The sequence below is a fragment of the Giraffa tippelskirchi genome, chromosome 10 (genome assembly GCF_054371585.1).
Source record: "Giraffa tippelskirchi isolate mGirTip1 chromosome 10, T2T-mGirTip1v1.2.pri, whole genome shotgun sequence".
Taxonomy (NCBI): Eukaryota; Metazoa; Chordata; class Mammalia; order Artiodactyla; family Giraffidae; genus Giraffa; species Giraffa tippelskirchi.
This window is the reverse complement of record NC_137284.1, coordinates 19,045,934-19,109,096: the sequence shown is the minus strand read 5'-3', so window position 1 is coordinate 19,109,096 and position 63,163 is coordinate 19,045,934. Positions and strand designations below refer to the sequence as shown.

General features: G+C 46.6%; 2 long non-coding RNA genes across 4 annotated transcripts; both read left to right on the top strand.

Annotated features, from left to right (window-relative positions):
* The first annotated feature begins 6,944 nt into the window (after positions 1-6,944).
* On the top strand, positions 6,945-25,496 carry LOC145523868 (uncharacterized). 3 transcript variants are annotated; one of them, XR_014066933.1, is made up of 5 exons: positions 6,945-7,058; positions 8,199-8,389; positions 8,481-8,535; positions 8,666-8,735; positions 25,303-25,496. It is a non-coding gene; the product is annotated as an uncharacterized LOC145523868 (long non-coding RNA). The 3 variants fall into 3 exon arrangements; XR_014066932.1 differs by lacking the exon at positions 25,303-25,496 and adding an exon at positions 15,279-15,602 and having other exon boundaries at positions 6,981-7,058; positions 8,199-8,340; XR_014066934.1 differs by lacking the exon at positions 25,303-25,496 and having other exon boundaries at positions 6,975-7,058; positions 8,666-10,266.
* Positions 25,497-25,704: 208 nt separating this feature from the next.
* On the top strand, positions 25,705-41,210 carry LOC145523867 (uncharacterized). Its single transcript, XR_014066931.1, has 4 exons — positions 25,705-27,345; positions 35,721-35,839; positions 38,701-39,402; positions 39,805-41,210. It is a non-coding gene; the product is annotated as an uncharacterized LOC145523867 (long non-coding RNA).
* The last annotated feature ends 21,953 nt before the right edge of the window (positions 41,211-63,163 follow it).

Sequence of the window (63,163 nt, the reverse complement as noted above, 5' to 3'; positions counted from 1 at the left end):
GGACATGAGTTTGAGTAAATGCCAGGAGATAGTGAAGGACAGGGAAGCCTGGTGTGCTGCAGTCCATGGGGTTGCAAAGAGTCAGACACAACTGAACAACCAGGGTAGAAGACAGAATAACCTGGAAGTGAAGGGAAGGAAAGCAGAGGCTCTTTGCACATGAGCAATCTGACTCGCCAGGAAACTCTCCCCTTCCTCGGTGCCTTGAGCCAAGCCCCGCAGTGGGGGAGGGGCAGTGTCCCTTAAGAGATTCAGCCTGGATTCTGTGCAGATGGATGAAGCGGGGTCTCCTCATACTCTGTCATCTCCATGGACACCTCATCCCGCGTGTTCCTCTCAGTCTGTGGCCCCTTCACTATAATTTCAAGGTCTTTGAAGGAAGAGACTGGGTTGGTATTTTGTGATGTTGACCTCTTGATGTTTGATGAGATTCTGCAGCCACTGGAATGTGCCTGTGGTGGGGGCTAGGCTGTGTGCAGGGCATCCCTATTGCTTTCTTAAAAGAGTGGAGCAGCCAGAGGAGGCAGGGAGAAGAACCTCACTGACTAAATATCAAGCTAGCAGACAAAGATATAGGGTGAAATTCCAGGCCCTCAAGAAGGTGAACCAATCAACCAGAAATGTCCTTGTCAATGAAGTGGGGCCTGTGATGAGCCCAGCAATGTAAGTTATGCCCCACCTTCCCCTCAGTTCAGGAGGAGCTGGTGGGTAGATATCTTAGCCTGTTGAGAAACTAATAGCGAGCAGTCCTCTGACTTCAATAAATAATGCTTGATCTGGTCAGAAGGGAAGAGGCAGAAACTGAGATGAGGAGGACAGGAGAGCTCCCCTTCTCTTCTCCTGCAATGGCTCTGGTCCGGGAAGCACCATCCACACTGGTGATGGACGATGATGTAGTGCTCTGAGATCCCTGGAGGATAGGCCAGGCCACTAACAAGGGAAACGGCGCTGTGGGTCAAATCAATAGGAATGAAGGGGCTTCTCTGGTGGTACAATGGTTAAGAATCTGCCTGCCAATGCAGGGGACACGGGTTTGATCCCTGGTCCGGGAGGATCCCACATGTTGCAAGTAAGCCTGAGTGCCCAAACTACTGAAGCCCGAGTGCCCTAGAGCCTGCGCTCAACAACCAGAGAAGCCACCGCAATGAGACATCCAGGCACCGTAACCAGAGAGCAGCCCCCGCTTTGTGAAACGAGAGAAAGCCCGCAGCCAGCGACGGAGACCCAGTGCAGCCAAAAATAAAATAAATAAATTAATAAATAAATATACAAAAATAAACAATAATTTAAAAAAATGTTATGTTAAAAAAATAGGAATGAAGGACAAGGACACCATAGGGGGAGGGGGATAAAGCCAGAATATTTGATTGCGGTGCAGGGAGTGGGGAGGTAAGAGAATGGGGGAACATTTGTGCAGCTGGGTCATCTGTTATTTTCTCTAAACAGATGACTCTTTTCTTCTCCTCTGAAACAACCCACATGTCTTTCTTACACGATGAAGCATGATTCATATGCCAGAAAGAAAAGAAAACACCATCAGGTGCTTTAAAAAAAAACACCACAACTATAATTGGAAAGATCAAGAATTTGTGGTTCACTTCCAGCAGGTAAACAAAGGCATGTTTATGCTAGGTCTCCCCTTCCTAGTCCAGGTGCTGTCACCCTGGGCTTGGAACACTGTCCCATGCTATTCACCTGACAGATCAGGCTCCATGGAGGCAGGCTGCCTGGGTATGTCCTGTAATTCAGCATTAAGTATCCTATTGATTCACTGAAGTGCTGCCACGGATGTTAATGGAGACAAATATTGCGGCTGTGGGTTTTCAAAGGGCTGAGTAATTCCCAAGCATCAATAACATCTGTCATGATGTAATGTGGGGCGACCTCAGGATGCTTGACTGGAGGCCAACCATGAGAATGGGGCTGCTGGAAGGGGCCCTTGGATACTGACCCAGAGCTTGGGGAGGTAGACCTACAAAAGGAAGGATGGTGGGAATTGGGGTGAGGTTGGGTGGTGGCAATGAGGCAGAGGTGACTGTTGACAGCGTTTCCTAATGGCTCCTCATGAAGGTCACTGAGTATTAGAAAGCACAGGGATCTTACATGCATATCTCAAAAGCCTTCCAGGTCCTGGGAAATCAGACTCTACCCTGTTGCAGAGAATAGGGTATGCTTTCCCACTCATCACCTAGAAGCATTGCATGGCTCTGATAACACTGAAGCAGAATGCCTCTAGTCCTATAGTAGCCGGCCCTGAGTAATAGCTCCTATCCTGTGCCCCATGATCTGAGCATGGGACTACTTTAGTGCATGACTTTAGTGACTGCTTTCAAAGAGGTTAAGTTACTTATTCAAGGTCACACAGCGAGGCAGTTCTGGCCTGGACTAGAATTCAGATCTTAGAATTTCTTACTCAGGTCTATCCCCAGTCACCTTTAGGTAGGATTGCTGGAAACTATTTGAATATATGACCTGAAACAAGTGATATTTTCTTCTAAGGGACTCTGTAAAAAATCTCAGGGTTAGTAATTGTAAGAAATCAATTACTCGTAAACAAATCCCATTTCAGTCAAATTCTACAGGCCGCCCAATCTTTCTACATCCCAATTCAGTCTCTGTACTGCTACTGACATTATCTTGCTACAAGATGAATCTGATCTTGTCAGTTCCCGGCATACAGACCTCCATCAGCCCCTCTCTGCGGACAGGATAAACTCCTTGGCATGATCACATTCTCATCCCGCCCGCCCCACCCCATCTTCCGTTTGATGTCCTACCCCTCCTATTCCCAGCCGCTGTGGACATCACTGACCCCTCTGTGTCCTCTTTTTATTATTTTTTTTAAATTAAGAATGTTTTTTTTCCTTGATGTGGACCATTTTGAAAGTCTGTGTTGAATTTGTTACAATATTCCTTATGTTTCATTCTTTGCTTTTTGGCCATGAGCCTTTTGGAAGGAAATATCCCCGACCAGGGATCAAACCTGCACTCCCAGCATGGACATGCGAAGTCTTAACCACTGGACCACCAGGGAAGTCCCGTTCTGTGTCCTCTTATCCTCTGCATCTTTTGTACACTGGCTGCCTGGGAAACTCTTACCCATCCTTAAGGAGAGCCAGCTCTTCTCTCCTGCCTGAGAACCATCCCTGCCTCTCTGTGCACAATTAGTAGCAGTTCCTTCTCTGAGGCTCCACAGGACACCGTTCAGCCTTTATTTAATCTCTATTATCCCAGGCTTCCTGTTGCAGTGTGTTTGTTTTCTTGTCTAAACCCGGTGCAATGTGAACTTCTGTGTCGAGGCGCTGTGCCTCTTTCATTTCTGCATTCCACTTCCAGGCACACAGTAGCTGTTCCCTGCATGCTTCTCCAGTGAATGGGGGACTGTGTTCCAGAACAGAAAGAAAGCTGTGGGGTGGGAGCCATCGGTCAGGTTTAGAGCACATGCGCTGGCCCTGTCCAACATATATTTCTGCAATCTTGGGCCTAGGATCCTCAAGGAATTGAAACCAAAGGAGAGAAAAGCAGAGCTTCAACTCAGAAGCAGGCTGGGGATCTTGGGGGGGTGTGTGCCCTTTTACCATCAAGTTCTTTGCAAACAGTGGCCCTGGGCATATGTGCAACCATGGACCCTCAGGGGAATACAGACTGACATTCTAATGGGGGAAAGAGAACACCCTGCTTTTAGGTACAGCAGACTGATGAGCAGGGTGGATATTCAGATGTTCAATAATTGGCAGGGTGAGTGCATTGACCAATCAGAATGGTCAGGCCATAAGGCCATAGGGCTAAAGCAGGGCCCTTCGTGCCAAGCATGAATCCTTTAGGTGCTGGGCAGCAGGGGGTATCATGGGAGAGGGTTTGGGAATAGTAGAAGCAGCTTGGATGAGAAGGCTTGGATCCCTTATCTGTCAGTATGAAAATATTTCCAAATTTTAGCAACTGGCCCTGATACAGTTGTAGTGGTACATACCAGCCTGTTAATACGTATCATTCAAGAATAACAAAAATTCAAAAATTTTTGGATAAAGAAGATGTGGGGTGTGTGTGTATCTCTCTCTCTTTCTCTCTCTATAATGGAATACTACTCAGCCATAAAAAGAACAAATTAATGCCATATGTAGCAATATGGATGGACCTAGAGATGATCATATTAATACTAAGAAAGTCAGATAGAGGAAGACAAATACCACATGATATGTGGAGCCTAAAAATGATACAAATGAACTTATTTACAAAACAGAAACAGACTCACAGAGATAGAGAACAAACTTATGGTTACCAAAGGGAAAGGTGGGCAGGGGAGGGGGATAAATAAGAAATTTAGGAGTAACATGTACACACTACTATATATAAAATAGATAAACAACAGACCTACTGTATAGCACAGGGAATTCTACTTAGTATTTTGTAATAACCTATATAGGAAAAGAATCTGAAAAAGAATATGTGTGTGTGTGTGTGTGTGTGTGTGTGTGTGTGTGCATATATGCACACACACTTTGCTATATACCTGAAACTAACACAACATTATAAATCAATTGTACTTGAATAACAAATTTAAAAATGAAAAACAAAAATTTTGAACCCACTTTCAAAGGAAGGGGTGTGTGTGTGTGTGTGTGTGTGTGTGTGTATTTGCCTGTGTGTGAAGGAATGAGACCAAGCTTTTACAAGAAGGCAGCATTTGAGCTGCACCTCTAAGCTTTCGTTGTATTTCCGTACAAGGAGAAAGCAGTGGAGATCAGGGACTTCCGGCGTGTAGAACTGAATGAGTTCACGAACGTGTGAATGGGCCTGCTTGGGAAGGTGACTGACTACAGGGTGCTTGGAATCGCTGGGGCACAGGAGCAGTAGCATTGTAGCCAGACTGTGAAAGGCCTTGGAAGCCTTGCGGACGCACTGTTGTCTCATCCACGTTCCCACAGGTGGGCTCTAACCAAACCTTACTGGTTGGGCTGGGTTTGGGTGGCCCTTGCTGGACACCCAGTGGTGAGTCTTCACCAAGTCTGGGGCTGTCACCTGGTGAGGGGACAAGCTTTGCCTTAATGAGGAATGTCATGGCAGCCTCCTCAGCTCCGTGGTGACTGACACTGCCCGTCTAGCTGCCACGAGACTGATGTGTCCTACCACACAGCATCATCTCCTAATTAACATGTCTTGTCAGGTCCAGCGGTTGGCTTTAGTAAACACGCTCCTAGCAGCTGTCACTGGGACTCCGCGTGGGGCCTGCTGCCTCATCAGCTCGAGAGAAGGGAGATGGCATTGGTGGTGGGCTGAGGGGGAGGGGTGCTCTTTGTGGGTGTTGGCAGTGTTAGAGAGATGTCAGATGCTTCAGAGAGCACGCGAGGCACCCAGTGGAGGGCCCCTCTCTTCTCTTAGTGTAGTGACAGCATGTGGTGGGTGGCCGTGTGGTTGGGAATTGGAAGGCCTGAATCCTCCTGCTCTCTCTCCCGCCATCTAGCTGGGCTAGGTGTCCCCCTCCCCCAAATGCATTAATATATGCTGAAGCTCTGATCCTCACTGTGATGGTGTTACGAGGCAGAGTTCAGGGAGGTTTAGAGGAGGTCATGAAGGTGGAGCCCCCACGCTGGGATTAAAGCCCTTTTAAAAAGAGGACGAGGGACTTCCCTGGTGGTTCAGTGGTTTAGAATCCGCCTGCCAATGCAGGGGACACAGGTTTGATCCCTGGTCTGGGAAGATCCCACACACCACAAGGCAATTAAGCCTGCAAGCCACAACTACTGAAGCCTGTGTGCCCTAGAGCCCACACTCTGCAACAAGAGAAGCCACCGCAATGACAAGCCCTATCACCGCAGCTAGAGAGTAGCCTCTGCTTGCTGCAACTAGAGAAAGCGATGCACAGCAATGAAGATCCAGCACACCTGAAGATAAATAAATTAAAAAAAAAAAAAGGACGAGACAAGTTTCTCTGCATAGTCCAAGGAAAGGCCATATGAGACTCTGATCAGAAACACAGTCGAGAATCCACCCACGCCAGCACCATAATCTCAGACTTCAGCCTCCAGACCCAGTTCTTGCTGCTTCAGATGTGAGGTTGGTCTCTGGTAAGTTGCATAGCTTCCCTCGAAGCTCAGTGGGTAAACAATCTGCCTGCAGTGCAGGAGACCCAGGTTCGATCCTTGGGTTGGGAAGATCCCTATAGAAGGGAATGGCAACCCACTCCAGTATCCTTGCCTAGAGAATCCCACGGACAGAGGAGCCTGGCGGGCTACAGTCCATGGGGTTGCAAGAGTCGGACATGACTTAGTGACTAAACCACCACCAAGTTGCCTAGTGGCCCAGTTGTAAGGGCCTGGGCTCCTCATTTAAAAACAGAGACTGTACCAGCCCTACCTACCTTGCAGGCTTGTTGAGTGGGTCTAATGAGAAAATAGAAATTCTGGGGGATAAAACCCGTCAATACTATGAAACAAGCAGGCCAAGGCATCCTCTTTCTTCTGGGGATGTGGGGGAGCATTCTTGGCTCATGCAAGGTTAGTCCCGTGGTGTTGCTCAGGACATACTTCCCATGTCTTTGCAGGGCGTCCTGGCTACATCCTCTGATCACTCATTTCATCCAGCCCTTGCTTTCCTCTCTCGTCCTGCCAGGACCCTCTCCCTCCTAGGGGGCCCAACCAGCCTCACCTTCTCCGTAAGATACTGAAGGAAATGCTCTCCTTCCTCTGGTGGTGGGAGCATTGCCCAGGGCTCTGGGGACGAGCAGCCGACCTCCCAGTGACAGTGTAGATATACTTAGCCCACCCCTTCCCCACCCCTACTCCCCTACTCCAGCCTTGGATTTTGAGCACATGTCTAAGCTCTGGACCCTGAGAGTACGGAGTAGGCCTGCATGCTAAATCACTTTAGTTGTGTCTGACTCTTTGCGACCCCATGGACTATTGCCCACCAGGCTCCTCTGTCCATGGAATTCTCCAGGCAAGAATACTGGAGTGGGTTGCCATGGGGATCTTTCTGACCCAGGGATCGAACCCACATCTCCTGTGTCTCCTGTGTTGCAGGCAGGTTCTTTACTGTGGAGCCACCGGGGGTGGCAGTTGGTAAGTGCCCTCTGAGCAGGAAAAGCAATATATATCTCATCCTCACAGCTCACCTAGCGACGGTGGGTGATCTCACAATTTCCTCCAGCCACTTGTTCTATTATCAACCTTTCTGTAGCCCACCTCTGAAGGCTCACCCACGTTTCCCCTGGGGCAAGGCATATCTGTTTCCTCTCTGTCTCTCCCTACTACAACAGAGAAACTTGATAGCCATCCTCCCTGCCAATGCTGGAAGGGTGATACTGAGCACCCCCTTCTCCTCCCAGTCTTCGGATTCCCTGAGTCTATCCCACAACCGGGAGCCAGTCCCCCTCCCCTTTGCCCCCTCAGGGCTCCTTGCTCCTGTTCAGGGTCTCTTCTGGGTAAAATCTGAGCAAACAAGGATGTTGTGAAAGTGTCTAATTGTAGCAGGGAGGCAAACTTCACTGACCCAGCAGAGGTGTCACACCCACACAATTTGTGAACTGTTGATAATGAGCATTTAAAGGGCACAGCCTAGTTTAGAGAGCCTGGAAGGCTGGCCGTAGGATGCAGGCTGCAGAATCTAATTACAAGGCTTTTTTTTTTTTTCTTTCTGTTTTCCCCTTTCCTCTCTGCCCTTCCTAACACCTGCCCTCACTCTCTGCCCATGAGGCATATTTCTTGCTTCTGGACTAGACCTGTGTGAAAGGTGCGTGTCTCACATTTCTTTCCATTGAACTGCTCTCTGGGGAATGTAGAGATCTTCAGCGTGGCCTGCTGCATGGACTTGGTTTGCAGAGGAGGCACGCATGTGGGTGAAGGCGCACCGGGACTTGCTCCCAGGAGACAAGCAGATGTTTGCACCCTGGGAAGCACAGCAGGGATCCGAGCGGGCACATGAATGATTGGCAGCTGCCAGCCTCCTGAGCTTCCTGGGGCGAAGCTTTGGGGTGAGGGGTGGGGGACCAGCTGAGGGGCGAAGCTTTGGGGTGAGGGGTGGGGGACCAGCTGAGGGACCTCTGGGCCAAAGGGGTGTTTCTTGGGCCACTCATGACACTTTTCTTTCCAAATGGCTGCAAGGAGTGGGGAGAAAAGACAGCTGTGAGATAGGGCTTTGCCTTGTTTTCTCTGGAGGGTGGAGAGATTGTTGTGTTGGAAAATAGCTGTTTGCTCCTCTAGATTCTGCCCCCTGCCCTGTGAATCTGAACTGTGTGCACTCTGAGACTCACCTGCCACAGGCTTTGGATTGGGTCTGGCCAATGAGGAGGCCTTAGCAGGACATCAGGACGGAAGTAGGACAATGACCAGGCATGGAACCCAGGTCCTCTGCATTGGGAGCGTGGAGTCTTCGCCATTGGACCATCAGGGAAGTCCCATTTGTTAGTTCATTCATTCATTCATTCTGCTCTTTCTTGAGCACCCTCTAACAGATATGTCCTATTATTATTACCATTTTCATAGGAGGAAACTGAGTCAAAGAGTGACTAAGCGGCTCGCTGAGGACCACACACACCTGGTAAATGTTGCATCTGGGGTTTGAACCTGAACCTTCAAGCTTCAGCACAGTGTGTCTATTTGCAGTTAGAAATTATTCACACATAGAAGTCAAAGGTCCTGAGCAGATCCCTTCTTTCCTCCTTCCCCAGGTCATGCTTCCTGGGGCTCTGCTCTGAGCAGGTATGACTGCGTGTGCGCAAAGAGATGGAGAGAGACGAGGTGAGAAAACCCTGAGGCAGAAGTGTGGGGTGTGTGCAGGCAGAGCCAGTGCACCCTGAGATGACTTGCATCACCTGTGGAAGGGATTGCGTGTCATGCTGTCACAGCCTCTTCCTGTATTGACACCATAACAATCCTTTACTTTTGTGGAGCACTTTGTAGTTTTCAAAGTACTTTCAAATCCATTAGCTCATTTTATCCCCACAACAATCTTGTGAAGAGGCAGAAATTGTTATCCTTGTTTTGCAGATAACAGGCTCAGTGAGGTTATGTAATTTGTCCCAAGGCAGGGAGCCTAGCTGAAGACCTGGGTCCGTGAACCCTGGTCTTATGGTCTGTGCAGCACACCTCAATTTCCTTTTCATCACTTTTTGATTGGGAGCTATTTGGGGGAAGGGTTGACTCCCCAGACCTCCAGAAACTCCTCACTCCTTGGTTCCAGGCCACCTTGTTGTTTAGTCACTAAGTTGTGTCTGACTCTTTTGTGACACCATGGACTGTAGCCTGCGAGTCTCCTCTGTCTGTGGGATTTTTCAGGCAAGAAAACTGGAGTGGGTTGCCATTTCCTTCTCCAAGCGATCTTCCCTATCCAGGGATCGAACTCCTGCATTGGCAGGCAGATTCTTTACCACTGAGCCATCAGGGAAGCCCTCCAGGCCACCTAGATTATAAAAAGTTGTGGTTCTCAGGTTTTACTGGGCATCAGAACCACCTGGAAGGCTATCATATGGATTTCTTGGTCCTGTAACTGATTCAGGAGGTCTGGGAGGCCCAAGAATTTGCATTTCTAACAGGTTCGCAGGTGATGCTCTGAGACTGCTGGGCCAGGGACCACACACTTTGAGAACCATGACTATTAAGCAATGTCTTATGGATATTTAGCTGGATTTCTCTCACTAAGGCTCATATTCTGGGCTACAGAAACCCAAGACAAAGAGAGAACTGACCTTGTGGGTCTTTTCCTGAGGTGAGAAATCTGCATGCATCTCGCTTCACTGACAGACTGCTGTGTGGCCCAGAGAATGGGAAGAAAACCTCTGGCTTTTGGTTCATACATACAAACGGAAAATGTCCACACATGAGATTATTAATTCATTGTTCAATTAAGTTATGATCTCCAAAATTATCACAATATTTGGCTCAGAGGAAGGCAGCATTGAATAGCTTGTTCCACGTAATGTGTGAATAATGTAACTTTATTACTTTTCTCGCGAGTGAGTAATTGTGACTGACACGTTGGCAATAACATAGATTACCTTCTCACCCTCCCCTCTCCCTGTTCTCAGCACTGAGCAGTTACTTTCTCATCTCTGCTCCTTTCTTGCTCACCCCCTCCCTGCTGCCAGCTCCCTTCTTGTGCCACTTCTTTTCTGTTCTGCCTACAAAGCAGACCTGCAGAGCTGCAAGGCAGTGAGGGGCTGTGGGTCCCTGGAGACAAGGGTGAGCAGCATGTCCAAGCCCCCTTGACCAACCTGGTGGGAACCCTTGTAAGGACCTGTTTGAACCTTTGCTCACGTTGTTCACTGCACCCTCCCTTGACTTCCATTTCCTCCAAGTCCCTGGTATGTCCACTCAGGGGCAGTGCACTACAGCTCAGCTGTCGTCTTCTCAACAGGTATGAGCTGGTCTGGACACACACTCGACGCAGGAAGGCAGTTGCTATTGTAGTGCTGTGGCAGGGGTGATGTGTCCTGCTGAGTGTAGGAGTCTCTATGTTTCTCATCTTGTACCCCCTTAAATCCTTCTGAATCTAGCTTCTGTCTCCAGCTGGCCAGTTCTGGGAAAACATGTTCCTTATCTGAGCACCTCATTTCTGCCTCCTGGTGCTCTGGGCACTTGGGCTATTATACAGAGGGCTGTTGTCAGCACCTTGGACAGCTCCCAGCATCCTAAAGGATGCTCTCTCTTTTCTATTATCCTCCTTAACTGCAGACTGGCTGCCAGTATGAGGAATATACTTACAAGCCTTCGCCAGTCCTTCTTTCCCTATGACACTTGGGGTCTAAATATATATTTTTAAGAAATTACTCTTTAAATGTTAAAATTCAGTTTAAATACATCTTGTCTTTCTTTTTCTTCATTCATCAGGGCATCTTTTTGTACCAACAATATATTAATATTTATTTAGGCTGAGAATTTATCTACAGTGTAGATATGTGGAAAGGGGCTTCCCCCATGGCTCAGCAGCAAAGAATCTGCCTGCAAAGCAGGAGACACAGGAGATGCCAGTTCAAACCCTGGGTTGGGAAGATCCTCTGGAGGAGAGCATGGCAACCCACTCCAGTATCCTTGCCTGGAGAATACCATGGACAGAGGAGCCTGGCAGACTACAGTCCATAGGGTCACGAAGAATCAGACATTACTGATGCAACTTAGCACGCATGTGGAAAGGACAGGAAGGATGGATGTATCCCAGAGCGCAGGGGTCCCCAACTTCCAGGATCTGAGGTAGAGTTGATGTAATAATCATAGACATAGAGTGTACAATAGATGCAATGCACTTGGTGCTAAAAGGTTGGGGACCACTGCAACAGAGACCTCATTTCACATGGTTCAGTCATGTTCTTGCTACAGTGTCCCTGTCCAGATGCATTTCCAGCCCCCTTCAGTGGACAGAAGTACAGTCCACTCCACATGAATCAGACCTGACCACTGGGGAGCCCTTCCTTCTTGCTCTGGAGGGCTGGTCTGGTGATCTGGCTTAGCTTCCCTCAAAGCTCCCATTTGAAGGGAGTGCTGTGCTTAGTTGCTCAGTCATGTCTAACTCTTTGCGACCCCATGGACCGTAGCCCACCAGGCTCCTCTGTCCATGGAATTCTCCAGGCAAGAATACTGGAGTGGGTTGCCATGCCCTCCTCCAGGGGATCTTCCTGACCCAGGGATCGAACCCAGGTTTCCTGCATTGCAGGCAGATTCTTTACTGTCTGAGCCACCAGGGAGCCCATTTGAAGGGAGAATAGTCTATTTCTGGGGTGATCCAGTGTACAAGGCTGATTTGCATGACGACTAAATGAGTTGTCTGCTCTGCTCTGTCAAAAGGTATGTGGCTTGGACCTGACTTTGCTTTCCCTGGGAGAGTGGTGGGCACTCCTGCTTGAGCATGTTCTCTGTGTCAGACTCTGTGATAAGCATGTGACGTGAATGGTTCCATTTAATCTTCACAACAATTGAATGAGGAAAGTGCCTTCTTTCCTCCCTATTTTTCAGCTGGTCAAGGACAGAGCCAGGAGCCTCCAATCAAGCCTGTGTTTGTCACAGTACCTTGGTTGCTGGCCTCCCTGGGTGAATGCTTGGGATACCTCTGGGCTTAATCAAGGTGAAGTGGATGATGGCTCACAGGGCAGGTAGAATGGCTGGGCTGGGACAACTCTGGAGTTGAGGGGAAGGACCCCTGGGCTAGAGAGGTGGGGAGGACTTTGTGTGGGAAATAAGGCTTGATTCTTGGATCTCAAAGTTTAAGGCTTTACTTCTCAAAAACGTACAAAAGGGAAGCAAGTGTCTTTGGTTAGCCTGGCTCTGGGTACACCTGGCAGGAATGTGTTGGGGGGTCAGTCTCCCTCATCTAGCCCTCCTCACACGCCATTTCCACCCAGCTGGGACCACTCGTTCCCTCATCAGTAAAGAATCAGATTTCTAAAAAAAAAAAGCCACTTATTATTTTGGTGATCTTAGGAAAATCACAGAAAACTTCAAATTTCAGTTTTGTCAACTGTAGAAACAGAAATGGTAATCACACTACCCTTAGATAGCCATAAAATTATGGGATACAGGATACACAGGTATACACAGGTATGGCATGTACTTGGCACTCAACAAACATTACTGTTGTTTTATTCTTGTGTTAACTATCTTTGCTTCAGATGGGAAAAAAAAAATTTCAGAGAGCTGGAAGGATCAATGAGGAGTCATATGAGTAGCCTCTGGCATATGGGACCAGAGGCCCTAGAAATGAGCTGTCCTCCTTTCTCCCTTCCTGTACGTGTCCTCTTAAGGGCTCAGTGATGCTCAGATCTTAGAATTGGCCCTGACAGGAGCAGTGTGAAGCCATGGGGTATGTGGCTTTAATACTGGGCTCATATTACAGACTGTTGGGTGTCAGCCCCTCCTCCTACTTCCTAGATCTCTTCGCCCGCCGCCCCCCACCCCCTACTGGTTCCTCTGTTGGCTTCTGGTCTTTTGTGCTGCTCCCTTGGACCCAGCACTCCTGTCTGCAGTGCTTTTACGTCGGTTACAGTGCACTCTTCCCAGTGCTCTCGGTATCTGCCTGGGACATGTGTTCTGCTGCTATTTATGGTCATGGCTGGGTGGGGAGAGAGCTCTCTGTGCCTCCTCAAAGTGGGGTGATAGGGTCGACACCACACAAGAAGTCCAGACCATCTGGGCTTGGATTTGAATCCTGGTTTAACCATTTACTGCGTGACCTTAAGCAAGTCGCTTAATGTCATCGAGTCTGTGTCCTCCTTGGTACAAATGAGAGTGATCCTGATTTTGTTGCATTGTCAGGGGATAAAAAGAGATGACATATGAAAGCACCTAGAAGGGTCTGTGCTCAGTATATACCAGGTTGCCTCCCTTCTTCTGCTTTATTCCTCCTGCTTCGAAGCCTGCTTAGGGGAGGGGAGGAGGGCAGGGTGGTGAGGACCCCCTGCTCCAAAGTGACTCAGTCCCTGCTGTTCGTCCCTCACTGTGTCATGCTGCTTCCTCATTAGACTCTGGAAAGCCTAGATCCAGACTAAAGGGGGGTTTTTAACTGGACATGTTTCCCAGCGTGGAGAACAGAACTTCCTCATTGGGATATTGAGTTCTGATTTCCGGGGTGCTGAGTTTTCATTTCCATATGGGCTGATTTCAGAGTACTTGGGAAATTTTAGTAATTAGCAGCCACAGCACTAATGAATCATGTTGCAACCATCCTCTTCTCACTTCACCTCCCTTTTGCTCTGAATGCAAAGGCTCCAGATGCAATTATAACACTGTCTGTCCCTCCTCAGGCCCCTGGCCTCACGTTCCCACTGCAGATACTATGTTCCCTGCTTATCACTCTGGGCAGCCTCCCCTCCTTTCTTCTGCAGCCTCTTATCCAAGCCTCTGCCTATCTGCCTGCCCAGACCCGGCAGGCACACTTAGTTAGCTAGCTTGTCCTCTTGCAAATTCCACCTATAGGTTTATTTCAATTCCTACTCCTGGAAAGAAGAAAAAAATGAATCAGGTCTAAATCCTGATAAAAATACAGTTTAGTGCTGTCTGGACTGATAAAATCCTACTTGGAAAATGGGGACCTATTTCTCTCTTTCAAGGTTGGGCACTTATAAAGGGATAGAAATGCAGAGAAATATTTCCTTAGCAGAAGCTAATAATCAGTGATTCCCACATTCATCTACCCACTCATCCATCCTTTCTTCCATCCATCCATCCATCCAGTTATTCATTTAATAAAACTTGCAGAATGTCTGCAGTGTACCAAGCCTAGCCTGGCTTTGGGGATACATAGATGATGGTGGGAACACTGGCAAGTAACCCGAGATCACTACACAGTGTGATGCATCCTAAGAGTGCAGTGGGAGCATGAGGAGAGATGTCTGAGTCAGGGGCAGAAAGGTATAGCTGCTCTGAAGAAGGGGACACTTGAATTAAAGACTGAAGACTGAAGAGAACTTAGCTTTGCAGCACTCCCTTTCATTATCACATGTGTGGTACCAGGATTAGTAAACTCCAGAATCTTTACAAAACTGTCATCTGCTCCAACGTGTGGGGAGAATTGTAACGTCCCGGGAATGGGGAGCTCAGCACAGGAACAGTAACTGACATTGCCTCAGAATCGGAGAACTCAGAACACTTAGGTCATGTGACCTCCTCTAGACAGGATTTTCCTAAAACATCCCAGAGAGATGGGAATAGAAACACCTCCCTTGTTCTTAAAGAATCCAAAGCTCCACGTTTCTCCTCCAATCTACCATTTGCTATTGCTATTACTTGTCTATCCTCTGGCTTTAACTGAAGTCGATGATTTTCTCCTTAGGAAAGCCAGGAAGTCTATCTGTTTCACCAACCCTCCTTTTCAACTAAGCTCAAAGGTATGAGAGTCGTCCTCTATTCTGTGCTGGGTCTAGCTTCCAGAGTCTACACAAACAGACTTCATTCCTGTATAGATGCGGAGCACTTTCAACCCAAAGCAGAAACACTGAGATGAGGGACGGCCATCTTGCTATAGATGGTCTGAGATGATAGACCCACGGTCCTTGGGTAATTCTCTCTTTTTATAAGTTCCCCTCACTGCTCATATACTTTCTGATTACTGCAGTCATTTGGCAGGCACTCTTGGTCATGGATCAGCCTTGGTGAGTGGAAGCCCAGGCTGAGGGCTTGAAATTCACTTAATGTAGGAATTTTGGTGAGAAAGGCTGCTGCTGTGAGGGGACCGCTGTTTTAAAGCACCTCAGTCTTAAAGAGCCAGGTGGTGACTGAAGCATCTCCAAGAGCCCCCCATGATAGAAGGCATAGTGTTTGGATACGACTTATTACTCATCTCCTTTTCTATACTAGGTAAGCTCTGTTTTGCTCAGCACTGTGTCCCCAGGGCCTGGAAGAGTGCCATCTAATACTGTTTTTGTTGGATGAACTAAGATTCTCAAGTAATGTGTGAGGAATCTCCGTAGATCCCATTGGTGTCCTGGGCTGGGCTGCCAAAGTCCACAGCTTCCTTGTGACTTAGCTGGGCTCCCACCGTCCAAAAGCCCAGCCAGAAGAAACACTTCAGTGCTAATGGATCTGGAGACTTAAGCTCTGGAGGGCCACCTCTGTCAGATGGGATTTGCCTTCAAAGGCCACTGGCTCTGACCTTTTGATAACATTTAAAAAAAAGAAACCTTGTGTGTTGACTGAATCAGTTCTATCTTCAGTGAAGGTCTAGGCAGCTATTTGTATTTCCGTTTGAATTTTTGGGTCCTTTTCATTTTCTACTTCTGGGCAAGCATAAAGGAGGAAAAAAGTTCCTTTGCTTGACCAAACCTCATTTACAAGTTGTTTGTGTTTTTTTTTTTTAATGGAACCCAATCCCTTAAGCCTTGAAAAGTAACCCCCACAGAGCTCAATAAACCATTTCTAACGTGGCAGCTTCTAATCCAGGAGAGTTCAGAAGGCAGATGCTAAATAACCACCAATTGCATCCCAGGACAGTTCCAGCCAGTCTCAGGGCTCTGCAGGCTGGAGATGTGATCCGCTAATCCTGACTCTATGCTTGCGTCCGCTCTGCTGGCTGGCCTGACTCGTGCAATTAGTATTCTCCCTGGTGTTGATTTTGTTCAAATATATTGGGCCCATCAATCACCCGCTTTCCAACTCATCTGTCTGGATCAGTCAATTACAAAGTTATATTGGAGCCACTAGGATTCCTGTGAAATAGACACAAGAAGGAGCTAAACTCATTTCAGGTTTGACCTCTGAAACTGGGATCTGAGGAGGCTTAGTTTGCTTACGCTTCATGGCTATCCAATCCAATCTGGCCTGTAGAATAGAAGGGCCACTTGCTTAATTGGGAACACTTTAATATAGATATCCATTAACTTATGCTAAATTACAGTAAAACATCTATGGAGGAACTTGATGTGACATCTGCATGAATACTAAGTAACTTCATTACGATCAGCACTATGACAATGAATATGAAATAAACGTGCCCAGAGAAGACAATTAATCTCCCACCTTCCCAAGCCATTACTCCTTTATTTCCCACCCATACTGTGCTAAAAAAATAAGGCATAGACACTCTATGATGATTTTGTTTTTTGAGCCCATCACTTTCCTTCAGCTCCTGGTCAGTTCCTGAGAGTTCTGGTCATTTGCAGGGTGGAAACTGGCTTGGGCCACTTGGAGGAACAGCCATGGACAGTGAAGGGAGGGGGTCCTAGGGTTCCACTTTGGTTTGGGAAAGAAGGCTGTCAAGACTGATGGGACAGCCCACACCCCCAAACACAGACACACACACACACACACACAGACACACACACACACACACAGAATTGGAAGGCGGCCTCATCTGGAATGAGCAAACAGACTGTCAAGTCAGATTATGAACATCAGAAGCATTTCAATCTGCTGGATGCATACCCTACATGCTGAGATCTGAGGGAAGGATTTAGCCTCGGAATCAAGTCAGCTTTTCCTTCTGGTTTGCATGCACCTGAGAAGTGTGGCTAGGAGGGTCCAGGAGTCAGATAAACATACCCCATTCTACTTAGTCTGAGCCACACAACTTGGTCTTAAAGATATACCTCTCATATTACTTGGTGCTATTTCACATGGGAGAGTGTAAGTGTGAAAGTGTTAGTCGTTCAGTCGTGTCTGACTCTTTGCAACACCACGGACTGTAGCCCACCAGGCTCCTCTGTCCATGGAATTCTCCAGGCAAGAATACTGAAGTGGGCTGCCAATCCCTTCTCCAGGGGATCTTCTCCACCTAGGGATTGAACCTGGGTCTCCTGCACTGCAGATGGATTCTTTACTGTCTGAGCCACCAGGGAAGAAGCCTTCTTCCAAATCTCAGAGTGACCCACAGGGACCTTTGTACATAGGGATGCCTAACTCAGTGCGAGAAGCAGCTCATGAGAGAGCCAAGTGAGAAACAATATTCCTGGGTTCCCCCTCTGTCATTTTTCCTCTGGGTCACAGGTCTCTCCCCACTGTTATTTTCTCCTCCTTTCCTTGACCTTCACAGCAGAGTCTCCTGGCTCAGTCCTGCTCACCTACCCATGTGAAGGATGCTCACTCAGCTCCTTCTTGCAGGTGCCCCTGCCTGGATGTGCTCCTGCCTGACTTCCACTCCTTCTTAGGACAAGAGTGTCAGTTCTGCAGCTCCAAGCAGCAGCTACGGAGGGGTCCTCTTTGCATCATACTCCAGGCAGGTGTCAGTGGGGAGGAGCCTCCCTGTGAAGTGTGCAGACATCCTGGGGTGCTTCAGATGGAGCTCAGGTCCAAGTGGGCAGCTGCTGGGTGATTCTGGAGAGCCAGAGGCCCCCCTAGAAAGGGTAAACCGCCATAACCCATGGGAACAGAGGGAGCACCCATCATCTCGTTAGCATGTCAAGTAACAGATTTTGACGATGCTCCCCTGCCTTCTAACTCCAGTTTCAAAACCTTCCCTGTGTGGGCCTCGCTGGGGTTGGTGATTAGTTCTCACTGTTCCCTCTTCCGAGACCAGTAAGCAGCTCAGTTTGTGCCAAGTTTCCCTGTAAATACTGTGGCTGTGCCCACACGAGGCAAAGCATTCCTGGGAGATAACACTGAGCTTGTTTCTGGATTCCTACTGGGAACAGGAGGGGAATGAAATTGCCTCTCTGTGAGAGCACACTGCCATGTGGCCAAGCCCAAGCTAGACTCACAGGGATGTGAACTCTGTCCTCCTCACTGTTCCCTCCCTCTCCTCTGCTCTTTCCAAGCAAATTCTCATTCTAAAAGAAACAGGTCTAGGTGGTGGTCCAGGTGGAAGGATTCAACTTCCAGTGCAGGGGACACGGGTTCGATCCCTGGTTGGGGAACTAAGATCTTACATTCGCACTAAGATCTCATAAACTGTGGGGCAGCTAAGCCTGCGCACCACAGCGAAAGATCCTGCATGCTGCAACTACAACCCAATGCACCCCAAAATGCAATACATTTTTTTTTTTTTAAAGAAGAACAAGTCTCATTTCCTTGAGTGACCACTGTCTCCAAGCAAACATCTGGAAATAAGCCACAAACAAACAAGAAGTCTCACAAAAGCCAAGAGCATCTAACAGGAAAGAAAAGTGGTTATGGACATATTGGATTTTCAGTGAGTGATGAGACAGAAGGGTGTGGGGAGACAGAGAGAGCACAGAAAGAGTCTTCCTGAGGCTGGGGAATGGATGATATAAGGTCTTTATGGCCCTCCCAGGTTTGTGATTTTATATATGAAAAATTCTACACTGTACATCCAGTTCAACAAAGTGAACATTTATCAAGAATCTCCTCTGTGTCAGGCTCTATGTGAAAAATTCAAAGGTGAACTAAGTATGATTCCTGAGCTCAAAAATCCCTATAATCCAGGAGGGTGGAAAAGGCACTTGAGCAACCCTCCATCTCTCCAATTTTCTTTGTTTATGTCTTTCTTTCCACCCAATGCAAGGCAGATGGTATGAACGGCATGGTAACTCCGGGCTGATGTAAAGAGCACTAGAATTAGGTTTATAAACCTGCTCCACCCTTACTAACTCTGTGATATTGAGCAGGAGGTTGAAAGTCACATAGCTTTGATTTTCTTATTTCTATAACAAGAATATTAATGATACCTCTCTCACAGGATTAGTGTAAGGATGAAATAAAATATGCTTATTAAAGTTTGCTGCACTGAGTAGATGCTTAATAAAGATTGTTTGAATGAATGAATTATAAGTAAAGAAAATGTTAGGGAAACACAGAGGAGAGCTCATCAATAGTTAGGAGGGACAGCCTCTGAGATGATTTTGAAAGGTAAAGAGGATTTCGACAGGTGTAGATAAAAGCTAGTTCAGACAGAGGGAATGGCATGAACGCCGAAGTGGAAAAGAGTAAGTTACACAGGAGAGGCAAGTCCTAGGGGAGATAAGACTGAAGATATAGGTCAGGCTTTACTGTGGCCTGTGATTGCTATGCTAAGGAGTATGGGCTCGAACTTTGGGCCAAGTGAATTATTAGTGATTTCAGAGAGAGGAGTGACCATATTTTAGGAAAATCAATATGGCAATCAAATGAGGACGGCTGTGCTGCAGATGAGCTGGGGACAGGGAGATGAGTTTGGAAGCAATACCAACCTCAGCTGAGGATCTTAACAAGTGGTGGCAGAAACAAAGGAGAGGGAAACAAAGGGCAACTCAAGCACGTAGTTTTCACGTGGACCCCACAGGCCCTCGTCTGGGACCCCCAAGTACCGAACGCGTGTCTCTCTCTGAGTCGGCTGGAATTCCAGTCCTTCTCTACCGGGAACCACTGGAGGGCAGACACCAGCCCATCTCGGCAGCGCCCTCCGTCGTTAAGTCTCCGTGGGTCATACAGAGTAGAAACCCTACAAATATTCGTGGCATAAATGAACCAAGCAGTGAGTAATAGCTGGGCATAAATCAGAGGATATGTGCTCAAACTGGGCTATAGTTTTTGGCCGGAGGCCTCCCACATCTGAACAGAAAGCATCATGGCACAAGGTGAAATTCTAGGTTTCAAAAGGAAAAAAAAAAGAAAATGTAGGAAGGACGCTCAAAGCCTTTGTTAATTAAAAACACGAATCGCTCTTCAGGGAATAGTCCCTGCATCCCATTCTCTCTCCTGGCTCTGAATGGCAGATAAAGTGGTATCTTTGCCTGCGCTTTGGACCACATTTAATTAAATGCCTACATTGACTGCTTCCTCACATACCTTGTTTTATTTCCTTCCCTTTCTTCCATGCTAAAGAGGGCCAGGGCTAATACTAATGCATATGCTGTTAAACCTTTTTAATTAACTTCAACTTCTTCCAGAGATTTATGTTTAAACAGTAAATTTTTTGTTGATACTCAAATACATAGGCGGCACTCAGAATGATGTACGAGTACTCTTGTCCTCAAAATGATTCTTCATGAGTTACCACCAGAGACGTTTCCATGAGCCTCCTTTATTAAAATAATAATACTCAGCAAAGCAATAATGCTTTACAACCAGCAGCTAATTAACCTGCCCCACCCCCCACAGGTCAGCATTAGCATCTGCAGGTTAAGATATGAGCGCCCAGTGGGTCTCTCTCTTTAGAGTCAGCACTGAATTGGTCTGGGTCTGTGCTCCAGCATCGGTGAGTAATGATTTTCATTTAAAACTCGTCTTTGTTCTCGGACTGTAGCTCAATCTGTTATTATCCTTATTTATTTTGTTCTTGTTTGGTACCTTCCCTGCACTGAGTATCAGCATGCCTAATCTGCACTTGACCTCCTGAACCAGAATTTAACCATGCCTTGGAAAAGCCAATGGATTTAAAACGGGTTTAATTGCAAAATCCATTTATTTTCCTGTAACTCTAAATTTGTGCTCCAAGCATTTTTAATCATGATCTGGGCTGTCAGTTGTAATTGCCACACAGCAACCCTCTGCCAACCAAACCCATCTAACCTACCCAAGTTCCTGTTCCATTCGTCATGTTGAAACAACACTTTCCCCCACAAGCTGATGTAGTTCTATTCCATGTTATACCATCAACGGGCCAATTATTTCAATTTTGGCATCAGATTCAGAAGAGACTTTAATGATCCTCAATGGTATAAATGGAATTTTTATTCCTACAGTAATTTAGTAACGATGATGACATTTAGGCACTTAGAAAGGATTTCTCGTTTCCCACCACCGACAAACAGGAGGCTAGATGATTGTTTTAGGCACTTTTCTGGGCACTTTGGGCTTCCCTGGTGGCTCAGCTGTTAAAGAACCTTCCTGCCAATGCAGAGGATGCAAGAGATGCAGTTTCGATCCCTGGGTCGGGAAGATCCCCTGGACAAGGAAATGGCAACCCACTCCAGTATTCTTGCTTGGAAAATCCCATGGACAGAGAATCCTGGTGGGCTACAGTCCATGGAGTCAGAAAGAGTCGGACATGACTGAGCGTACACATACACACGTATACTCTACCTTGGCACCCTTTTGCAATATTTATGAAACCCAGACTTAACTCATGCAACTCTGACTGGGGCCATAGAAAGAAGACCCCTTAGACCCAGGGCCTGTTGGCTAGCATTTCAGTTGGAAGTCAAGGAGTAATAAGGTCCCACGTTTTGCACACCTCTTTTAATTAACTTATTCACTTATTTAACAAATGTTTAATGAGTTTTTACTAGGTAAGGCAACTCCCGGGCAACTCAGCCCCAGGAGAGAAACTGAGTCATACGAGGTGTGCTGTTTATCCTCTAATCAAATCAAATTCAACCCCAAATGTCCTGATTGAGGTCTAAATTATAATTAATTATAAATAATAAATAATGAATTATTATCAAATATTTTAAGAATGTGTTTAGTCTACTCATTCAGCAAATATTTCTCAGGCACCTTTGAGGTATAAGGTTCACCTCTGGGAGCTGAAAAGCTTACAAAAACAACCAAATCTGTCAGCAAATCTCATTGGCTCTTCCTTCACAGTGTTTGAGTTCAGGCTCTGATGTTTCTCACCCCTCACTGCTACCCCCTGGGCCCAGTTAAGAAGAGCCTACACCTAGATCCTTGCCAGAGCCTCCTAACTGGTCTCCCTGCTGCTTCTGTTTTTGCTGCTTCACAGTCTCTTCTCACTGGTGCTGTCTGGGTGATGCTTTTAAAACTGAAGTCAGATGGTATCATTTCTCCATCCCTAATTATCTCAGAATAAAACCCCAAAATCCCTTTCAAGATTTCCAGCAGCATCCTTCCTGGTCTTGCCTCCTTGCTCCCTCTTTGACTTTATCCCTCCTCATCCTCTGCCTGGCTCTGTGCCACTCACTCTGGTCTCTTTGCTGTTCCCCCGTGCACATGAGACATGCTCCTGCCTCAGGGCCTTTGCACTTGCTGTTCCCTCTGCTTGAGACTCTCTGCCCTTACATGACCCACATGGTTCAATCCTTCACTTCCTCCAAGACATTGCTTAGCTGTCACCTTCTCAGAGACTGACCACCTTATTTAAAATCTGTGGGACTTCCCTGGCAGTCCAGGGGTTAAGACTCTGCGCTTCTGATTCAGGGGGTGCAGGTTCGAGCCCTGGTTGGGGAACTAAGATCCCACATGCTGCACAATGTTGTCCAAAAAATTTAAAAAATATAAAATTTGCACCCCACTCCTGTACTAGATCCCTTTCTCCACATTCCTTTTCTGGCCTTATTTTTCTCTAGAGTGCTTATCACCACCTGACATATTATTCATCTTACTTATTTGTTTATTTTATGTCTCCCCCAGTAGAATGTCAAATCCGTGAAGGCTTGGCTATTTGTCTCTTTTACTTATTGATGTAGCACAGAGATATTTAATAAATATTTATTACCTATATGTATATACATACGAATATACATGTAATGAATATATGTAATAACGAGTACTGTCACAGTCTTTTAAGAAACATACACTCAAACAGGAGCTATGTATGAAAATAAGGAGTCATATTTTAAGAAATCTGGAAATAAATAACAAGCAGCAATAGTTACAAGGGTAGAACATTTCGTTTTACCTGGTTGAATGAGCCTGCTAAAATCAGGGCCTGGATTTAACTACAGGGCCCAGATTTGACTACAGGTATTAAAAAACAGAGACATTACTTTGCTGACAAGGGCCCATCTAGTCAAAGCTATGGTTTTCCCAGTAGTCATGTATGGATGTGAGAGTTGGATGGTGAAGAAAGCTGAGCGCCGAAGAATGGATGCTTTTGAACTGTGGTGTTGGAGAAGACTCTTGAGAGTCCCTTGGACTGCAAGGAGTTCCAACCAGTCAATCCTAAAGGAAATTAGTCCTGAATATTCATTGGAAGGACTGATGCTGAAGCTGAAGCTCCAATACTTTGGCCACCTTATGTGAAGAGCTGATTCATTGGAAAAGACCCTGAGGCTGGGAAAGATTGAAAGCAGGAGGAGAAGGGGATGACAGAGGATGAAATGGTTGGATGGCATCATTGACTCAGTGGACATGAGTCTGAGCAAGCTCTGGGAGATGGTGAAAGACAGGGGAGCCTGGCATGCTGCAGTCCATGGGGTTGAAAAGAGTTGGACATGACTGAGTGACTGAACTGAACTGCACTGACATAGTACTGGGAGGGAAAATAACTGCAGTCCATGTGGAAAGCAGAGAATGGTTCTTTGCTGTAAGACTCCTCAACTAGATGAAGACTGGCTCTTGGGAACTTGTGATCATATAGGATGTGCAGTGTTTCTAGGGGCCTTGGTGGCTTTCCAACTGAGCAACCTTCTCCATCACCCCAAATCTCACAAACAAACCCCAGTGAAAACAGCTCCATGTTTCTGAGGCCTGAGGCTGCTTTTTACAGATGTCAGTGCAGGCATCAGGGGATGCAAAGCCAGTGCACTTTTTAATAGCTGATTTTGACAGGACGTGTCTGGTTAGTGCTAGTTATCCTGGAGCCTAACTGGATCTTGAGGATAAATCTCTTATTTTGGTAGCACTTTAAAATAAGTGGCAGCAGTTCATGCATAATTACTTCCAAATTATCTAGAGGATTCATCAGGTTTGATTATAGATGCATAATGAATTTACCAAATTTGTGGGTATTAGGGAGATATTAATTCCATATGAAACCTCACAATTCATTCATGTGTCATTTGTTTTCATTCCTTTTTTATAATAAGCTAATTAGTTTAAATTATTTGTACTCGTCCAAGGTCTTGAAACACATATAAGGAATGATTATACCAGAGCACCCAATAAATGGCAAGCTTTGGAGACAGCATTAATTGTGATAAAGGGTTCATAAAGTAGTCGATGTTCAATTTTCCTATTTGGGGTGGTAATAACAGGTCTAATCATGACACCTCCAAAAAGTCGCGGGAAGTCCCTAATTAACGTTTTGAATTCAGATACTTAAGACAAGGTGGAGGAAGTCATTATGCCAACTAGAGAAGGAGGCAAGAGGGGGAGTTTGATCTTGTTCTAAGCGAAGGGGAAAAGATGAGAAGGCAAGGTCTTGTTAACTCTGGGCCAGGAGGGAGATGGGCATGCATGGTCTCTGACCTGTCTGGGGAATTCCTTTAAGAAGAACCCGTGTTTCTGGGGGTCACTGGCAAACTGGAATTTAGCCACTCAGAATGGAAGGATGGGCTTCTCTGGATTGCAGACCAGGATCTTTGGCTTTGTTTTTTGGTTTTATTTATTTATTTATTTTTATATGGAATTGGTCCTATATGGGGGCTTCCCAGGTGGTTCAGTGGTAAAAAAATCTGCATGCCAATGCAGGAGACACAGATGTGAGTTCGTTCTCTGGGTCAGGAAGATCCCCGGGAGAAGGAAATGGCAACCCACTCCAGTATTCTAGCCTGGAGAATCCCATAGACAGAGGAGCCTGGCAGGCTACATACAGTCCATGGGGTCCTAAAGAGTCAGACATGACTGGAGGACTGAGCCTGCACACAGGATCCCATTTGGCCAATGAGCTTGGGTAGGAAGGAGCCTGGACTGAACTGACCGAGGGACAATAGATACTGTACCTTGAGCAGATTCTAAGTGTTAGGCAGTGTGGTTGGCACTTTATATACATTGTCTCATTTCATCCTCATCACAGTCCCTATAGAATAGATACTATTATTATCTTCACATCACAGGTCACAGGACTTTGGACGGGAGGTCACAGAACCTGCCCAAAGTCACCCATTCAACCAATAAGCGGCAGGGCTGGGACCCTGGGGACGTCTGATTCTGAAGCCCCACACTTTATCACTCTGTGGTCCGCAGTCTCCTGGATTACCCGCTGTCTCCAAAACACCAGGGCTGTTATTACAAACCTCATCAATGCCAGCTCTGTTATTACCATCCCAAATGGGGGACTTGGGAGAGTTATTCGTTTTTGAAATCTTAATACCAAATTTTTACTCTAAAGGCAACCCACCAGGTCAGAAGCCTTCAGATTTCCCTCCCTGGGGTCCCCTCCATGGAGCAGTGACAGAAGGGCCAGCCACCTCACTGATCTCCTACTGCCATTAGAAACAGCTCCACGGGGGTTAATGCAAGAAGTTCTGCTTTGGATGAGACGCCGGTTTAATTTATATTTGATTAAAAAAGTCATTCATTCATGCATTCAGCAGCCGGTATTTGTTAAATGTCTCCTACACTCTTAATTGGGTTTTGTTGGGAGAGGGTGGGTAGGGGGAGGGGGAGCAGGTATAATAAAGTGTATGCCAGACACCTTGTTTATAATTTTCTTGGAAGAATACATGTACACACCTGAAAAGTTTAGTAAATAAGAGAGTGATTGAATAACCAGGCAACTGAGACGTAGACAGTGAGCTTTCCACAGTCAAATGAAGGAGACAGCACTGGGGCCTCGCGTGGTCCTTAGAGGAAATGGATGTGAACTGCTCGTGGAGGATGGGCAGGGATGGGAAGGCAGAAGGCACACCAGCTGGACCCAGTGAGGAAGCCAGGCTCCAGGCCTCAGTGAGTAACCAGGAATTTGACCTTGGGAAGAGTCACTCCCTAGGGCCTCAGTTCTTTGCTGTAAGTTGCAGATAATGACACATCACAGGGTGGTCATGAACTTCAAACGGACATGGATACAGAACTGCTCTGACGTCAAGTGCAAAACACACGCTAGATACTGCGTGAGAAAAGCACTCCCGGGGCGGACATCCTAACACGAATTCTGGGTACCACTTTGAGTTCCATTCCAGCTCACCTGGACAGGTAGGCCCAGCTCTGTCTAGGCAGCATTTAGGGTGACATGCCGCAGGCTAGGGCAAGGAGCAGCGCCCGTGTACCTAGTGGGAGAAGCCGGACAAGATGTGGTAAGACCATGGCTGATCCTGCAGGTTCCCCGATAGTACACAGGGGAGTACAGTGAGACCTGGGGATGGGAAGGAGGAAGACACAGGAGGCTGTTGACGTTTCTCCTGTCTGTTGTGCTGCCAAATGGAAAACGGCATCTTCCTTCTATTCTAGCTACACTCAGTCGCACCATAAAGGGTGATGGAAAAGATATCATGTGGGCTTCCCTGCTGGTTCAGTGGTTAAGGATCCGCCTAGCAACGCAAGGGACACCGGTTCAATCCCTGGTCTGGGAAGATTCCACATGTCCTGGAACAACTAAGCCTGTGCATCCAAACTACTGAGCTTCTGCTCTAGAGCCCATGTGCTACAACTACTGAGCCTTTGTGCTGCAACTATTGAAGCCGACGTGCTCTAGAGCCTGTGCTTCAAAACTAGAGAAGCCACTGCAATGAGAAGCCCATGCACTGCCACTGGAGAGTAGCTGCACTCAGCACAACTAGAGGAAGCCTGTTCCCAGCAAGACCCACCACAGCCCCTCCCAAAATAAAAATTTTAAAATTAATTTTTTTAAAAAAGATACCATGCAAATACCAATATGCAGATTCGGGGGGGAGGGGAGGTCCCCCAATTTCTCCCTAGACAGAACCACCTTGGGACCATGGCTGAGTCTTCTACTTGCCTATTGTTCTCTGCACATCAGGTTCACGGTGGCACTCCTCTCAGCCTCAGTCAGAGCATGGCCACAATCCTCAGTTCTAGAGTTTAGTGTCCTTGAATCTCCCTTCTCCAGGGCTCTGGTTCCAAGGGAAGCCTGGAAGTGTTAATTACTACTTTGAGAATCTCTTTGACTTGGAGAGACTCTGCATTCAGTTTCATTAGGCTGACGAGTGAGGGCTCACGGTTAGGATACCTGCGTGGAGGATGCGAGGGCGGGGGGGGATACAGGGATACTCACTGTATCACTGTGCTCTTGTGTGTTTCCTAAGTTGCTTCATGTCCAGCTCTTTGTGACTATGTACTGTAGCCCACCAGGCTCCTTTGTCCACGGAATTCTCCAGGGAAGAACACTGGAGTGGGTTGCCATTTCCTCCTCCAGGGGATCGTCCTGACCCAGGGATCAAACCCTCATCTCCAGCATTGTCTCCTGCATTAGAAGGTGGGTTCTTCTTCTTCTTCTTTTTTTTTTTTTTAACCATGGAGCCTTGTAGAAGCTACAGAAAGATGAGTTTTCTCCTTAGCACCCAGGACTTCTTCCATTTCGCCAACAAAATGGATCAATCCCAAGAAGATGGATCAAGGATACTTAAAGTGAAAAGAACTTTAAGTAAATATTTTGTCCTTTTCCCCTATCTCTATGCATCTGCCTCTAAAATACCAAACATGAAGCCAGGCTTGGTCTCTTTGGGAAGACCTCCAAGAAGGAGAGTTTCCTATTGTTAACTCAAAGATGAAAGTGGGCACGTGTAATCTAGGAAGCTCCCTAGCTTCAGATGAATGCCCTCCCTCACTTCTCACCGCACCTTAGAAAGTAATGGCCTGGAAAGACCACATCTGTCTGAAGGGGGCATTGAGCTTGGACCACATCACTCCAGACCTCTCCAACTGTAGCCACATAGCCTGAACTATGGGAGGTCTGAGCCCCTAAGAATACAGATGCTTGGACTTAATGGAAACTTGTGTACCTAAACCTCTACACCCTTTCCCTTCCACACTGCCTCATTGCTTTTCAGTTTTATTTTAAACCGTGAATATTTTAAGGATTTGCTTCTCTAAAGCCTTGTCTCCACTCCCTAAATTATATTAGTCACCTGTTAGATGCTGAAGTTGAATTTGGCCACATGATGGGAAGAGCCACCTCACTGGAAAAGACCCTGATGCTGGGAAAGATTGAGGGCAGGAGGAGAAGGAGGAAACAAAGGATGAGATGGTTGGATGGCATCACTGACTCAATGGACATGAGTTTGAGCAAACTCCAGGAGATAGTGAAGGACGAGGAAGCCTGGTGTGCTGCTGTCCATGGGGTCAGCATGGAGTGACTGAACAACAACAACCTATTAGGTAATAGGCCAGGAGTCTGCAGAGGGCCCTCATTCACCCCAGAGGTAACTTCTTGGGCTTTCCTGGCTTTAAAAAAACAGCTCAACCTGCCAGATATTAATCAGGATGGAAGAACATGTTGAGAGACATCTCTAGCTCACTGGCTGGCCAAGGCTGAATTAAACACAGGTCTCACCCACAGTGGATGGGTGATGGTGGAGCAAGTCTGTCTTCTGTGTTGGGGGAGTGTGATCTGGCAGCTCTGCCAAAGATTTGTGAAAAGGAGAGAGAAGGGGGCAGGGTTGGGTTAGGGGGAAGGGGTAAGAAAGGGGATTAGTCACTGGAGTCAGGATAATTATTCCTGATGTCAGAGCCTCATCCAGGAGAGGTTTCACTGTGCCTGTTTTTATCCAGAAGACAGTATAAGTGGGATCTCTTGAAATTAGGTCACAGCTTGCAAAGGCAGGGGCTTGCCAAGGTGCTAACTGCCTGAATTCTCGGTGGGTTCGCACAGCTCTCTGCTCTGACAAATGCCTTCTTTGTTTCTCTGAAAAGTCTGACTTGCTGAAGCAATCACACCTGCCTCTTTTCTCTTTCACCCTCTCTCTCCCCTCCGCAAACAACTGAATCTGGAAGGTTAAAAACCACTTCACTTGTCAACTCAAAAGCTCTCCCTCCTGCCATCATCTTATTTCCCTCCTCATCCAGGGAAGGGAGCTACTGTGCTCTCACTCTGGAGACTGGGAGCCACTTTGAGCAGAGAGAAGAAGTACAATTTTCACGGCACACACTTGTCATCTCCAGAGCCAGGGTGCCAGGCTGCAGGAAAGCTGTGTGAAGGCCATGTCCCAGCTGCCTCAGAGGGCAGAGAATGAAGGGGAAAGTCCTGGTGGCCTTATTTCCTCTCTGGGCGCAGGTCCCCGGGTGGTGATAACAGCATGGAAATCCCACCCACCCCCTAAGATGGGGCGAACCATAGTAGCAGGAACAGCAAACACTAGCTCTTGCCTGGCTTTTGAGGCCAAAACTAACTTTCTCTTGTTCTTTTTGTTCCTAACACTTTGTCACTGACGAAGGTGTTGTCACAACAGGTGACTCTAAAAGGTGGGTGGGGCCCAGGGAGATGTGAGAGGAGGTGTTGGAAGCTAATTGGAATTCCCCAGGAGTGGATGGAGACGAGAACCTGAGCTGGTAAGTCCTGCACAGGGCACCCTGGAGTCTAAGCTGTCAATTATCTGTGCTTGGCCAAGGAGTCAAAAACCGCAGCCCTCTCTGGAGCCAGAAATAGCAGGTGCTCTTGGGAGCAATGTTTGGTGAGAGAGGTCGGGAGGGCAGCTATTGGAGAGATGCTTGTTGCTTCTGCTTTTCCTATCTGGGAGGCCTTTGGGCTGGTTTCTCACTGTCGTCTTTATGCTTCTTCATGTGCAGGATGGATTTTCTTCCTTAGAAGGAAGGTTTATATCAGGCAGTGCATTGAAAAGCCTTGGCTCTCAACAAGCCTTCAACAACTGCTAGTCATTATGAGGACTGTTTTGTTATCTTTTGGGAAGGAAATAGAATAAAAGGAGCTATCATTAGGAGTCTAGAAAACTTGGAATAATGGCTTCCAGTATTTTTTTTAAAGTAGTAGATTTCTTTTCAGATGAGGTTTTATGTGGAATCTCCACACAGAAAATTGGTATCGGTAAGGTATCATGTGGTGGGTGCCAAGTGGTGGTTGGGTCCTGGGTCCTGCCTACTCAGCCTCCTCATTGCACAAGCAGTTTGGACTTTCTTGGTATCCAAGGCTCTGAGGGGCCCCGTTAGAAAACTGCTGGCTTAGAATATGAGAGAAGATTTGGTTGTGTCCATAAAAGTAGAGTCCGCCCTCATATCCTGCTAGTGAACATGCTTCAGTGAACCAAGCAAACCAACCCAGAGAGAAGCGATCGGGAGAAGCCTCCAGGGAGGACAGGACACAGATTTGCCAGATGAGAGCTGGTGGAACCAGTGCCTAAGGATGTGTTCTTTGGAAGAGAAAGGCCAGAGTCTTTCTCCTTTTCTCACCCAGAGTGGGCACAGGAACTGTGGAAACCCAGGGCCTGCAGAAGGGTAGAGATGAGGTGGAATAAGGGGAGAGAGATAGTAAGACAGGGACTGTCTGTCTCCTCCCCGGAGAGAGCTCTGCGTGGGCTCTGGGAGGGAGTGGGAACCAGTTGGGATTTCTGCAGATGGGGTCAGGTGGACCCGTGCAGTCTGACTGTATGGATGCAGAACCATGAGTTTAGTCGTGGTGATACATCCGTAATTCTATTGCTCCTTTCCCTTTTTCTTCCTCTTAGTTTCCAGTAAAATTCCATACTGGCTTTACCTCTATCTATTGGAAAAAGACAAGACAGAATTTGACTAGATCAAGGCCAGCAAAGTTGGCAGAGTACAAGTAATGATCAACTGACAAAGCTTTCCGCACTGGATGCCCATGAATTTAACAGAAGATCTGCAGCGCCAAAGCCCGAGGATCACTCGGCTCCTCTGTGGCTCAGTCACAGCTCTCCCACTCCCGGAAGCATCTAGCTGACCCCTTATCCCCATGGGATCCTTCTCAGAGAAGTTTTTCTAAGACTGTCAGCTTCATACCCTAACACTGCCTTGTCTGTCATGGTAACGGAGGGAATGAGAAGGCTCTATCTTACAAGAAAGAGGGAACTTTCTATGGTCTTGAATATTGTGGAGGCCTGCCTCACTTTTGCACATCAGTAGGGCTTCCCTGGTGGCTCAGATGGTAAAGAATCTGCCTACAACGCGGAGACTTGGGTTTGATCCCTGGGTGGGAAAGATACCCTGGAGTAGGAAATGGCAACCTATTCCAGTATTCTTGCCTAGAGAATCCCATGGACAGAAGAGCCTGGCGGGCTACAGTTTATGGGATCGCAAATAGTTGGACACGATTGAGTGACTAACACATGTATATGCTTCAAGGAGACTTTCATGTCTTTTTACACATTTCAGGACTTGGTACCTTTAATTATCCAGGGAAACTCATAACCCCAACTTCCTTAGCTACTCCTATAGAAAAAAGCACAGAGGCCACTTTAGTCCTGCACAGGCTTTCTGATCTAATTTCTCATCTCAGGGCTGGAGGTGACTGAGGGATGTATCTGGCTATTTTCATGATCCACTGGCGTCTCAGTAATGAATGTTCACCACCATGGTGCCCTCATTTAGCCTCATAACCTCAATAAGGTAATATTTGATTTGTGTTAAGTATCTGATTAAACAACATAAAGTATTTAACCTATTGATCTTTCATACTTTGCCAGCTCTACATTCCTGGATAGACTTTAATTACCGAGTTGGAGAGCTTTCCCGAATGGGATTTGCATCTTGTTAAGACCTTTCCCCTGTCTTTAGGGCTCCATGTCAACAGCTTTCTCTTCTTGGTGCCTCTGCACCTTGTTTCATGTCCTGTTTCTCCACTATACCCTGCTTGATTCTGCCTTAAGACTGATAATACTTGCAGTAGAGTCCTTTATGTGACTATGCATTCTACTGCTTATTTTAGAAAGCTGATGATCAAATCGGAGAAGGCAATGGCACCCCACTCCAGTACTCTTGCCTGGAAAGTCCCATGGATGGAGGAGCCTGGTAGGCTGCAGTCCGTGGGGTCGCTAAGAGTCGGACACGACTGAGCGACTTCACTTTCACTTTTCCCTTTCATGCACTGGAGAAGGAAATGGCAACCCACTCCAGTATTCTTGCCTGGAGAATCCCAGGGACGGCGGAGCCTGGTGGGCTGCCGTCTATGGGGTCGCACAGAGTCGGACACGACTGAAGTGAAAACAACTGGACCTATTACTTTGTCTGCCTTGATCTTTGAAACATGAGAAACTGTCCAGCGTGACAACTGCAGTTTAGGTGGTGGGTCACAGCTGTTGAACTGACCTAACCCTTATATTTCACAGGGAGGCTAGGCCAGTGGGCATCGATCAGGAAGATCACAGAAAACCATTTCAACTGGCCAATTAGCTTGCTAATTGGTCTAGTACTAACCATCTCTTACAAAGCTACAGAAAATCATACTTTTTCCCCTCTTGCCTCCAAGGATATAGTTATGAATGCTAATGATAATTAGCTGATTTACATGCTGTCTTTCCTTCAAGAATCTCAAACATGCTGGGTTTGTTTGTTTGTTTGTTTTTATTGTATTTTAAATTTGGCTCTACAAAGAGATAGCTTCTCCATGGGTCCTCCCAAAATGAGAGTAACACCTCTTAGGATTAAGTGAATTCAATGAGGAAATTCATGTGGAACATTAACAATAATGCTGGCTAACTCATAAGTACCCAATAAACAGTAGCTATTATTACTGCATCATTTAAGAAGGCTCTATGGCTTATGGGTTGACTGTGCATTTCAGGACATGGATATGCTAGGAAGAAGATTCACTGACCCAAGTGTCTGGACACTTTTTCCGGCTCACTGGTTTGTCCCGCCCCACATCAATGGTCCCTACCGGTTCATTGTTAAGTCAAGTTTGGACCAAAACATAATGGTTTGTGAAGGAAAAGAGCCTGAAAAGCCTGATATTCATCTTCACTCAAGCTATTGCCCAGTGTCAGATCAGAAGCTGAGTCAGAATGATTCTGTAAGCAGAGATTCTCCAGGGGGAGTCTCTCCAAGGATGATGTGCTTGACAACAATGCAAATTGAAGGACCCACCCCAGGCATCTGAACTAGAATTTTTGTGAGTAAAGCTCACACACATGCAATTAAAACAAGTTCCTTGGGTGAGTGTTATGTTCAATAAGGTTTAAAAACCACTCCCCACCATGTGGTTCCTTTCAAGTCAACCCTTAAGAACTTGTAATCAATTTCCAAGAAAGGCCGGGGCAGTTAGATGCTTGTTCTGCAGGAACATCTGATAGACTCCTCTTCCCAGGTGGCATTTCGGTGCTGAAGGGGGCAAACAAAATTCAGTATGGCCACCAAGCAGGGGTAACTGCATCCTGTAGAGAGAGTGGCTGTGAATAGCTCCCAACAGCCCTAGCATCTGGGGCTGGTAGTGTGTACCAGCCCTGCCAACAAGGTCATGCAGGGCACAGCAGACACCCATGTGGGAAGAACAAGCCCGGTGGTACCCACAAAGCTACTGAGACAGAGGTCCATGGTCCCCTTTGTCACCTCTGTAGATTACTTAGGGAGCATCTGTTACTCCAGTCTGTTACTCAAGTTAGAGCGAGAGGCTTACTTCCACTTTCAAATGATGTTACCTCAGAGAATGCAAACTCTGCTACATATAAAGCGCAGACAATCCACAGAAAATGTGATGCTGCAGGGAACACACTCATGCATACACACTTACATGCACGGGATCATAGCGTTTGTTCCAAAGCCGATAAAAGTGATTTTCAGACGATCTGCTATTTTGGATTATCTGCACTACTGCTCGCCTCCATTAGCATGGCTAATTGAGAAACTGACTGTGTGTCTTGGACCATTTCCAAGAAGGGAACCCATTGTCTGGATGATAAGAGCTCCTGAGAGACCCACGTAAATGGCTGGAAACGTCAGGTTGATGCCCATTGGAGGAAGAGCAAACTTTTAAAGATGACCTGCCTATTACCAGGCCAGAGAAAGCAATCTTGTTTGGCATGTCACATTGATTGCCAAGGCAGTAAAGCATAAAACTGTTCCACAGTTAGAACATGCACTGACTCTGAGAAAGATGAGGCTTTGTTGGTAAAGGATGAAGCCATTCCAAGAACCAATAAAAAGATACAACATGGTTTTCCTTGGGCTATATATTAACACCATCCAGAAAGCTACACGGGATGGAGGTTTGGCAAATGACTCTGCCTTGCTCTGGGTTTTGGGTAGCAAGGTTGAGACAGAGGCCAGTGGGAAAATCATTTGAGACCAGATGAAAGACTTGGAAGGAATCAGACTCTATAGAAACCACCAATGTTTATGTGTCACAGCCACAACTCTTCTGTCATTTAACATCTTGGTGAAACACCCCCAACAGATCTCAAAACCAAAACATCCTAAGAAAAAAGAAAAAGAAAAAGAAAAAAAAGACAGCACAGAGTTGTAACTGCCTTCTGGGTAACTCACTGTGTCTTGGATGGTGTCATTTTTCTTATGACATAAGCTCCCAAATGGCACATACACTGTCTCTTAGAATAAATAGTGACCAGCAGTGGGTCATGCCTCGTGTGGGTCTCTGATAAGCATTGTTTGGTCATATGCTGTTTATCACAGAACAGATACAATTGTCACATGAGCATATGAGAGGGGTCCCCTACAAGTCTGTATTCTGTCCCATAATAATGAGGAATGAATTACCTGGTCTGAAAGGTAATTGAAGGAGGAGGTACATTACTCAGGTGGGTCAGAGAGCCTATGTCTGGGGTTAATCTGTATTCACGGGGTCTTTGCAATGAGTCCCCTGTCAGCCAGAGGGTCTGCTGACTCTATTTCTACCAGGTCAGCCCCGACCTCAGCCTTTAAGAGAACCAAAGGACATGAGCTGTGAAGATTATAGGGTTCTGAGGGCAGCTGTCTGTGGCTTTGGGGATGCGGCTAGAGAGTGGTTTTCTCTGCTGGCGGCCCATTAAGATCATCTGGGGGAGTATAAACAGACAGACACCCAGGCTCCACATCCAAAGATTCTGATTTAATTGGTCCAAGGTGGGCCCCCAATGGGAGTAATTTTTAAAAGTACCTTGGAGATTCTGTGTGCATCTAGGGTTGAGAAAGAAAACCTGAGCAAAAGTCTCTGCTGTGATATGCAAGAAAACAGGAGGCCCTGGTTCAATTCACAGAGCTGAGGACCAAATCCAGCTTTTGAAAGAGGATTTTTCATCCTTAGGATGCCGGGAAATAAATGGCAACTGGGGGGAGGGAGGTGTGGATAGGCAGAAGAAAGAGAGAAACAAAGAGAGAGCCAAAAGCGTATTGAGAGGAGAGAAATAAGACTGATTTTCCCCCGAGTAGCTTTTTTTCCTTTTTTGCATTCAGGATCTGAAAGGTGTAAGCTGTGTTTACTCTTACCACCCCTCCCCCCACCAAAGTGCTATCATGGAGGAAAATTTAGTATTTCTATCAGTGATCACAGAGGAATCACAAAACTGGTGAACAGTTGCATTAGGGACTAATAAAGGGGAAAATGCAACCCTATGACCAAGAGCCCATAACCATAACAACTTCCAGAGACTTTGCGGAATCCGCCCACTGACCATCAGAGACACCAGAAAAGGGGGCAGGCCCCATGCAGAACGTGGTGATGCTGGAAATGGCAGAGCAGAGCAAAGGACTTATTAAGGGAGGAACTTATGAGGAGAGAAAAAGAAAAGGTCCAGTCTATCTCCTCTGCTTCAAATGGCTTCTCAACCGTCAGGCTCTCTTTGCCTGTCTGGAGCGTAGCATTTTACTTTTACTTAGGTCCTTTTTTCTTCTTCTTCTTCTTCTTCTTCTTCTTTTTTCTTCGTTTCCTCTCTCCTCTTACTCATGCAGAATAGGAGTCAGGAATCCACTCTCCCTGTTCACTGGCTTCTCCTTGGCAGAGATGCTCTTGATCAGGTGTCAGGCGCTGCTCAGGCATGGACCAGGAAGAAGCACCGGGAAGAGTACACGTGAGTCCCCACCATCTCCCTGCACCCGCCTGCCCGTGCCTGGAATGGATGAGGATCTGGAATGTGGCCTGTGAGCGGAGGTGGGAGGGGGCCGTGGAGGAAGTTTCCACATCCTGTCTGGCTTTAACAAGACAAAGCCATTGACTGCTTCTCTCCCTACAACTCCTGGATCTCCCTAGGGAGGTGCCGCTTTCTACTGCACAGGGATAGATGGAGCTGCCTGTCATAATTAAAACATCTCCCGGGCGTGTATACTTCTGTGTTTCTTGGGAAGCTGTACAAATAGCTGGTACCCAGGGAAGTGAGGAGTGGTACTCCACGGCTGCCCAGAAAGATAGAGGCACCTAGCCCTTTGAATTTCTACTTCTGAACCTATCCATCTCTGTGGCCAATTTCAGATTCTATCTGAGCAGGTGAAGGAGGTTGAGAGAACCTGGACGATCCTTTTGGAGTTCCCTGGCAAATCCTAATCTCTGAGCCTGTTCTGATGATAAGCATGGCAGAGCCACTGCAATCCTGTATAAGATTCGAGGGTTGAACTGGCAGAAGAAAGCACGAGGGTCACTGGTCTGGAGCCCGGTGGGAACTTGATGAATGTGTGTGTGTGTGTGTGTGATCCTGTGGCCCTGGCACAAGGGAAATTAACCAGACTCTGTCTAGTGTGGGAATTCTGCTTGGCAACCTAATCAAGGCTTAGTTTTTCATTAAAATTTCCATTAATACTGGAGCTGTTTAGAGCAAGTTGAGTGGATATATCCCTAATGCACCCTCTATTACCAAGCTGAGGATCAGAAGGAGAATGTGTACTTTTGCTGGGGCCATGGGCATTTTTCCCAACATTATTATCTTCATCCCCAGCACCCCTTAAACATAGCAGGCGAGGTACAAAGAGGATCACACAGAACCTACCCTTGTCCGATGTGACAGACAGGGAATGAATAAAAGAGGAAGCACACAAAGGTGGAGAGGGAAGTACCGTGAAACCTCACGGGATGGACTTTGCCTTTCATCATTGAGAAGAGCATCTTCCCAGCCCCACCCCACCGCCTGGAATACATGAGACAAGACTGACTGGAGCAGCCTCAGAGGGAGGGAAGGCAGCAGGTCTTCTGTTGGGGCTGGGGATGCTGAAAGGGATGAAGGAATTCAGGCCTCACCCTCTTGGGGGTCATCTCTACACCAGAGTACCACCATCTCTACTAGCTCTACTGCCCCCAAGGCCAGTTAGTTCTTGGAGATGCCCATTGTTGTTCCCTAGGTTGTGAGCTATCTTGGGGCTGGCAGACATTTGGTCCTGTCCAAAACATCCATACGACATTTGGTCCATAAGGCATTCGGCCCAAGCCAAAAGGCTCTTGATATTTGGAGGACCGTTTGGTTCACTCCAAAAGGCCCTTGATCTCTGGATCCTGTGCAAAACCATTTGGCATTGAACACATATGTTCATGACTATTTTAGATACGACCAAATCTCAAGGACCCTTTGGCGTGGACCACATATCTTATGGATGTTTTGGACAGGACCAAATGTTCTGCAGAGCATCTGGTTAGCAGACATTTGGGTGTTTTGGACAGGACCAAACAACTGGCAAGACATCAGGGGAATTGGTTGCCTTGTTTCAGTGCCTCGAAGGCTGGTTCAGTGACGCTTGGCTGAACCTCATCCCTTTCCATCCTTGGCTGCAGCCACAAGAAACTGCTTCCCGGTCCATGAACACTGTGTTCTTGACAGGAATGCCCTGGGGAGAACATTCACCCGCAGGTACTGGAGCTCATCCCTCAGCTCGGTGTCCAGCTTGAAGGTCCCCACCCTGTGCCCTCCAGGCAGAATGAACAGCGATCGTACCCTAGGTTTCCACAGCCTTCAATATGTTATTTATGATATTATGATTACTTGGGGGTGTGCCTCCTTTCCCCTTCACACTGGGAGCAGAGATCATATTTTGTTCAGCATATACCCACTGTGGGCTTCCCTGGTGGCTCAGCGGTAAAGAATCCGCCTGCCAATGCAGGAGACCCGGGTTTGATCCCTGGGTCGGGAAGATCCCCTGGAGAAAGAAACTGCAACCCACTCCAGCATTCTTGCCTGGAGAATCCCATGGAGAGAGGAGCCTGGTGGGCTACAGTCCAATGGGTTGCAAAAGAGTTGGATACAGCTCAGTGACTAAACACGAACACAGTGGCTCTTAGCCAGGTATACATTTCAGGAGATATTTTAATAGAAATACAAGCAGACTCTAATGGCAAAGCGTGTAGAGCTTGGAAACATGCTACATTTCCAAACATGCCTGCCTCCAGCTCTTACCACCTCTGTGACCTTGGGAAATTTTCTTAAATGCTATATGCTTCTATTTCTTCCCATTTGTAAAATGGGGCTCATAATGAAACCTGGGGTAGGGCTGCCATAAGGGTTACATGAAGCCATTAAAATAAAGAATTTAGAATATTTTCTATTTATGCTATGTAAGTATGGGCATATACATGCTATTGTTTTTGCTCTTATTACTGTACCCAAGTCCCTGGATTGGGACGATCTGGGCATTTTTATTTGGAAAGGGATGTCTTGCCTGGAAAATCCCATGGATGGAGGAGCCTGGTAGGCTGCAGTCCATGGGGTCGCTAAGAGTCGGACACGACTGAGAGACTTCACTTTCACTTTTCCCTTTCATGCACTGGAGAAGGAAATGGCAACCCACTCCAGTGTTCTTGCCTGGAGAATCCCAGGGAGGGTGGAGCCTGGTGGGCTGCTGTCTATGGGGTCGCACAGAGTCGGACACGACTGAAGCGACTTAGCAGCAGCAGCAGCTCAAAAGATGCTGATTGACACTTTTGGCTCAGAACCATTTGTCTTCTTTATTACAGAAGTTGAAGAAACATTAATCAACAGTAGAGAAGTGCAGTGGGATCTTGGTTAATTAGGAAGAGCATGGATTGCGGGAATCCTATCCTGTCTGGCAAATAATTTCAAGTCATCTTGCCATCTTCCTTCTCACTGCATCTACAATGGATGGTGGCCTTGGGTTCCAGCTCCTGCCTGGGTACCAGCTCCTCTTCCTGCAGTGATAAGCCAGCAAGGAAGAGCTGGAGAGCAGGGGAGGGAAGAAGGAGCATGTGTGTGGAACCCACCCACGGCAAGTCAGCTCCTGAAGAATCAAGAGCAGCGTGCCCTGAGAGCTCTTTGGGGTGGCCGAGCCTTCCAAGGGTTTACCAAGATGGAACAAATCTAATGAGAAGAAAGTTATAGACAAGCTTATTGAACAATAACCCATTTCCTTCACTTAGGAACAACGGGGAAACATTTTTCTCACTTTCATGGCGCAAGGAAAACAATATCAGTGATTTGTGCTGCCTGGTTATCCAGTCTCTCTCCCAACATGGTTTATTTTCTTGCCCTGTGATATTAACATTTAGGGCTGAATGCAGCTCCCTTGTTCTCCCCGGTGGGGCTTTTGCTTTTCCCATTTTAATTTGGATCGACTGTGAGCTCTTCCATCAGAAAAATAAACAAGACCATGTTCTTGAGAAGCCAGCTGCTAAGTGGATCCATGAGCAATGCTGCTGTGGGTATGTGCATTTTGGGTCTGCAACGGGAAAACAAATGTGGAAAGACACACAGGGAGGAAGAGGTCCTGACCAACAGCCTCAGGGTCAGGGTTTCCCGAGTCTTACAAGGTTCAGATACCAAACATTGATCCTAGGAAATGTTGGAGTGACTAGGAACCTTGTTCAACATGGCATTTTTATTTGTCAGTAGCTCTGCATCTTTTTGTCCAATTCATTTCAGGAAAACCTATCACTCTGGGTTAAAAAAAAGTGAGGGGGGGGCGGAAGACTCCAGATGACTCCATGATATAGGACAAGGAAATAACTTTGAAAGCTGAGAGTTAAGGGGAAAAAAAACAATCAAAGAATGTGCCTCTAATGAATTCAATCACAGCGAAAGTCCATTTCTTTTCTCTTTTCCAGTTGCAAATATCATTCAGAAGTACTATATGCACAGGGTTGGATATTAAGTTGCTTGACAAATGTTTTGGTTCAAAACTGCTTGCCTAGAAGTGCTTCTGGAACAACAATAATGTGGCTTTGGAGAGAGCTGGGCTGTTTGCACATAGGTGTTGCTGACGTGTTTAATGGACTCTTGAAGAAGGGAATTGCCTGGAAAGCAGGATGTGAGGTGGAAGAAAGATGCGGGGAGACAAGAGAGAGAAACGCAGTCTCTTCGTAACCAGTTTTCCCTGGAGGGCCATGGCTATAATGACTTCGACTTTACTATGATGGACTCAACAAACAATGAAGCCCACGCTTCTGCTCCTGGAGAGAATCTTAATTCAAGTGGCCCAGCAGGATCGTCATCCTACCTGGATTCTAAGACTTCTCCTAGGGCCTCATTTGGGATAGTCACAACTGACATTTCTGAGCTGTGTGTGTGTGTGTGTGTGTGTGTGTGTGTGTGTGTGTGTGAGTCTCTGTGTGTGTGCATGCATGTGTGCCAAGTTACTTCAGTCATGACTGACTCTTTGCAATCCCATGGACTGTAGCCCACCAGGCTCCTCTGTCCGTGGCATTCTTCAGGCAAGAATGGAGTGGATTGTCATGCCTTCCTCCAGGGGATCTTCCTGACCTAGGGATTGAACCTGTGTCTTTTATGTCTCCTGCACTGGCAGGTGGGTTCTTTAGCACTAGCTCTACCTGGGAAGTCCCAGGGTCACTGCGCTCTTGCCCAAACTGAGGTTTTGCTAAATATCATTGATCCTGTTTGTTCCTGAAAATAGTGCCCCCCTACACACACCTGGACTTTGCAAAGAGTTGGACATAACTGAAGCGATTGGCATGGTACAGCAGTGACCCTGTGAGCACGTCACAGAAGACCTAAGGTTCTGAATCTGGCCGGTGTGGGAAGGCTGGTGTTTCTTGATCTTGGGATGAAGCGGTTAAAACCCTGGACTCTGGCATCCTGGAGTGAAACCCTGCAGTTTCTTTTCTGCAGGGTGTGGGACAGAACTGGTTGGTCACACTTGTTCGTGGTCATGGATTTTGGGAAATCGTGTCTCAGACCAACCTCAGCACCTCATGAAGGGCTGATACACACCAGGGGCAACAGGAAGATGCTGGACTTTCCTCTCTCCAGACTGCCTCCATTTCCCTGAAGTCTGATGGGTTGTCCAAGCTTGGGGGGCTTCCCATGGCAAATAGAGCTCCATCCACTGGACCTCAGGCAGCATGGTGGCCTTTCCTCCTGCCCTCCTTCATCAGTTCCTTCCTGACTCCCCCACTTAAAAAAAGAGCCCCTTCTTGGTTTTCATTATGGCTGAGAGTCGGCCAATAATGTGCCATTTGCTGTCTCAAATCTATAAAGAGCTGTTGTCAAGCCATTCTTTTTTTAAAAAATTTAATCCCCCCAAGTGGTTCACCTGGGCTTTTAAAAACTTTCAGGTTGATTTAAAAGCCCCACCCCAGAGTGTGCAGGGGAGAGTCTATTCCTATGGGTGCTTGGTTATTGTAGCGTTAACAAAGATGCCAGCCCTGCCCTTCTTTCCCATGGATGAGGGTGTGTGTACCGAGAGTCAGAATATTCTGGATGAAGGAGGAGTTTCCAGTGATGCCCTGAAGCTTTCTCCACCTGTTAGGATTTTCCATCCCTACTCCTGACATGAAGTTCTGCAGTGTGGAGCTAACTAGAAAAATGCCTCCCCCAAACTCACCTGCTCTTGGTTCTTTGGCTTCCCCTGTACAGGCATGCATATCTTTCTTTTATTTGCTTTTGCAGGATTGCCTGTTTTTGACTACTCGGAGAAGCCTCTAGACCCATTGTATAGATGAAAAGAAAAATGGGGCCTCTGGCTTCAGGGTCCTAGTCCAGAGGCAAGCTTCCCTTGGTGGTTTTAAATGCTCACATAGTCTTTCTCCTTCTTGGGCACTACAGTCCATGGGGTCACAAAACAGTGGACATGACTTAGCAACTAAGCAACAACAATGAAAAGGCCCCATGTAACAGGCAACAGTGATCTTTCTAAAACAAATCAGCACTGACCGGGAGAACATTTTTGCAAATCACACATCAGATAAAGAACTTGAATCCAAAGCATACGAAAAACTCTTTAAAACTCAACAATAAGAAAACAAACAGCCTCATTAAAAACTGGGCAAAAGATTCCAACAGACACTCCACCAAAGAATATATGCAGATGGCAAGTAAGCGTATGAATAGATAACTCAATATCATCTGCCATTAGGGAAACACAGATTAAAAATACAATGAGATACTTCTGCATGCTTAATAGAATGGCTGAAATTGGAAAAGCTGACAAGACAATGCAAAGATGTGGAGTTACGGGAATGCCCATTCATCACTGGTGGAAAGACAAATGGTACTTTGGAGGGCAATTTGGGACTTTCTTATAAAGCTAAACATACTCTTACCATGTGATCAAGCAATTGTAGTTCTAGGATTTACCCAATTGATTTGAAAATGTATTTGCACACAAAAACATGTGAATGCTTATAGCAGGTTTATTCATAACCATCAAAAACTGGAAGCAACCAAGGTGTCCTCCAAGAGATGAACAGATAAACAAATTTGGGTATATCTGTGTAATGAAATAAGACTCATCAATAAAAAGAAATGAGGGAGACTTCTCTAGCATTCCAGTAGTTAAGACTTTGCTTCCCAATGCAGGGGTGAAGTTCAATCCCTCCTCGAGGAGTTAAGATCCCACATGCTTTGGGGCCAAACATAAAACAGAAGCAATATTGTAACAAATTCAGTGAAGACTTTAAAAATGGTCCACATCAAAAAAATCTCAAAAAGAAAAAAAATGAGGTATCAGTCTATCATATGGGTGAACCTTAGATATATATTGTTAAGGGAAAGAAGCCAGACTGAAAAAACTACATACAGTATGATTTCATTTATGTGACACTGGAAAGGGCAACATTATGGAGAGGGTAAACAGATTATTACTACAGGTTTGGGGAGAGGAGAGGGTTGACTAGATGAAGCATAGGGAATTCTAAGGCACAGAGCTAGGAGGATACACAGATAATAAACACAGCCCTAAGAGTACTGAGGGAATCTGCTATCTTGCCAGATAACTGGTGGAGTATTTCTTTTCTTGTACCTATAGCAATGAGTCCCTCCCTTATTTATCACCTAACTAAACTAACAAAGCAGCTGACTAACTAGGTAAGTCGTGAACTCACTCCTATTTGAATCACTGTCTTGTGTCCCAATTGCTTTGAGTTAACCCTGACGTTTCAAACTTGATATTTTAGTCCATTTTCAGTAACCTGCCCTTCAACAAATTATAGAAAGTAATATAGTAAACAGGCTTGAATTTCCTTCTTTTCCAGTCCTCCTTGCTCTCTGGGAAAGGTATTAAAGACAGAAATGGTCAGGACTTCCCTGGTGGTCTAGTGGTTAAGAATCCATCTTGCAATGCAGGGGATTCAGGTTCAACCCCTGGTTGGGGAACTAAGATCCCACACCCCACGGGGCAGCTATGCCCGTGTGCCACAACTAGAGAGTCTGTGCCCTGCAACGAAAGATCCTGAGTGCTGCAACTCAGGACCTGACACAAATATATATATATATATATATATATATATTTTTTTTTTTTTTTAGGAAATGGTCCCCAGGTGTGCTTCTGGGGCCGGGATGGGGCGATGCAGTCAAGGGCTTGAATAGCCAAAGGAGAAGCAGGTGCAGACAACGGCACTTGGCTGTATTCAGCTGACTTGGACAGCCACACCCACAAAGATGTACAGGAGGGTGGGTGACCCAGACAAATGAAGTTCAAGGAAACAAGGCCACATTTGGCTTGGAGGGGCAGAGAGAGGGAGCTTGGTCAGCCAGAGCGCTGTGCCGCGTGTGCAGAATCTGAGCGGTCCCATCTGTTATCTGGTCAGGACAGGCGGATTGCCGGCAGAGTTTGGGCTCAGGCAGGCGGCACCGAGAAGAAAATTTATGAATAGACCTTTAGCCCTGGTCAGTTTGTAGCCCAGCAGCTCTGAAAATTAGATCCAGATGGATTGTATTTTCATAGCTTCTCCTGACCAAAGCGTTTATGTTAATTCTGGGGACCCAGGGGGAAGGAGGAAATGTCTAAAGGCAAGGAATCTATAATTGCGTCTTAATACGTTTCCAAAATTCATCTGTGTTTTCACTCATCGCCACGGTCGGGGCTGGCACAGGGATTGGGCAGGGAAAGGCAAATCGGGGTTCAGGAGCTTACTCACTACACATGTGCCTTCTGTGAGATTCCTGGAGTGGGATGGTGAGGAGATTTTGGAATATTCTCCCAATCAAGAGATAGTTCTGTGTTGGGGTCTGTAAGATCTTCCTCCACTGGGAAATGTGTTCATCCTTGCTCTGCTCATAGAAGGATTTAAAGAAGTTCTAAACGTCAGGGTGCGATTCCCTCCCTCCACACTTAGGTCCCTTGTGAGTTAACTATGAAAGGATGAGGGATAACAGAGCATATACCAACGAGGTTCATCCATTTGGAGCCTTCTCAGGGCATGAAGCTACTTCTGGTCATGGTTCTGTGTGATCTTGGGCAAATGCCTTAATCCTTTCTGGGCCCCCGCATCATCACTCGTTGATGGAGAGGCTCAAATCGACAGGACTTCGAGGATCCTTTCAAACTCTAATCTTCAACTGTCTGGCTCTGCTGGAGAGTCACAGAAAGAAGGAAGGGCACTTCTTTTCTGAGCAATGTGTGGGGAATTCTGAAGCTTGGAAAGGACTTCAGAGACTATGCATTCTACTTTTTTTGGGAGATTGATCCCCAGGCTCCATCTCAAGGGGATGGGCTGTCATGGGTATACTAAGTCACCTCTATCCAAGATTTCACGGCCTTTGCAAGTTCCTCTTGAGCACCTACCACGTGTCAGGCCCCATGCTTGCAAGTCCTGACTCTGCAGTGAGACGTCTGGACAAAGCAGTGGTATTAAGGAAGGGCTTGGACAGGCTCAGGTGGAGGGTGCCTCGCAGGTTCCCAGGCCCCATCCTTACCCTTTTTCCTGATCCCACGCAAAAAACCATTTCCTAATACCGACAGCCACCCAAGCCCACGTACGGCTTGGGGACCCACAAAAGGAAAACAGCCTTTTCCTTTCTCTTCCAAATTTCACAGCAAGAATATTTGAAGGGGTTGGTGGGAAAAGACAGCAGGACCTTTGCAGGGGGGCTAAGAATTTTAACTTCTACTTAAGGGATGGTCATAGAAAAAAAAAAAAAAAGATAAAAAGCAGAGGACTTCCCTGGCAGTCCAGTGGTTAAGACTTTGCATGTCTAATACAGGGGGCATGAGCTCGGTCCCTGGTCAGAGAATTAAGATTCCACGGACCCATGGCATGGCCAGAAAAAAAGAGACAATCATAATCAATGGATTCTAAGATTTGAGATGCTGATGTGCTTTCTCTAAATGCTCTCTCCACCCGCCAGCCTGGACAGCCATGAAAACATGTCGCTCTTGTCTGCACTACTGGGTGACATGAGCTTTCTTTCCACCTGAAAAACAGGAAAGGGCTGGATGAAGTGGTGCGGATGACGTTAACCAGCACGCACACGAAGGGGTCGGATCCGGTCAAGAGTAGGAAGCTACACCTCGCTCTACAGAGTCACATCCAAGTTGAGTGTCTGCGGAAGGGCCTCACCTCTGGGCTCGCTGTCTGCCCACTCCAGCTGGCCTCTCAGATCCTCTGAGGATGACATCAGCACCACCCCACTCCCGCTGGCTTCATTTATCTCCTCAACACATCATCCCAGCTTTGGGGCCTTTATCTCCACACTCGTCTCATATAATCAAGTCCAACGGAGCCCGTGATCTGACCTTTCATGTTTCCAGCTACTGTTCACGCCTTTAGAAGTGGATTTCTGCTCTTCCGCGGCACTCAGCATGTTTGACCTAATGGGCTGGGCCGTCTCTGCTCTGCTCTGTGATTAGACACTCAGCGTATTATTAATTACGGCTCAATTCTGTATGTTAAAAGCCCGCAATTTTGGATGGAGGCTACAGTGCCAACCATTGAGCTCTGGCCTCCACTTGCTTTCATGTGGGGGTTAGGGATGGAGGGGGTAAGTGGGGGGAGGCGTTGGATATCATGGGATTGAAGCCTGGAGGCAGCAGTGTTAGACTAGGTTCCTCTGGTTAGGGGCCTGGGGATAGTGGGGACAAAGGGGTAGGTCACCAACCTGTACTGTGGGGGCATCCCAGTGCCTACCATCTCTCTGTCATTCCCAGGAACAAAGAATCTGCTTCCTGGCTGACGAGGTGCTGGTCATGGCAGAGGTGGGGAGTGAAAGGATGCACTCATGGGCTTGTTCATGAAAGGCTTTGTCAGCCATGCAGATGGGACTGAACTCTAGTCTGTAGGCAGCAGAAGCCACTGGAGGCAGGGAAATGACCAGCTGTATGGATAATGGGTTAAAGAGGAGACCCTGGAGGCTCAGAGACTACTCAGAGGTCACAGAAGTAACCCAAGCAAAGAGGAAGCTATTTTGTAGGCAGGATGGAACGAATGTGACCAAGAGACAGAAGGAGAGGAAGGTGTTGAGGACAACCCCATGCTCTTGGTTTGAGAAACTGGATGATGATTAAATTAGATAAGAAATTCAGTAAGAGAGGGAAGCTTGAGGAGGGGTGAGGGTGACAGGTGTGGTTTGGGGCTGCCTAGATTGGATGTGGCATGTGGATCCAGGTCTAGGTGTGGGGCTCTGGAGGGAGACCTGGCTGAAACTATAGATGGGGTGTCATTAGCATCCCTGGTGGTCTGGTGGTTAAGACTGCTTCCACCGCAGGGGGTGCTGGTTTGATCCCTGGTTTGGGAACTAAGATCCCACATGCCATCTGGTGCAGCCAAAAACATTAAAAAGAAATTTTTTTTTAAAAGAAACACACAATGTTGGGGGCATGACACCTAAGGGACAGACAGAGCTGAGAAGTTCCAGGAGGGAGGAGTCCGACAAAATGCCATTCATATCCTGGAGGGAATTCTGTCCCGTCCCTCCTTATCCATCCTGTCTCAGGAATGGAGAATTCCCCCCAACCTGGGGCCTCTCCTGCCCATCGGGTTGCGGGGCTGGCTCTGGAAAATGCTCCCTTCTTTGACACACTGCTCTTAGACCTGCGTTTCTCAAACTAGTGTCTGCAGATGTACTTTTTCTTGTTTGTGGTTGTAGTTTTGGCGGGTAGGGAAAGATCCTGGGAATTCTCTAAAGATCTGCCCCTGGTTGTCTGGGGATAGAGATGGAGACAGGCCTTTGAGTTCTCTGTTCAAGACCATGTGATGTGGCCCAGGGCTCCATGTGCCTGGGCCAGAGATGTGTCTCAGGCCCACAGGCAGCCACATGCCACCATGCGGTACCATATTTGCTGCTGTAATGTTTTATTTTTATTAGAACGAATGGTCCTTTTCTAATAGCTGTGCTGAGAAATAGTTCTCATACCACACAGCTCACCCATTTAAAGTGTATCATGGTTATTTTAGTATATTCACAGATAGGTACAACGCCCACCACAGTCAGTTTGAGAATATTTTCATCACCCCTAGGAAGCCCTACACTCGCTTGTTGTCACCTTCCTAACTATTTAGACTTGGCTTCATTCTCCTCTCCTCAGCCCTAGGCAACCCTAGCCTACTTTCCGTCACTTTAGATTTCCCTGTTCCAGACATTGCATGTGAATGGAACCAAATAATACGGGGCTTACTGTGGCTGTGACAGCTTTAATTAACTCATCTGATAACTTCATCTTCACTCTAGAGGAAGGATGTCGGTGGCAAGCACAGGGTTGTGTGCTTTTCCACTGTCCCATCGAATACTCTCCACTTCTCCAGAAAGGTAGTCTTATTAACCCCATTTTACAGATGAGACAGCCAAGGTGAGAGAGATTAAATGAATTGTCCAAGGCCTCCGAGACCACAAGCGAAAGTGCCGGGCTGGACACCCACTGAGTTGCTAAGTGCTGCAGGTGGGGTGGGTGGGGGAGAGAAGATGAATAGTCCACCGGCAGTTGCATGAATCGGGCTCCCTGAGTGATTCCTGGGGGGCCTGATGGACCAGATCCAGGTGAAGCTGATTCCAGTGACATCTCGATGTTGGTCCTGGCCTGGGCTGAATATCCCTGTTCTACCGCCTCTCCATGACAGGGATGGAGTGGCAGGAGTCCGAGCCCCCAGGCACCTTGGGGCCCTGGGAATGTTCAGGGCTGGATGGTTCAGGCTACATCGCCCCCAAAGCCGTGCCCTGTTATTGGCATCAGTGTCAGACCCCAGGATCCACACAGACACCCCCTTCTCATGCTCCAGCCTCATGAACCTTTCCAATCAAGGCTCTGCTACCTACTTCCACTGCGGGGAACTTATCATCTCATTATAAAGGAGAAGGCCTATTTTTTCAGTATGGTTATATGTGGTAATGAAGCATGCAGAAAACCACATAAGATAGATGGTGGCTTTCATGAGTGAAGCCGAAAACTTGGTTAACTTAATAGTCTATTTATTACCTTCACTCTCCGAGCTCTCAGCACCTGATTAATATCTCCCATCTTTCCTCTTACTGTACAATTAAAACTCGTAATGTGTGATTGCACGAGCTGACTCCAGTGCAGATGGGGGTGGACAGGAGAACAAGGGGAAAAGATCTCTTCTCCCTGGGTCAGGGTGGTAGGGTTGTTCTGTTTCCTTTCAGAAGTAATCGGACTCTAGGAGAAAGGGCCCTTCTCCTGTGCTTTGCCTGGTCTTATCCATCCTCATATCTCCCAGCCAGAGACTGGCAAAACCTGTACAGAGAGAGGACCTCAATGGAAAAAGATGGCTGGGCCTAATCTCACATCCTAGGACAGGAAGGCGCGAGGCAGAAGTAGATGATACTGACGACAGAGCTACTCAAAAGGTACTCCAACTACCTGCTCCTTTCTCAACCTAGCAGTAAAGAGCTGGACAGATGGTCAAGTTCCGACCAAAGGATGGCAGGAGAAATCTGTTAAGAGGTTTCTAGGAAAGATACTTTGCTTTCTGAAACAAATGGGAAGCCAGGCTTTGAGCTTTGCTGGTGCTGCCCCTTCCACCTTCCTCTTGCTTTGGATATAGACGTGATGCTTGAAATGTTGGCAGCCATCTTGTGAGCATGAGGATGAAACGATAATACGTGCGTGTGTGAGGGAAGAGGTACATGGGAAACCTCTGTACCCTCAACTCACTTTTTCTGTGAGCCTAAAACTGTTCTAAAAAATGGAGTCTATTGAAAATACAGTATCTTTCTTGGAAACTATTACATATAGAATGGTTAAACAACAAGGTCCTACTGTATAGCATAGGTATATTCAATATCCTGGGATAAACAATAATGGAAAAGAATAGGAAGAAGAACATGTATATGTGTGTGTGTGTGTGTAACTGAGTCACTTGGCTATACAGCAGAATTAATGTAATATTATAAGTCAACTATACATCAATTAAAAATGAACTAAACAGTAAGTTAAAAAATATAGTATCTTTCAAAAAAAAGAGTAACATGTTACAGATTGTAAACTAGTCGAATAGAGGCAGCCTGTGTTCTTGATTACATGCTCAGAGGTCAGACCAGCTCTGAGACAATCTACCCATACACTTTTCATAAAGCCACCAATATACATCCTTACGGTTTAAGTCACAGTCAGAAGGGTGTCATGTTACATGTAGTTGAGAAGTATTCCTATATAATACGAAAAACTCTCACTCATGGAACCCTTGCACAGGCCTTGGGTAAGTGGTTTATGTGCGCTGTGAAGTTTCACAACATCCCTCTGCAGCAGGTGCTATTATTACCTCCGTTTTGTAAGCACAGACATTAAGGTCACACAGCCAGGCATAAGCAGAGTCTCAATTTGAACCCATCTTTCTGACTCTAGAGAGCTAGTACCACTAATCACGATATTCCATGACTTTGCAGATGCTTCACTTGAGCATGGATGCACGGGAATGATTGTTGCTTAGAGTCTGGCTGACTTAACAGTACTCAGAATAAATCAAGGGATTTGCCCACATGATTCACTGAAACAAAAGGAACTTCAGTCTAACTGCTGATTTGACACATCCTACAGCCCACGTCAAAGCTCTGGTTTTCCCAGTAGTCATGTACAGATGTGAGAGCTGGACCATAAAGAAGGCTGAGCACTGAAGAATTGATGCTTTCAAATTGTGGTGCTGGAGAAGACTCTTGAGAGTCCCTTGGACAGCAAAGAGATCAAACCAGTCAATCCTAAAGACATCCACCTTGAATACCCATTGGAAGGATTGATGCTGAAGCTGAAGTTCCAATACTTTGGCCAACTGATGCAAAGAGCCAACTCATTGGAAAAGACCCTGATGCTGGGAAAGATGGAGGGCGGGAGAAGGGGATGACAGAGGATGAGATGGTTGGATGGCATCACCGACTCAATGGACGTGAATTTGAGCAAACTCCAGGAGATGGTGGAGGACAGGGAAGCCTGGCGTGCTGCAGTCCATGGGCTCGCCAAGAGACAAGGCTTAGCAGCTGAACAGCAACAACTCCCTGAGGCTGCCCCAACCCACCAGTCAACACAAGACACATACCAGCTGAAGTTAGGCAAAGGAACCTAACCTGCCCCAGCCAACCGAATGGTCTGAGTGACATGGGTTTAAGGACAAGAAGTGTCCCCAGAGAGAGCGCTGGAGTGAGGAGCCCCACTCAGCTGAGCCGGTGGAGCTCAGCAGCATCCCCTCCTGGCTGTGAGTCCAAGGCATTTGAAAATAGATAACGATGGCTTTGAAAACGGTCTGGTCCTCCCTGTCACATGTCTTTCTGTTGCCTCTTCTGGTTGGAGGGGACAATCCAACTTTGCATTTGTTCTTTGATAAGAATTTCCTTCAGATGTGTGAACTCCCTGAGACTGCTTCCAATTCCCCGAGGTACCTACTCAGTGCCGGCTGCCTAGCAGTTGATCAGTTGTCTTGTGAGCAGTCAGGGTAGCAGAAAGAAATGTTCTCTTAATGAATAAGATTCATCCTTCTATTCCCCAGTGAAAGGGTGAGAAGCTGGCTGCTCTCAGGGTAACAATGTCTCAGCTGGGGATACTTAGCATGGGAGGGACCACTTATTGATTCTTTCCCATCAGTCCAATGTGTGTCGACTTCTCTATTAGATCTATACACACAGCCAGCAGCCTGGAGGCAGTTGGCTATGCAGCTAATTCCCCTCCCTGCCCCTCAGACCTTCCTTTATTCAGCAGGAGGTAGAGTTTCCCCTCTTTTCTTCCACCTCCAGGGCAGATATTGTCTAGAGAGGGGGAAAAAAAAAATCAGAATAAACATATGCAAGAACTGGGCTTTAAACATCCCATGAAGATTAACTTATCTACAGTAATTTCCTTAACTAGGGGATTTTTAAACGCTTTTCAGAGTTTCTTGGAGGAGGAAAAATATGCAGAGTCTTAACAGCAGCCAACAGAGGAGCTACTCAGAGCAAAAAAAAAAAAAAAAGGGTATCAGCCATAAGAAGCCCATAGCTAGGAAATTTTAAGGCACCGATTCTAGGGGATTTAATAAGAATGTAATTTGTATAATTAACCATTCATCAATGTCAATTTCATTAAATGAATGCCAGAAATATTACCTTCAGCAGCACGACCTAACAGGATTGGAATATATTATATGAAAAATGAACACTTAGTGGTTTCCACCCCCCTGCTCTGTCTGTCACAGCAAGATTTGCAAGGCTGAGAAATAATTTAAAGGGTAGTAAATGAAACCAGCTAAGGCAAATGTGTGCATTTTGGTAACTAACCTCCGTTGTGATGTATGAGAGTTCGTGTCAAAACGTTTTTCTGCAGCAATGACTAAAGGGACTTGTAGCTCCCTCTTAGGTGGTAAAATGTGAGAAATAGTGTCAAAAGCATCCAAAGGAGGCCCTGGTTCTCTGCTTGAATCCAGCTTACTCTCTCCCTAGCTAGGGTCCAAATACCAGAGACATGGAGTTTGCAGACACTCCCTAATGTCTCCAGTGTTGCCTTGCACTGAATCACTTACCGATCTGCCCAGGAAAGTGATGATTGATGCCCCATAGAAGGAAATCATTCTGAGTTTTATTCATGTTATTGCCTAGAGTTATCAGGGAAACATGGGGCTAGAGGTAGCGGGGGTGATGAAATATTTGTAAATAGGACTTATTTCCAAGGTTGCTCATGAGGGGGGCAGTTTATGGGGATTTATTCATTTCAGTTCACCGTGGGAAAAGTGGAGAACTGTGTGTGCCCATGGGAATGTGTGCACAGACAAACAGACACAAACACACACACACATGCACACACACACACACACACACACACAATCAGTGGTATGACCTGGAGGTTGAAGCTTCAGCTTTGCAAAGTGTTGTTGGAGTTGGCGCACTGCCTCCCACTTAGTCGGTGGCTGGTGGCCGGTCACTATTTGTTTAATTGAATTTCTTTTAATGTTAATCCCATGCCTGTCCCTTTCTGTTTCAGGGCCCTGCATGGCTAATAGTATCGGATCAGTATTCCTGAGGATTCTGCCTTTCAGCATCCCAGGTCCTGAGAGACCAGATACACACTGCAAGCAAATCAAATGTACCTTTAAAAAAATGAAATCATGCAACAGAAAAGATTGCTCAGAATTCTTTTACCCATTAGATTTCAAACATCCTACCCTCTCGTAGGAAGAAAGAAAATATTAGTTTGGGAATCAGGAGACCAGATGTCAAAATTGGACTAAATCTTCTGTTGTTTCTATCTATTATTTGATGCAAAGCAATAAAAAACTCCTCTCCCCTAACCACTGCAAAGGTCACCAGGACCTGGGAGAATAAAGAGTGGGTGGCACAGAACTAGTGTAGAGGGCATGCCCATATTCCATGCACTAGACCCATGGGGTCTGAGAGACACAGATTCATGTGCTGGTAGTTATGAAACATCCCTTCCAGCCCAACAATTCACTTTCTCTTCTTTCTGGCTTGGAATGGGCAACATTAGGAACCTCTTGGAATCATACTGTCCTCATCTATAAAATGGGGGTAATACTGCTCCCCACAACCCCAGAGTTGGTGCAAGGAGTCAGTGAGACAAGTACAAGGCATCTGGCCCAGCTCTTTGGGAAGACAGAGCCAGTCAGTCTCTGCTGTATCCCCTAGTCCTCTTTCAGGTCCTCTCCTACAAACGAGCAATGGTCTCTGAGTGGTGACTTCTTTTCAATCTTCTTAGAGAATATGGGAAATCTGGCAAAGTGAGTTACCCTAAAAAGCTCTGAAGTTACCATTTATTCTGCAGGGGTATTGGTATTTTAGGAAAATAATGCAGGGATGGTTAATGTTTAAGATAAAGAGAATAGAGCTCATGGTGTTTCAGGTATTTTTCCATGAGATATTTTTAGAGGTGAGAATCCATGTCAAACCCTTTGATCTATATCATATGGGTACTGTGACCCAAATTTTATGACCCTCAAATTGGGACAGAATGTGTGACAAGTGTTCTTGGAGCTACTTTCAAGGTAGGTGAACTGAATCTGAGAGTTAGAAATAGGATGCTAAAGTCTCTTCCTTATATATGGAATCTAAAAAGAAATGATACAAATGAACTTAAAAAAACAGAAACAGACCCACAGATTTCATGCATGAACATATGGCTGTCGGGGGGTAAGACTGAGGGAAGGGATAATTAGGGAGTTTGGGATGGACATGTACACACTGCTATATTTAAAATGGATAACCAACAAGGACCTAATCTAGAGCACAGGGAACTCTGCTCAATGTCACGTGGCAGCCTGGATGGGAGGGGAGTTTGGGAGAGAATGGGAGTGTATGGCTGAGTCCCTTCACTGTTCACCTGAAACTATCACAACATTGTTTGTTAATCGGCTATAGCCGAATACAAAATAAAAGCTCTAAAAAAAGACGTTTGGGGACCATAAAATAATTTTCTACTACTTACTACTTTAAATGCAATCTCTTCAGATAAAAACGTTTTCTGGTTAAAAAGCTTAAAACTTCAAAAAAAAAAAAAGAATTTGGATGCTAAAGTATTGGAAAGTTTGGACAGTTGGATGGTCTGTGAATAAGTGGGACAGACTATGTGACATCAGGACCATTCCCCAAATAGCTGTCATCCCCAAGGGGAAACCCTCTCAGATCTGACCTGGAGGTGTGAGTCTGCTGTATCTGGTGATTTTTGCAGACAGGGTCTTCAAGTGACTTCGAGCAAGTCATCAGACCCCGTGAAACCTCTGTCTCTTCTCTGCAAAATGGGAAGCACGATGGTACCTACATCCAGGAGGTGTGGCGAGGGTAACAGGAGGTTTGGCAGGCAACTCTCCCAGCACCTGGCCTGATACACCACAGTGTTTAAGCAACATTACTGATGAGCTAGGGTGCTAGCCGCCAGCACAGCGACCGTGAAGACTCGGGAGGGTGGGTCTGAAGCACAGGAGCTGAAAATAAGTGTGCTGATATCAGCCCCTTTTCCGTTTTGTCTATGAGCAGTGAAATCTCCAATTAGGCCCCATTCAGCAGGACTGGCAGCTCCTCTCGCAGGAGGTAAACTTGCTTACAGAGAAGAAACAAAATGTATTGTTGAAACACTGGCTGGCTCCCAGACTTGTGCAGGTCTACCACTTGGGTCTACCAGGTCCCCAGTGCTTCCTGCTGGGGTCCTTTCCAGGTCTCAGAGGTCCCTCCCAGGGTGATAAGAGATGAGAGCCTGAGCCCAGGGTTCAGCTCTGCGTGGAGCAGCTGGTACGCTGACACCTGGGCACTGGGACGCCTTCTGGGGAGAGGCTGCTAGGAGCCCCGGACTAGGACCTGCATGGTGCTGGAGTCAGCAGCCGCAGCATCCGTGCCCGGCTGTCACTTGCTGGCGGTGGGACTCCCCCGACCTTGGGGATTATTTCTTCTGCTCTACAAGAGGGAGTTGGACAAGATCGGGGGTTTCCAAGTTGCTGTTGTTTTAAACAGCAGGATTCTTTTCACAAATCAGATCTAAACAAAGAACTGTCACATAAAGGCACATGGAGGCCAAACTTTGGTGGTTAAACCTGCTTTTCCTTAAAACCCAAAGTGGTCCTAAGTCACCTCCACGAAACCTCAGGAGCTCTGGGGAATATTAGGGAAACTATCAGTGAGAACTGTGTCCATTACTGCGTGATTGCATCTGACCACTTCTGTCCCTTCATTTCATCCCTGTAAGATAATAGGAAATATATATATTGGCCTCTGCTCCTGGACTCCTAAAACCCTTATAATTTTCTAAGTGATATGAACACCTTCTGTTCTAACACTTAGTCATTATTCCTGTTCCTGATGCAGGGCTTCTGAAACCCTTGTAACTTCCTCTGTGAGAGGAGAGTCCTTTGTTCTAATGAGGAAACTCTGGACGAGGCTCTAATGAGGGCTGGCCACCGGAAAGACAAAGCCAAGATTAGAAGCTTGGGATTTTCTGCCCCCAACCCCCATTCTTTTGAGAAGAGAGAATTGGCAAATATGGAGTTAATGACGGATCAGCCTACATGATGATGCCTCCATAAAAATCCTAATAGCATGAGGTTTGGAATGCTCCCTGGTAGGTGAACACATCCACGTCCAGGAGGCTGACACATCTCAAGTTCATGGTGCCAGAAGCTCCTGGGCTTGGGACCCTCCCAGACCACACTCTTTGCATCATCTGGCTGTTCTTCTGTATCCTTTATAACATCCTTTAATAAACTAGTAGATATGAACCAGTGCTTCCCTAAGTGCCTTGAGCCTAATTAATCAAACCTGAGGAGGGGGTGGTGGGAACCTCTGATTTGTAAGCCAAGCCAGACAGAAGTTGTGGGTAACCTGGGGGCCTACTGCTCCCATTGGCATCTGAAGTGGGGGGCAGTCTTGTGGAACTGAGCCTTTAACCGGTGGCATCTAAGGCTGACTCTGTGCAGAGAGTATCAGGATTGAGTTGAAGTGTAGGACACCCAGCTGGGGTCTCAGAGAATGGCTGGTGGTGTGGGAACCTCCCCTCCCACACCCCTACCAGACAAGTCTAATTTGACTCACTGACGATCGAAAATAAAAAAGAAAATGCTTTAGAATTAAATTCATTTCTTTGGCAATGTCTCCTCTCTTGTTTACATTTTCCGAGAAGGCGTTTATGATGTCAGAGTGACTTATAGTTATCCTGGTAAGTACTGAAGCTTGTAAAGGCCACCTAATCACTTTGCTTTGAAATTCATTAGTCATCTGCACCCATGAGGAATGGAAAGAGAGAGCAGGTTGGTTGTGGGGGAAGGGGTAGGAGTGGGCACTCGGGAAGTTGGAGGAGTCACTGGTTCAAGCCCCTAGTGACTCTCAGGGGCTCTTTGTCTTTGTCTCACTCCACCCACACTTCCTCTTCTTTCTTCTCTCTCTCCTTCCCCACATCCCTCCCTGCCTCCTTCCTCCCTTCTTGCTCCAATACTGAAGCAATATTACACACACATTCCTGTAGATATTGGGTTGGAAGGAGATGTTGGAGGAAATGCAAAGGTGGAGGACACAGTAAATCCTTTCAAGGAGCTCATGGCCTCCTAGGAGAGCAGGACCTGCAAACACACCCGCTGCAGGCAGGGCTGGGGAGGTGTCCTCTGGGGCTGAGAGCAGAGCAAGGAGCTCCCAGCTCCACACCGGGGAGTGAGGGACAGGTGACGGGCACACAACTGAACCCAGAGCCTCGCTCAAACCCAGCACGGTGCAGATTTTGTGCAGGAGAACTTCCTGAAGGAGAGCTGGAGGTAGAAAGTCTACCGGAAGGAGATGGGGGTCTCTGCCTTATATGGGGGAGAAGGAGTCCCCAGGCACTTTTCATGCTAGCTGACGGGGCTGGTTCAGGAAGGGGTCTGCCCCCAGCACCTGATACCAGCAACAATATGGACAATCTCTACTTAATGAGGTTAGATTAATAATTATTTTAATTATGATATGCTTTCCTCCTCTCTGCCCTCTGCCAGGGCAGGCTTGGTGCTTCTCAGAATTACAGTCACAATGGTAACAGATAAACCTTAATTAAAATATTCCAAAATACAGTGGCTGAATTAAAATGCTGTGACAGGTCGTTCCCATCTCATTTTGATCCCTCACCCATGACCGTGGATGTTTCCCAGCTGTGGGCAGCATCTTGGCCGGCACGTACTTCTGTGGTAGTTCCTAAAGTCACTTCACAGCCCGTGGGGTCAGAGGGCAAACACACCAAGTCAGGGGGCCCCTCCAGCTTTTTCCTTCACTTTTTCCTCTTCACGCGGTGTCTCGTAACTGGCTCAGTGCTGGATCTAGTCCCCATGTAAAATCTTCACTCCTCTTGGTCCACACGATGGCTTTTTCCTGTCCCTTCTAGACCAGCAAAGATCCTTTCTGCTCTGGCTCCCCATCCCTGGGGTCTGAGCAAAGCCTCGGGCAGCCCTGACCACATCAGCTTCTCCTTTCCCTCTGGTCCTGTTTGTTGGCAGGGAACTCTGCCCTCTGTCCCACTTTGAACTTCACTGCAGACCATCGATCTGCCCATGCATTCAAACGGGTGGCTCAAGTCTGTAGGTGGGTTTCCATGTATTGTGTAGTTTCTCCATCTCCAGACTTTCTACAGTATAGAGAAGTCTTTCATTAATTCACCCATGTATTTGCTCATCAGTAAACATTTAGGAATCAGTCTAGGTACTGGCTTTCCAGGTGGCTCAGTGGTAAAGAATCTGCCTGTCAATGCAGGAGACACAGGAGACGTGAGTGAGATAGATCCCTGGGTGGGGAAGATCCCCTGGAGGAGGGCATGGCAACCCAATCCAGTATTCTTGCCTGGGAAATCCCATGGACAGAGGAGCCTGGTGGGCTACAATACTAGGGGAGCTCAAGTTCATGAATGGGTTCGAGAAAGACCACACCACAGAAAGGAGCTGATTAATTTACACAACGTTATTTCAAACATACGCTGGGCTCTGCTTTGTGCCAGGAAAAGAGCTAGTTGTTATTTTCTCTCTTGGCTTTCTTGCCAAAGCTAATTCAGAGTTGCCCTGACTCAAGGGCCATTTGCATCAAAAAATCTCCTTCTGATTGGTACAGAGAGGGAAGAATTCACACACACACACCCTAATATAACAGCCCCAAATTTACCTAGCTCAAAGTTATTTTAAAATCTTTTTATTTTTGAACCAACAAACCTTGGAAGCAAGACAGTCTCACCCAGTTGGAAGCTTTCATGTAGAGAAACCACAAGAATGTAGACCAAAGCTTCTAAAAATTCCCCCAGCCCTTTGGAGCTATAGGTTCTGGATGAGGGAGAAATTACAGAGTTTTCTATTAACTCCCAGAAAGGTTTTACAATTTAGTGGAATATTTTTCTGTGAACATCTCGTACATGCTCCATTCATTCATTGATCAGTTGATTGATTAACTCATTAGTACATTGTTTTTTAATTTCTTTTTTAAAAGTTTTTTTTTTTTGATATGGACCATTTTTAGTGTCTTTATTGAACTTGTTACACTATTGCTTCTATTTTATGTTCTGGATTTTTTGGCCACAGGCCTGTGGGATCTCTGCTCCCTGACCAGGGATTGAACCTGCATCCCCTGCATTGGAAGGTGAAGTCTCAACCACTGGACTGCTAGGGAAGTCTTCTGCTTTTTAATTTCGGAATTCTACAAACTTCCATTGTTCCTACATGCCAGGCACTGTTTTGGATGCTGAGGATGCAAAGATGGATGCTACAAGGTCTTGATTTCCAAGTGCTTGCCATCTAGAGGAAGCTCAAAAAGCCCATGGGTACTGGCTGGTGAAGGGAGAAACAGGGTCATGTGGCATGAGTGTGGCCTTAGAGAGGGGCAGACTGAAGTTGGACCACACTGTTGGCAGGGGAGAAGCCCGTCTGGGCTACCAAACAAGACCCCCAAAATCTAGGAAAGCAAAACCAAAGGCTTAATGTCTATAAAATAGATCCTGGGCACTGGTTAAATTTCAGGTATAAACACTTTTATTTATGAAAATGTCAAGGGGGAAGAAGGGCTTCCCAGGCAGCGCTAGTGGTAAAGAACCCGCCTGACAATGCAAGAGACGACAGTTTGATTCTTGGGTCAGGAGGATCCTTTGGAGGAGGAAATGGCAACCCACTCCAGTATGGAGAACCCCATGGACAGAGGAGGATTCCAGGCTGCTATCCATAGGGTCACAAAGAGATGGACATGACTGAAGCCACTTAGCACATATGCACACAAGGGGAAGAAGATGCACAACTTTTTTAAGGACAACTCCTGCCTCTGCTAATACGTCAATACCGAGAAGCCTGAAATAGTTGGGGCTTGAAGACAGGTAGGCTGCAGTCCATGGGGTCGCTAAGAGTCGGACACGACTGAGCGACCTCACTTTCACGCATTGGAGAAGGAAATGGCAACCCACTCCAGTATTCTTGCCTGGAGAATCCCAGGGACGGCGGAGCCTGATGGGCTGCTGTCTGTGGGGTCGCACAGAGTTGGACACGACTGAGGCGACTTAGCAGCAGCAGAAGACAGATGTAGTGGAAGGGCTCAGCATTGCTGCCCACACGTGACTCAGTAACCCTGGGAGCATCCTTCTCCACCTGGCCCGCTTCTGCCTTCAGTTACCTCCTCACTCGGCTCTGGCCACAGCCAGACGGTCTCAACAAGTGTATTCAATAACCTTCCTTTCCCGTTTAGAACACGGCTGTATGCGTGCTGTACATAAGAGATATTGATCTCAGATACCTTGTTGACTGGAAGACATGTCTCTGTGGGAATGTATGCAAGGGGGGAGGGGAAATAAATTAAAAAGAGCAAGGAAACCCTCATGGCCTCCAGTCGGAAACTGCTCAAGGATGTGAAGCAAATGATGTTTTGGTTGCCTTTTTCTTTCTTCCTTCCTATCTTTCTCTCTTTCTTTGCTAGGGGTTCTAAATGTCAATATTGCACTTACTGCTGAACAAACTCCAATCGTAACAAATATAATAAAAAGGAGAGAGTCAGCCTCTGATTTCTTCAGAGAGTGATTGGCATTATTGAGCCCTGTATTGGTTGGGTCTTTATCTTGGCTGCGTCAGCTCATAATTAAACAATAAAGGAAGGGATTGTTGTTACTGACTTTGAGTACAGGATGTCAGTTTTCTGTAGGGAGGACAGTATGTGTGTCTAAAGCTCTGTTGCTGTCCCAGTTTCTTGCACGGAAGGAAATGTGTGTATTTCATAAGCTCTGTTCTTGTCTGTGTCAGCGCTAAAAGATTCAGAGATGACATGGTCGCTGTCACAAGACATTTTTGCTTAATAACATGGAACGCTAACAACCCAGAGATGATGAGGAAGGGGTAGATAAAAGCCAGAAAGTGGTGGGACTGAGAGATGTTTTCTTTCTGCTTGCAATCTTGTTTTTGCTGGGCTGTAAAGACACGATGTAGAGGTGTGTGCATTTGTGTGTGTGTGTGTCAATGAGTGGGGCGTAGAGAGAGACAGAGACAGAGAAGGAGAGGGCAAGAGAGAAAGGGAGAGAGGTATAGTGATGTGTTGGCATGAGCTACCCCACCTTTACCAGGTGATAAGCTGAACCTCTGTCCTGCTGGCAGTGTCAACACTCTGTGATGTGCTGTTTTAGCAACTGGAACAAATCCTGGAAATAGTTAAGAAAGATGATTTCCGAATGAGCCAGTATGCTCTGCCAGCAGCCTCTGAGATGACTATATGGTGTAGGAATTTGCTCACTCAGATCTGGGGACAACGAAGCACCTGGAGGATGAGCCCCAACAGGCCACAGGACTTCTGGAACCCAGGCTTGTGTTTTCCAGCCTCTCACTTAATATCCTTCCCAGTGTGTGTGTGTGTGTGTGTGTGTGTGTGTGTGTGCGCGTGTGTGTGTGTATGAGACCACAGGCTGGGCCAATCCTGTTCCTTCAAGCTCCCAAGAGGATGTTTCCAGTGTTCAGAAGGAGGAGAAGCCTTCAGACTTTCCAGCTGAAGGTCTTGTCACCTGGCTCTGTCTCACCTTGACACGCCCCAGTGTTGACAGGTCTAATCATGCCATCCCAACCCCGCCTGGAGATTGGAAAAGATATCTTGTTCGCCATTTCCCCTCGTAATTTCCACTGCAAGGGTCCAGCTTCCAGTTAGTTTTGCTTCAAGTCACTGTAACTAGCTACCTGTCTGCCTGTCACTTTTCTATGTCGGCCTGGGTCTCCTATCCAGCAGAGGAAAACCTGGGACTGACAGGTGAGCACCAAAGGCATAATCTGCCAGTCAGATTCCCCGCTGCTGCACAGAGTCTAGGTAGCCTTGACAGGTAAGTGAATAAATATGGGAAGACACTTGCTATTAACTGCAAATGGCAGACAACACCTTAGAAAGCTAGTTAGTGACAGAGAGGACTAGGAGCCTGAGTGCCGACTCCTCTCTCAGTCTCTATTAACCTCTCTGTCTCACTGCTTTTCTCTCGCTCGGACCTTCCCTCTACAAGTCTCTCGGAAGCCACTGGAGGAAGCTGGAGGAGGGAGCCCAGGCTGACCTCCAAGAATGGCCCCATTTTGGTATCCTCTGCAGGGCAGACTATGCAGAAAATGATTGACAGCTCATGTCCGTTTTCCTCAACTCGTTTGCTTAGTCGGTGTATTCTCTTACCCTTCTTCTCTTCACCAGAAACCTCACTCCAGCAGGGAAACCCTTCAAAGCCTAAATATTTAACCGTTTCTCTGGCTCTGGGGAATGTTCGAGAGAAATTAGCTCCACATAGATTTTTCTTTTTTTTTTTTTGGTCATCAATCTGAGAGAACTTTTAGGGCAAGAGAAATGGTCGCCCTTTCCTCAAGGCATGGACACTGACGAGGCAGTTCCCCACCTCCCCTGGGAATACTCTGGAAAGGCCTTGATGAGAAAATGTAACCTCGCTCTCCTTGAAAAGGATGGTTATTCACACCTTCAGCTTTAGGGTTTTCTAAGACTTGAGTGTCTCCAGGTAACCCTCTGAGAGTCCCTTGGCTTCAAGTCTTTGTCCCCGTGAACACCTTTTTCTGGACTCAGATGAATTCTCCAGTTGCCAAGTGAGAAAGCAGCAGGCTTGTCTGACTAATCTCTCAACTAGTGGAGGACAAGGCTTTAGAAAATTGTGTCTACACTAAAAGAAGTCCCCATCCGATGTTAGAAAACCCCACGATACGACCGGCTGGTGTTATGAATAGAAACACATCTTTATGGCTAACAGTAATGACTGGGGGGATTTTCTGTGAAATGCCTGCCATTTCTTCTTCTGTTTTCTATTAGGTGAGTTGTCCCTTTCTTGCAGATATATTTCGCACTAAGTCTCTGTCGGCTATGTGTGTGGCAAATAACTCGCCTTGGTGTGTAACTTGCTTTTCCCTTCCTTTGCAGTGTCTCCACGAACAGAAGCTCGGAAGTTGATTAAAAAACACATATGGTCAATAAACACAGGCAGGGATGTTCAACCTCATTAATGATCAGGGAAATGCACACCAAGGGCACACGAGATACCACCCTCGCCATTTCACCGTTAGGAATGGAGAAGTTTGACAATATCAAGTGTTGGGTAGAACGTGGATCAACAGAACCTTCTGTACCTTGCTGGGGTGGGGGAGAGTGTGAAATTGTACAGCCACTTCAGAAACAGTTAGCATTCTCTTGTGAAGTTGGACATTCATATGCCCCACAATCCAGCAATCCCACTCTCAGGAATACACTCAAGGGCAACTCGTATACACGTTCTTCTGGAGATGGGTATGAGGATGCTCACACCAGCATGATCCATAAACAGCACAAATCTGGAAACCATACAAATGAACTCCGACAGGAGAATGGAAAACTATATTGTACTGTGAGCATACAATGCAATAATAAACCTCAGCTAAAGTGAATGAACAGTAGCTATATATAACACCACGGATACATCTTAGTGGCAAAACTTGAGCAAAAAAAAGTGAAAGTCACTCAGTCACGTCCGATTCTTTAAAAACCCCATGGACTATACAGTCCATGGAATTCTCCAGTCCAGAATACTGGAGTGGTAGCCTTTCCTTTCTCCAGGGGATCTTCCCAACCCAGGGATCGAAGCCAGGTCTCCCACATTGCAGGCAGATTCTTTAGCAGCTGAACCACAAGGGAAGCCCTTGTAAAAAAAGCAAGCCCCCAGATAATTAATATTGCCTGATACCCTCTGTATCATAATAAATAAATTTGTAAGTTAAAATAAATAATATAGTATAAAGAAAATACATAAAATAAAATTAAAATCAAACCAAATCCCAATTGTTATTTTTTAAAGAAAGTATATAGCTGTTCATAAAACTCTATTTGAAAAAAAGACAAGGAAATAACAAA